At 36.7% G+C, this 72,089-nt stretch overlaps 2 protein-coding genes across 2 annotated transcripts; both read left to right on the plus strand.

The window, feature by feature from the left end:
• The first annotated feature begins 20,134 nt into the window (after positions 1 to 20,134).
• LOC139148130 (uncharacterized) lies at positions 20,135 to 26,942 on the plus strand. The gene is made up of 5 exons (XM_070719471.1): positions 20,135 to 21,967; positions 22,256 to 22,729; positions 24,239 to 24,322; positions 25,436 to 25,699; positions 26,470 to 26,942. The coding sequence occupies exons 1-5, from the start codon at positions 21,397 to 21,399 to the stop codon at positions 26,649 to 26,651; spliced, it is 1,575 nt and encodes a 524-aa protein (XP_070575572.1). The 5' UTR covers positions 20,135 to 21,396; the 3' UTR covers positions 26,652 to 26,942.
• A 5,228-nt stretch (positions 26,943 to 32,170) lies between these two features.
• On the plus strand, positions 32,171 to 42,459 carry LOC139146313 (mucin-22-like). Its single transcript, XM_070717723.1, has 3 exons — positions 32,171 to 33,657; positions 34,784 to 34,984; positions 41,651 to 42,459. The coding sequence occupies exons 1-3, from the start codon at positions 32,181 to 32,183 to the stop codon at positions 42,457 to 42,459; spliced, it is 2,487 nt and encodes an 828-aa protein (XP_070573824.1). The 5' UTR covers positions 32,171 to 32,180.
• Positions 42,460 to 72,089: the final 29,630 nt, after the last annotated feature.

A 72,089-nucleotide genomic window follows, 5' to 3' on the forward strand; every position in this document is an offset into this window, starting at 1 on the left:
CTGACGATAACAGGTTATAGGTAGTGTCTTTAACAGTAGGAAGGTAAAATTTGGTAAACGCACATGGTATTTCTGAAACCGTGACAAAATGTTCAGTGTCGCGGGTAGGTTGTTCAGAGTGCTCATAATTTAATTTTCCAGGTGAAAGTTCATGAAAATAGGCCTAACATTTGATAACGGAGGTCAGTGTCGAAGGTATACAATTTCATTCGAGATAAATAAACCAAGATTATTTGTATTTTTATTTTTATCCAAAGCTCACGTCTTTGTAAGCACGTCGGCATCTTATTGCCTCCATTATGCCTGAGTAACTTTCCGCGTTTAGGCACATCTCGGAGATACCTGTGGGTCCATAGCTGTGGTGTTTTCAGACGGGATTCCTGCCTTTTACGGGCTGATTTTGCGATAAAAGCCGTTTAAGTCAAACTCAGCCCGTAAAAGGCAGGAATCCCATCTGAAAACACCACAGCTATGGACCCACATCTACATCTTGAGAGTGCGAACAAAGCATGCTACCAGCTCGCTCTCTGAAACACGGTCCTTCCACTGTGATTGCAGGGATGCGAAACGCCCCGTAGCTGGGGAGTTAATGATAGTAAATTTTCTTTAAGTTTGCTTTGTACTGATGATAAAAAGATGATTAATTAAATTAGCATAGAAATCTATCGTGCAACTTTTCTTCCGTATTTCTTGTTGACCGACAGCTTGCAGATATTCCGGTGCCCTAACATTTATTTAGTTTTTTATCTAACTTGTAAATAGTTGTACAAAAGTCCAATAAAGATTTTCCTCACTGTTTTGTGGCAGAAACAGCGACAATGGTTTCACTTATTAAATTACGAATCCCTGTCAAGGCAGCGAAATATAAATGTGATGGTATATTTACACTGGAGGAGCGTCCGGGCTTTGGTGTATAGCGCCCTCAATGTTGAATTTAAAATGCTTTCGTTGATACATTAAATCGTATATATAGCTTGAGTTTCTGATTCAGTTTTAAGCCATGACACTAAGATACGATATTTTTTAGCACAAATGAAAAATGAAGTGGTACAGAATATGAAAACACATAAATGGGAAATTCTAATAATGATTTAACAACGCTATCATCCAGAACTTTGTTATTAATTATCAATATGCTTTGAAAATTCTGATCATCAGCATTCTATTTTTAAGCGTCCTCATTTTCTCATTCAGGCACACATTGATTGAACACTCATGATGTGGTATAGAACTGTATCAGCTATTATAGAGTGTAAAAATTGTTCTGTTTGGCAACTGTAATCCTTATGTTCAGCATTACATCCCAATCAATACTTCAGTACATGTACAGCAGTGGACATTTATATATCATCAGGGTTGTACAGAGAAATAGAAAAAACATCCTCTTTGACCAGAATTGATGGTGACTTATGTAACATGTTTATTTTCCAATAAAGTGATAAATTTGGCAAATTATCTGTCTTGTTTTGTTATGACTGAAGATGATCTGAACAGCGGCAAGAGTGTAAATGTCATTAATGTTGATGTTACACTAAGACAATGTCAGTGACAACTTAGAAAAGCAACAATATATTCAGGCTGGTTTTTTTTCAAACATTTCTGGATGAGACCTGAATCAAGCAATGAAAAAATGTTCCAATCGTCAACTTTTGATGGAGAAACCCGAGCCCCAAAACAATGTCAGAAAATGAACTGTTAACAGCCTTTGTTGTTTTGTTTGTTTGACCTTTCACAAAAGTGTCAACAAAATTTTGAGTGAGTGCTTTGCAACTTTGCCAAACAAAAATCTATAAGAGCAGTCATATAATATTGAGAATGCAACCAGTTATTGCAACACTAATGAATCATGCAACGGAAATTGTAGAGTCTAGAATGGTGAGTTACCTGACAAATTATAAACTCTGGGCCTGATATTTATTTTGTACACAATCAGATAAAATAAAATCCCAAACAATACATACAAAAGACTGACAAGACTCAAGCATTTTCTCTGGAACTGAAACCTTTCAAGCTCCATTAGCTGTAATTTTGATTTTTTTCCAATATTTTTGTCATGTCTGTAAGGCAGAGTTTTTAGTTCTACTCCAAAAATCACATCAAAATGCCCAGTATTCAACAGGGTACTGCAATGCCCGATACCAGTGAGGGTAACTGAATTTTATTTCAGACTGGAATTCATTTGTCAACAATAACATTGTATACAATACAGTGTTTGTAGGACTTATATATTTTTATTCCAACTTACTTTTTGGAGAAGTATTTTTTCATAAAGTCAATTGTACATTGTCATATCAAAATTACCATAAATTCCTTTTAACAAAATACAAAAATATTTGTTAATTTTAATGTTGCTTTTTGGTACTGAGGTTGACCCTTTTTCAGAAATTAATGCTTCATTTATAATATTAATTAGAGGAAAGAGAAACCAAACTGACTAATAATTGAAGTACTTTTGTACATGCTGGTTAGACCTGAGAAAATAATTCTTCCTCAGGATTTGCTTTTGAAAAGCTAAAGAGGCTGTGAGCAAATTTTTTTTATTTATTTCCTTTTGACTAGTGACATTGTAACCCATGACTTGGATTCTAGATTTTACAAACTGTTCACAATAATAGAGGAATTACATATACAGGCAGTATTGACAGAATAAATTCTGAACATTTCCACATGGTCCAACATTAAAACAAAAACACTGTGAAAATATACTTGACATTATTCCATATAAGTTGCAATACAGAACTACTTATGAGCTATAATTTCAAATATATTTCCAAATTGGCTAAAGTTGAAGCAATGTTATTCAAACAAAATCACATACAGTCAAACCTGTGTATAGTGGTCAAGGGATCAAGAAAATGTGACCACTGTCTATAGAAGGTGTGTGGCATGACTGTAGGTGGTGTGTTGACTGATACATTTAAGAACAGATAACAGCAGAAACAAAGTTCAAAACCATAAATCTAATAATATATGGATGTAATTTGGAAAGAGTCATTTTGCAGCCATAAAATCAGTTCATATTTCTTGCTTTCCATTCTAATCATTTTTGGTGGATGTCATTCAAAGTTAGATATGCTGACCATTTATATACTGGTTTTGATCCAAATTGGAGCAATTCCATGTAACCAATGACAACATAACAGAGGTGGCTGTTCTGTAGAGGACCTTTCACATGTAAATACCACTGCTGTGTGCAAGGTAACCACTCTAAAGAGTGACAGCTCTGTAAGGGTGATCGGTCTGTAAGATTTGACTCTATGAGTTCACTAATTGATAGTTCATTAGCATGCACCTTCAGCCACAAAACTAGCTTTTTTGATTCTCTGCAGAACTAATATTTGACAGTGAAAATTTTATGATCAAGAATGTCTATTACATAATCAAGATGTTATCAGATTTGAGTTTGCATCTACATCGATGAGTATTTGTTGAATATTTGGTTCCAGGAGATATGACTGTTCAAGCACAAACATGACTCAGTAGTGTTCTAAAGACTATGTATGCAAACAATAATATGTTCACATGATAATTCAATAACAATATACTTGATTGCACAAATAATGCTACAAATATAGCAAAAATTTTAATGTGTAAATGAGTTGTAGTTATTCAATGACAACAATAAGAAATTTTATAGAAATACTCTAATATTAAATTTTTATGTTAAAAATAAAGGCAAAATATAATGATATATTATTATAGAAAAAAGTAGTTTTCTTCAAAGATAAGCTCTTGAATAAATCCTTGACTGAATCTAAAAATGTTAAACTGATGGACAGACTACAGGGGAAGAAATCAGTCCCCTGGGGCGGGGAGGGAAGGGTTTTTTGTGCAACGGTTTACTTTATTTGATTTTATTAATTTTGACTGTGATATTTCAAATAAAGAGTTCAACTCCAAACCATCTGACTGCTTTCTTTAGTACTACAAGTAATTTTATTAATTTTGACTGTGGTATTTCAAATAATGATTTCGACTCCAAACCGTCTGACTGCTTTCTCTATTACTACATGTCCATATCTCCTCTCAAATCTGTGTATAAATCATTGTAATTGCTCCAAAAACATTGCCAACTTGCTAACCCGCTATCCATACAGCCGTCCCACACGCAGTTTTATAGTGCATGAATGGTGTACATCACTGACTCTGACATCTGTGATAGCTCCAGTTACAATGTTGTAAGACTGACCAGTGTCCTGACTCTGGACAGGGTGACCAGGCTCAACCATGTAGTTTTGGGTCTGTTCTGGGATCATCAGGTGGAAACCATAGCAACACAGCTGGACCTTGGTGTTCATCAAGTCTTTATGGAATGTTTTCAAAATGTCTGGAAAAGGAGAGATTAAATGAAAGAAAGGGACTTTGTTTCTGACATTCAAGATGAATACAGAGGTGATGGTATAATCACTCATGGATCAATTTCTTGATTTTAGTCACACTACTAATTGTACTGATTCCCCATCAATTAATAAAGACAAAAGGTATGTTCATTATATCTGTAAACCACAGTTTCATCGATCTACTCCAAATTTGAAATCATATTGAAATACCTATATGTTCAAACTGTCAACACGGCTTGTATGTGTGCTATGTCCCATGTTGATGCTGAACATTCAATTCTCTGTATGACTTGGAATTCATTTGTCAAAAAGAAAGTTTCATCTTGTACATGATACAATGTGATGTCAAGTTTACAACATTTTGGTACACTTTAAGTGGCAGAAGAAAGAAAAGTTCTTGTTTTCAAGACTATAATTGAACAAAATATTGAAAAATGTATAGATTTTTAATGTGTCCCGACTTTTGACACTGATCATTTTTTACCTCTGTAAAAGCATTGTCTTTAGGCTTTACATCACAAATAACATGATATCAAAATATTATGAAGGCATTACTCAAGGGATCTCTTGACTCTGACATTTGAGAAAGTTGAAATGATCTTTAGTAATGATAGAAAGTTAAAAATGATCTATAGTGAGGTTATACTCAAAGATTGGTGATTGAGTGACTTACCAGAATATAATTTTATATTATTCATACAGATCATTCTTGATGTTATAAAGACACGATGATTTTGTTGGTTTGCAATTTGTTAATGCATTGGTGGGTTTGTGACCACACTCAACGATGGCTGCTCTCCTATCAATAGTAGAATGGCCGGCCCTAATTCCTAGAATTACAAATCATAAACAAAATATTGTATCGAGAAGATTCTTTGAAATTAGAAGTAATCATTGTTTTTGTGCTCTTATGTACTGGATTAGTTTTATCAGTAAATTACATACAGAATATATTAACTTTCTCAATATTTCGCAAAGTGTTCACTGCTCTTGTCCTGAAGTTTTAAAATACGTGAAATATTTGTAATTCCAACATTGAAAATCCTCTCTCCCTTTCAAAGTGTGTTTAATCAACTGCTGGTAACTCTAGCAAGCAGTTCAAGCCTTTCATCTGGAAAATTAACAAAACATCAGTACAGTTCAACTTTTCTAAAACTGAATTAATAACATTCTACACTATTTTCTTGCATCAGTGGGTGTTTAAGGTATCTAAATTGAAAGACTTAAACTTCTGCTTTTAAATCTGTCCTTTCTGAAATTGCAAATAAAAAATCGAGCATCAGTGCAAAATTGAATTAACAACAAATCTTTTACTGACATTTGAAGCTCAAATTGGCCGCCGACCCTGTGTTCACCCTATTGAGGCAAATTAAATTACCGATAATCCATCAAACACTCTCTTTAATCCTTGAGCTTCACAATGGCCAAAAGGGACAGGATAAAAAAGTATCATAAAAGTCTTAGAGTTCAAATATCTCCTGAGCACATTCCACCTTAAACATTGAACTTCCTGAGCAAACCGACCATCCTATTTGCCTTTGTAGACATCACTTTCCTTTGTTATTTGAAATTCTATTATGTTTGATTTGTAATTATTAGGGGATTTTGAATAATCCCTATAACATCCACTCTGCCTCAGTTTGCTTGTTATGCTACACATATTCTGTGATGCAGTAAAAATGTGATATCTGTTCTTTCATATATTTTCCAGTGGTTTAAAAACTACCTTCTTAATTATTCTTGTTTCAATGTTTAACTAAATCAATCTCACAATACAAAGCACACAAAGACAATACAACATGAAAATATGTTATGGCTATGTACGTTTTGATACAAACAAGATAAATATCCTCTGTTTGATTTCATTATTAGTCTGTGGCAAAATTCTGAAGAGGTTATAAGTGCTGTAGACCTCTCCGCTTCACATACTTCTTTGTGTTCCAGCGTATGATACAAATTGCAAAAATAAAACAAATTAGAAGAAATTTCAAGAAGCAAATTTTTTCCTAAAAATTTTATTATGCCTTTTTCCACCCTTTGAGCTGATTAGAAAACTTCATTGAATTGCAATCAGTCTGTTGCACAGGTCACAACTAAAAAGAGATTGTCGCAATGTTTAAACTTTATAAAGAAATGTTAGATCTCTTCAGTGTTTCATTTTAAAGCCCCTTTTTTGACATTCAAAAAACATTATAAGCTCCAAATTAATTCTCTGTGAATTACTTTAAGGTTCCAAGACAAGAAATTGACCATTTTAAACTAACAATTCTCTAGTGTTTAATAAGCTCAGAACCCCCGTAAATTGTATATTTTCGGAAAGCCTAGATATAGAGGAACATTTTGGTTACCATAGTGTCACCATTGTTTACATAACTATCATGTGACAGGTAATTTGCATAACCTTTCAAAAATCGGTTTTCCCTATGTTTTGTTTCAATGCTTTGAGATATGTGGCTGAAATTCATGTGAGTGCAAGCTATCCTACAGGTCTTCAAAAGTGTGTCTCAGAATTTTTTTAAACCTTCTTAAACAGTTTTCATGCCAGAAAAACTTCCAGAGCAGTGAATTTTACCATAGTTGATTTCTTTAAAATTGTGCTCCAAAAAAAATAAGCAAGATATAAAAAATCTGAGACACACTTTGAAAAAGCATTGTGACAGCTTGCATTCCAGCAAGTTTGAGTCAGATATTTTGAAGTATTGAGACAAAACATAGGGAAAACCGACTTTTGAAAGGTTATGCAAATTATCTTGTCACGTGATAGTTATGTAAACAATGGTGACACTGTGGTTACCAAAATGTTCCTATATATGTAGGCTTTCAGAAAATGTATACTTTACGGGGGTCTGAGTTTATTAACCGTTAGAGAATTGTTAGATAAACAAGCGACCTAGCGGCCGATACAGCTCCGCTGTGTTTATGTACAGAATAACTATTTTGACACATGTTGATGAAGAAGGTGGAAATCTTTGATAACTCAATGCAGTGGCCAGAAAAATGTGGCTAAAATAAGCTGCAAAAATACAAAATTGAAGATTTCATCATACTTTGAATATATCACATCCGATCATCCCTAAGAACATGTCAACCAAAGCTATCTGATGAGTAGTTTTTTGAAAATAAAATATTCTGACCAAAAATGGCAACAATTGCCCCCCAAAAATAAAATTGCAGATTTCATCATAATTTCAAAATATCACACTTAGTTATACCAAATTTCAAAGCTGTTAGACAGTACTTTTTGAGAAACGCATTTTTTGACCAAAAATGGGAAAAATTGCCCCAAAAATTCAAAATTGCAGATGTCATCATTATTTCAATAAATATCATTTAGTTCATCTATGGAAACCTGTATACCAAATTTCAAAGCTATCAGATAAGTAGTTTTGGAAATACACATTTTTTGACCAAAAATGGCAAAAATTGCCCAAAAATACATAAATTACAGATTTCATCAGAAATTCAATATATATTACTAAGCTTATCTGTAGAAACCTGTATACCAAATTTCAAAGCTATCAGACCAGTACTTTTTGAGAAACACGTTTTTTGACCAAAAATGGCAAAAATTGCCCCAAAATTACAAAATTGCAGATTTCATCATTATTTCCATAAATATCATTTAGTTCATCTGTAGAAACCTCTATACCAAATTTCAAAGCTATCAGATGAGTAGTTTTGGAAATACACATTTTTTGACCAAAAATGGCAAAAATTGCTCCAAAAATACAAAATTACAGATTTCATCAGAAATTCAATATATATTACTTAGTTCATCTATAGAAACCTGTATACCAAATTTCAAAACTATCAGACCAGTACTTTTTGAGAAATACATTTTTTGACCAAAAATGGCAAAAATTGCCTTAAAAATGCAAATTTGCATATTTCTGCACAATTTGAACAAATCTGAAATAGATCATCCCTAGGGACATATGTACCAAATATAAAAGCTATCTGACCAGTAGTTTTGAAGAAGAAGATTTTTAAAGATTTTTTTACCAAAAATGACAAAAAATGCCTTAAAAATACAAATATGCAAATTTCACCACCATTTGAACAAATCTGATTTAAGTCACCCTAAGCAAACTGCATATCAAATTTCAAAGCAATCGAACGAGCGGTTTCAGAGAAGAAGATTTTTTTACCAAAAACACAAAAAAATGCCCCAAAAATACAAATATGCAAATATCACCATGATTAGAACAATATGAAGTAAGGTCCACCCAAGTGAACTGCATATAAAATTTCAAAGCAATTGGACTTGTGGTTTCAGAGGAGAAGGCAATTGTTGACGGACGACGACGGACGCCGGACGACGGACGCCGGACGACGCCGGACGACGACGGATAATCAACCTATTTGATAAGCTCCGCGTCGCTGACAGCGGAGCTAAAAGGTCACATTTCTTGTCTTGGAACCTTAAGGTAGCTTTCCACCTTTGCAATGACCTATTTCAAACGTGAATTATGCCATCAAGATGTGTACTTTTACCCAAGTATTATATATCACCTGAAAGCTATTTCTATGAATATTTTTGTTTAATCAAGAAAATTAGTGTGCGATGATTTTTTTGAAGATCTTAGTGAAAGTGTAAAGAACATGGAAGGTCTCACGTAAAAAAGTTTAAGTCTGAGCGGAGAGGGGCTATTGTTTAGGTGTTAACGGGCAATTGGTCTTCAGAATACTGGCTACAAAACCGTGTCTCAGATTTTTGAAAAAGGCCTTAGTTTTTTCACATCGTTGAGTCAAAGTTTATCCACCGATTGGTCTAACAATGCCGCCTAATTAAGCAGCAATAACTCAACTTTAAAAATCTTCATAAAGAAACTGAGACACGGTTTTGGAGACAACCTACTTGACAAACGTCTGTGAAAATCTGGTGAACTTCCGTTCACGCGTTCTCGAGTTAAACTCTTTTGAACGTGCTGCAATGTGACAAAATGCCGAACTGAGAAAAAGGCGATTTAGTAAATTGGTTCGGTTTTTTCCTTTTGAATGGCAATAAACAATGTACTCAACCGACAAAACACTAAAACCAGATAGTGAAATCAAAGTGTTCAACTTCAACAGTATATTCACTCATTGAAACCAGTGTCAGTGGTCGAAATGAGGCTAAAAAGGGTGAATTTTGGGAGCGTTGTACTCTTTTTAGAGCGCAATCTACACAGTAGCTGATGAGTAAATAAACTTGGGGAGTGCCAGGGAAGGGATTATGCAAAATCTGTTGACTGATTAGTTGTACGGTTTAAATAGAGTATTAACTGTTCGACCTAACTGTCGGAACTGCTACGGCATCTCGATGCCGTCTACACGAGCGCTTAGACTAATTACCGCCATGACAATGAACAGTGTAAGTTTATGGCAGCATTCGATTCGACCTCTGAAACGACTCACGGCTGCGGAATGAAAGCGAGCCCGATGAGTGATATAGGGAAAACAATATTGGCTGACAACAAAAATATCTGCGTTTGTATGTGGATGTACATTTGCCGTGTCTGTGATCATGGAGATAAAAAGAACAGTTCCATGCCGTGATTCATTACGGTTAGGGTAACCGAGGATTCAGTGAGCAGCCATTTTTTAGATCTTCACGCGCCTTGAAAACCGATAAATACTAATCAAACTACGAGCATTTCTGAGACAATAGTTCGTCCTCACTCTGTACAGCATTTCTGTGGGTGAAGACCGTTTCTGGAGTCATTTATGCTAAAATGAACCAATCGCCTGTCGGCGGCATAAAAGTCAAAGGAGAGAAGTTGAGAAAACATGAACATAGAGAAAAGTTCGTCATTTCATCAAGCGCAAGTTGCGTGCAATAGACCGCTCGTCAAGCGTCATACGTCACAGATAGATCTATATTACTCTCTGCTGTCGTTCGTATCCAACATGAGTACCATCGATTCCAGGCGAATATATGATATCAGACCCGTCTTCATTACATGTAATCTCAGTATTAGGATGGTGTTTTGTACTGTATTCAAGTAGTTAGCCCGTAAGCGTCTCATTCAATGGTTTACCGACCAATGATGACATGTTGATGAAAACTCAGGGCAATTACGTTATTACGTTGTGACGATCAAATTCATATTGAAATGTATCTTCGGTCCTGCAGCATTTTGGCTACTGCCATGATAACTGATAACAATGTTGTCGTGTCCATTTAGTCTAATTCCATAAAATCATTTGATTCACATTCATCCGGTGTACGATGAACATTTGTTAGTCGACGTACTGTTTTTACCTTGTCAAGGTCGGTTTCTCATTTAGTGGTAGGGTGGTTGCATTGTACAATTTTTGGGTAATAGCGCGGTCCGGAAACAAAATGGGACAAGGAAAAACGGGACCGCGGGATTGAAACGACTTCGACATTATCAGTTCACTGCCATTGTGCCAAAACGTCTGCAAACCAAAGCAGTATTGTTTTGTGGCGTGTGATTTCTGCATCGCTACGTATTTTGCCTTGGGAAAATTTGCTGTCACTGTCCTGAAGCCCATGCAATTTGTTTCCACCTTGTATTTTCTAATCCCAAGTAGTTCCAGTGCCGCAGTTTCTGATATTTCATTTTTATTCATAAATTGTTCAACTTACTTAGTATTCTCATCGAAGGGACAATGTCGGGCTTCTAGACCTTTTGGCGCAAAGTCGTTTCGGCCGCACAATTTCCGACCCCAAGACGTTAGGCAACGCGACCAAAGACGTTTCGGCACTACCTGGTTGGGGAACTCGTGCCAAATGTTACAAATCAAAACACTGAGAATTATAGTGTCAGCATTCACATGCTTTAAAGTTTGTGAGAACATGGTGAAAAACCGTGAGAAAAGAGTTTCATATCATTTTCAATAGCAATAGCCGCCGACACTGTCAAAGTTTGAAAAGCAGCGCCTAAACGGCACTGTAAAAGTCATACTGGTCAGAACGCAAAGGTCACGCTTATGAATATGACTGGTCTGTCAGTTACCAATAAGTTTGAAGGGAAAAAACTAAATCGTAACGGGGGTGTCGAAATGTCTTGGGGCCAAAAGAAGCCGAAAACTTCGGCCAAAAGAGGCCGAATGTTGCTTGAATGTTGAAGATGTGAAGGGTGTCTGTTGCGGTATTCAAGTGTTCCCGCTGTCACTAAGGCCGCCAGTGGAACGTACCATTTATGTATACGGGACAGCCTCTTCAAAGATGTTTAACATTACGAAACTTATCAACCACTCCTGGTGCTTTTACAAAAGCACAAAAATGTCCCAGATAAAACATTTAGTGCGTGGGCCATTTGTGTAATCTGAAATTGTACCGTCAACAATGTCATAAGTCTGACCTTGTCCGATTGTGTCGATAAATTGTGATCTTTTGTGAGCGGCCACCCCTATGAGAAAAACGGTAAGACCCACCTTTCGACGCCTAATTGCCAGGTACACACTATGGTCTTGACCCACGCAGTGAACGGTAGGTGTTAATGGGATTTTCACAGCGGATGTTGTCCAAGTGCATGTGAATACCGTGACGCTGCTTGCTTAGCGTAATCCCTTGTCAATCAAGACCTTAACGGTAGTCTCAAACGCCAAAATGTACACCTGTGCCTCTCATACATTTTTATTCCAAAATTTCACCCAAAAACAGGAACTTCACGACCAAGATATTCTACACACAAGGAAGATCAATATTATAGGAATACTTTTCAGGGATAAAAGAAAAATCGTGTTTTTGACTCAAAATACCAAAACAAAGGTGGAAAGCTACCTTAAGAGTGATATAGTTGTTTATGTATTAACGTTAGGGACGATTCAGAATTTACTTCCAGGGGGAGGGTGGAGGATTTTCTATTTTCTTGGTGATTTTTTTCCATGGCCCCCCTAGTAAATTATAGAAAAAATCTATGGCCCCCCCCCATCTTTCCTGTTTTTTTTCCATGGCCCCCCCTAATGTATACATGCATGCTTATACGGTACATTATAGACATATCTAATCTAACAAGTTGCAGGAACTATAGGGCCTAGTGGACATTAATCGATAACAAATCATTTCAGGGTTATGTGACTATAAAAAGAATGATTTGCAGGGACTGCAAGTGGCACACTTTTGGAAAGGGTAGCAATAAACATATCTGGTTGTAAATTTCTAAAGAAAAGTTAATTACTAAATATGAATACTTTTTTCGTTATGTCTCACTGATAGAAATGATGCACACAAAGACAAGCAAAGATGTCAGTTAGAAATGGTGAACAGAAAATCAGGGAGCAGATAATTGGCAAAGTGATATATATCTTGAAGTTTAATGGTACATCATTTGCAGATATCCAGATATTTCTGGAAAGTGAGATGTACATGTACATGCACACGTTCAGCATACATTTTCATTTGATGATGCTGAATATTTGCAGACTCACGGTGAAGTTTTAAACATTAGGAATTAAAATTGGTGAAAGCCAACTTGTTTTTAATTTTCTCTTTTTTTTCTAATTTGGTTATCATAAAACCAAGTAGCTGCCACTGAAAGCAAAAATGCTGAGGAATTTTTTAGAACATTTCTTGGACAAAACACCTTATCCAAAACATGAATTCACATTTTATTCTGCTCATTCCATTCACAATCCAATGTTCATATTAAAATGCAGACAACCCTGTGCAAGTCAAAATTCACATTTTGTCAGCAGTATTTTTCAAAATGACAGAGCATGCATATTTCAAATTTTTTTAACAAACTTTAATTTTAAAATAGTCATGATGCGCATGTTTTCAGATGACACGAAACAATAAATGTTAATTTGTTTTTTTGCCTTTTCTGCCAGCCGCCACTGTGAAATCTTTGATTATACATATCAGAATGAATGGGACACATAAGTATTAGCATCAATACACAATGTGTAAGCCTATCCACATTTCTCCTAGCCTCATACTGAGATCACTTCTTGGACTACAGCAAATTTCTTGTGTACACAATATTTCAACAATCCGACACCATAGCATTGGCGCAGTGCCACATGATCTTCTGGATGCACATACAGGATTATTGGAAAATCAACCCTTTTGTAAATTTTTCACCATATATTTTTGACAGTAATACATAATATTTTTATTTTCAACATTAAAAAACTATTCGCTGAAAAGCACCTTGAAGATGAGACGGCCATAAATTTATTTTCAAAAAGTTTATAGTAGATGTAAGCACTGTAAAAAGTTATGTAGAACATTTAAAAAATTTAGAAAGGGTAAAATTGATGAGAATGAAACATAGAAAAAAGGAGCAGAAAAGAAGAGTAGCAGTAGCAGTAGTTTACTCAAAGGATGAAGTGGGTGTATATTTGGGGTAAAAAACCTCAATTTTTGTATTAATGATAAAAATTTATTTAATTCAAAATCTAGACAGTATTTTCTGAAATGTAATATTTCACTTGAAAGGAGAGTATTCATGTAGAAAAAACAACTATTTTATTTGGCATTATCCATCCCCATTTTAAAATTGTAGGGGTTTAAAAACTGACACTCTAATAATTGATTAAAATCATGATCAGCAAAATTAAAATGCCTCTTATTCAAAATGCCTCTTATTAAAAATGTAAGAGCTTTATTGCCAAACAAAACCAATTGATAGTTGTTGTGTTATATAGCATTTAAAAAACATAATGTGAAATTTCAGAAAATTTGACCCAGCCGGAGTGGAGTTAAATTCTTTGGAAATTTTGAAATTGGGAGGCAAAAGAAGCCAAGAAATCGGGTGATTTGCATACATTTGCATAAATTAACACTTCTTTATCATGCAACTTTCAACTGCTTTACAAGCTACAAGGTAAACCCAACCTTAAAAAGACATTTGCTGTAATTTTTAGCATTTGTTCAATGTTCATCTCTGTGTATCAGCATTTGTTTGTTATTCTATCACTACATAGAACACCCAATGCTGTATTTAGCAACATACCAGTGTGAACATAAATGACCATTGTTATTGTTGATAAATGAATTCTAGTCTGGACTTGATCTGAGATGCTCTTTTCAACAAAAACAACCCTGACTGTTCACTGTATGGTTTGTATTGACATGCTAAATACTGGACATTTCATAACGCTTCAGGGAGGAGAACAAGATACTGCTATAGATGCATAAAACAAACCACTGTGAATATTACCGAATTTGGCAGCTAAAGGAGTTTAACTAAACATGTTGAGTTTATCTGTCACCCAGGTAGCGTCTATGGTTCTCTTTGTAGAGATCAGAAATTCTGGGCAAATATTGAATTGATGTTTTTTTTCCTTGGCCCCCCCTAAAAGATTGTGGTATTTTTGTCTGGCCCCCCCCTAAATTTTTCTTGGGAAAAATGGGTTGGCCCCCCCCCCCTGAAAATCCTCCATCCCCCCCCTGGAAGTAAATTCTGAATCGTCCCTTACAACTTTACATCATTCTGTTGGTAAACCTCATTAACGATTCTAGTCACAACCTACATTGTGAATATTCATTGTCCTCAAGTGAACTGTGATAATGGCTGCTTGCACCATGTGACTTGAATGGGGTACAAAGGTCAATCATGTGACATACTTTTACCCCCGGAAAAAGACCAAAAAAAATTGCACTGTAAGTTCTCCTAAATGTGAAGCTAGTCTTGCAGACTGTGTACAACTTTGAATCACTTGAGGGCTCATTTTGGTGTGTCACAATCAAAAGGTAAGTGTTTCAACAAATCTTATCTTGCGTACCACTACACATGTCTACAGTAAAGAATTCTGCTTGCTCTCAGAAGTTACTAGTACTTGTATTTCTACTTGATGGTTATGAACAACATTAAATATTAACTCTAGTGTAACATTGATTAAATATCTTGATTTCTAATATGATTGATATTAATGTGATTTTTGAAGTAAACTTTCATAAATTCAGGAACCTTCATTTTGAGATGTACCGGTACAGTAATTTCAATGACCTTTGACCTATTGTCAAGTAACAAACCATGGTACTCACTAGTACACCAGATTTGTGTGGCTTGATCACTGCTTCAAAATAAAGTCAGAAATTGTGAAGGCAATTAAGAGTCAATGAGTTCCATCAATGTAAGATTTCCAGGCATCCTGCCTGTAAAAACAATCTATGCAACAATGCCAGCATGCTATGTTAATTTGACACAATACTCTTCTGGACAACTGATTGACCAGAGTTCACAACATATGCACTTGTAATTTTGTTACTTTGGATACTGAAGTATTCTGACCTCTTGTAGTGTTGAAGTTCTCACACATTGGCTATTGAAGTTTTTTTGTGAGCTAGCTAGTGGAAAAATATTGACTGTTACATATAAAAGGGATTGTTGAAGTTTAGATAAAATTTAGATTTCTTTTATAGAACTATAGTATACCTATAGATTCATCAAGTTTACAGCAAAACCTTGAATATTCCAATTAGAGCGATTTTTTCTCGTTCAGCCTTTTGAGTCAAATATTTCCTTCTCCTAAACCTGTCACCTAATTACCTAATTGCATTGAAATTGCATGTGCAGGTGCATAATTTAAGGTGTTTAATACTCAATTTTGAGACGCTGACAATTATAGTTAATTTTAGTTTTCAGAATAGTGAATACCTGGTAAATTTGTCAATGTCTTGCCAAGATCTACACTGCACTGCTTTAGAACTCCTATGTACCAATAACATTTGCATGAAAAATTTTTTGAACTAATTTTATGAATACAGTTAAGTTTAAACTATCACTTTTGTTTGGCTGGCAAACTTTACCAGTTACTGCTGAAAAATTGGCAAATTTTCTTTTCAGAAATAATTTTTTGTGGCTTTCAAATGTTGGTTAAGCTAGGGTGTTTAAATTTTGCGTTTTCTAAATTTTGACCAGTTAGATTGATTATGTCCAAAAACAGATATTCACAGCCAAACTCCTTGTGGAACTCAACGTTCTATAAAAAATGCTGACCAGTATGAGACAGAGATATACTTTGTATCAACATCCATTCGTTGTAATGAACAATGGAGCCTGTCATCATTGAGAGTATTTTTCCAATAGCAGCTTTAATAGTTTAATATGTACCATATATCTAAGCTGTAATGGATGGTAAATCAACATTTTCAGTGAGGCCAAGCAAAATAAAAAGTTTGTTTCTCATCCTAGACAAATTGCAAAAATGATGCGGTGAAGCGTTTTCTTTTCCTCAATTTTTTTTTCTTCTTCAACTAGGAAGAACTTGCAAAAAACATGAAAACAACATAGGAATGGACGTGGGAATAAATGCACAGCAATTGTTGCTTTAGTATTTTTGTAAAGCAACTGTTCCGTGGTTTGGCTTTCAGTGCAGCAATGCACAGTTTTGACAGCCTAATATAACAGTGACACATGTGTACAGTTCTGAATGGAATGTTAGCGTCAGTTATTTTGCTTACAGTTCTGTTTTATACAGCACTGTGTTATGCACTATTGTCGCATATTTTTTTCATTTTATTTCTGCATGATAATTATAATTCATGCTATTTACTTGTATTTAATATACACTTTTGATGAGTGCAGTGTCTTTAAATACCTAGAGATGATATAACTGACCTAAATAAGTTTTGTCCAATGCCTGGATCAATGGAATCTGTAAAATAAAACTTTATTTTTCAATCAGTAATATTGTGAACTGACAGAGTTCAGATTATGTTTCATGAAAATTACCACACAAAGTTACGTTTTTGATTCGTAAAACCTTACTATATGACTTCAGTGAAGTCTGACTGACAACTTTTATCATGATGCAATTTGTAGCTAAAAATACAGAATAAGAATGGCAATCACAATTGATGTGACATTTAAGGCATGATTACAATTAATTATACTTAGTTACAGTCAGCATGAGTTGACATCTGTAGTAAATGTATCTACCATCAGACCTGGAGTATTATGGGATGTCTTGGACATCAACTTGCAGAAGAATTATATTACACTGATCACTTTCTGTACATTGCCAATTTTAAGTTAGACTTGTTGAAGCAGTGTAAACAGAGACGTAACTGTACATAAAACCTGAGACAATGAATTTTATGATTACAATTCGAAGACAATAAATAAGGTTTTCCCTAGCAAATATCCACCAAATATTAAAATTGCAAAAGGACAGTGCGAGAAAAATATATGAAGAAAATTACACAAAAAAGCCAAGACAGAATTTCTCCAAACTTTACATATGCAATCTAAAGATAATTTAAGAATACTTAAGAACAACATCCCTTAGAAGCTAAATATCAAATTTGAAAGCTATAAGACCAGTGACAGAAAAGTTTATTTCTAGATACATACTAAAAATCAGCTCCAAAATTGAAAATGAAATTTTAATCATTATTTGATCAAAAGTAAGAGATGATATATCAAGACAATTTCAAAAGCACATTTCATCTGTGCAGAGAGAGAAGATAATTGAGAAAAAAGTCAAAAATCTATGTCTACAAAGTAATGGTAACTTCATAAACTAAATAAATATTATAATAGGGCCATTCCTGCAAAGATACATGTTGAATTTGAAAGCTGTCAAACAAGCAATATAAAGAGAAGCTGTTTGACTTAAAATATGAAAATTTGTCCACAAAATTGCAAATGCAATTTTTCTCACCATTTAAACTACTCTAAATACAATCATCATGAGTAACTGGTAGATCAAAACAAAACATTTTAGAGAAGCAGTTTAGTGCCAAGTTGACAAAGTCTACTAGAAGCCAGACAATGATGGACAATATCAACCAATGTATTGTAAGGAAGACTTTAGAACAATACCACCTGAAGGTTCTACTGGTCAATGTTTGTTATACATGTATCTGCCTACGGGATACCTGCAACTGATATAGAAATACACAGATATACCGGTATGTCCAACTCAGTCGGTATGAGTCGACTCCTCTGGCCCACCAATAGTCACTAGTGACCTCTTTCATAAATCACAACTGCCAACAACATGGATACTGATATGAATAGTTAGTTAAGTCAACAGCTACAGCCATTTTTGAATTGCAACAACATATATACTGATGTTATAGAAATGGCACTTTATTTCTATCTTGTAGTAGATCTGAAGGACAAGTTTGATTGTAATTGCTGGGTTGCGACAGACAGTATGTCATCTACTTTATTGCATATTAATGAGGTCATAGATCATAGCAGTAGGGTATGTTGAAAGGAAGGAAACTGAGTAAAAAAGCCAGAAATGTAGATCTCAAGTACATGAATTTGGAAAGGTAATTATGAATGGATGGAAAGATTGGATTTTTTGTAGACAAAATAACATGTCATGCTAACAGCTGAGAACTGCCTGGACTTTGGACTCCTATTCTACAAATTACCCAGTAATATGGCAAGCCATATAGTGAATATACTTGTTTAACTGGTGAGCTGCTTCATTATCTTGATAGTAACATCATGCATTCTTTGTTTGTGTCAACGGACATTTAGTACATGTATGAAGGGCATTTTGCAAAAAAACATCTGGGTATTAAAATTAAGTATAGAGGAGGTTGCTCATTACTTCAACTATATGCATGGTAATCATAACCATGCATAATAATCAAAAAGAAAAATTCCAACCAAGAATGTTTGCAAATAGTTGATTTACATACATGTGAGGAACTTTCAACTAACTAGTGAAACATATTTTCGTGACTCATCTCATGGCAAATTATCTTTATAGGTGTGCCAATATAGAAAGTAGGATTGCTTTTATCTCATAGCATCAGCAATATTCCTGCCACTCCTATACATGCCACATTCTCTTTATGTCATTAAAACTTGGTATTGGCATCACTTTTGAAATGAGTCATTAACCCTTTGGGTGCTGTAATTTTTCTCATCAAAATTTAAGTGCAACATTTTACCAATTTTTATGAATTTTTGTATAATCTTTTGATAATTCTAGACTAAATGGACATCACAATTGGCTACAGTTTTACATCAAAATTTTGGCAAAAATTTGAAAAATATGTCTTGGGTTTATTTTATAAAGACAAAAAAATTGACTATGGCACTCAATTAGGGTAAAACTGTTTGAAAAGCTCTACTGTTCAGGAAATCTTAAAATGTTGTTTCATAAAAAAGGGTCACAAGGCAAAGTTTTGGGCTGTGCATCGAAATTATATGTCTAATATTGACCCTCCAAAATAACAATCATTCCACAGAGATCAAAGGTTAATTTGATATCCTACAAAGCATAATAATCAGTTTATTTTATCAGTAAATATGTTTACACAATCTGTAAGCCCGAAAAAAAATTGAACAGTTTTCATTCTAAAATTTGAAGGAATGTACATGTCACCTCAATCTGATTACAATGACTTGTAGAGATGATGTTTTCTTTTATGCTTCTTTGCTGTTCTTCACTGATAGTCTCCTCAGTACAGAACATCAATCTAACGACCATAGAAAATTGCATTAAAATCCTATGCTTTGCAGGAGCCTATCAGGTTGATTTTCTAAATGCGGTGCAAAACATCGCCATATCTTCATTTTCAACCAGACTAAGTCAACCTTAACTGCCTTAGGTTGCTTTTGAGAACTCAAATATCACTTTGCAGAAGTGTTTTGTGATAGCATCCAGTCTAAACTTAGCAAATCAAAGATACTGAAAGCAACTTACATACTATTCCTCAAAATTCAAAGAATTTTGAAAATAATTACTTAAATTATTTTTTTTTCTTTTGATACAGGTTTTTTTTGCAATCAAGTGATTTTTTTCTTTTCTATATTCAATGACAGCCTTAATCTGTGATTAATTTTATGAAATACAGATCCGTTGATGTACACAGTGCAAATTGAAGGATTCTGAAAATGATTTCCTTGTTTTCTCTTTTGATACAGGTTTCTTCTTGTACAAACAAGTCAAGTCATACATTCAATGAGTGCTTGCTTAATCAGTGGAAAAAAATCCTGTGAAACACTGATATTTTGATTTTGATTAGTTGTATGGTGTATGTGTATACAATACTACCTGTGACAAACAAAGGCAACTATGAAAGCACTGCTGTATCAACATCATGGAACAAAGATACTAAAGGTTCAACAACCTGGCAGCTGATCAGTGATTTCTGTGAAAAGACACTGAAGAAGACACCAGCTGAGTTGTCAGCAATTCATTGCACTGTCCTTGATGATGAACTGAGTGAAGAACACAAGGAAGATGCAGCATGGCACAAAGTTACTTTATCCCTGCTACCAGACCTAAATGGTCTAATCCAGCTGAAGATCCACCTGCAATCAATTGGCTTTTACACCATGAAAAATACTATGTGGCACTTGCAAAATTAGAAGATATCACACATGTGGTTGGGTTGTCTGCAAAGACACACAGCGCTGCATCTGCAATACATGAAAGTCTCTTCAAAAATGCCAAACTTCATCTACTCAGTTCCAAACCTGCAGCATTATTTGTTGCAAATTCCTGGAACAAAGATGAGCTGGGACTGACAGGATTTCACAGATATCTTGTCGAAGATTTCTGTGAAAGGAAGGCCAAGGCAGGAGAAGATCTGAAAGCCTACTCTACTGTACTTGACGTCAAAATCAGTGATGACCAGAAGACAGATGCAGAGAGCTGTAGTGTTATCCTGATTCCAGCACAAATAAAGGAATTAGCTGATCCTGAAGATGAACTTCCTGCATTGAAGAGGTTGACACATCATCAAAATACTACCCAGACCTGAGAGAATTGGAAAATATCCAGTATGTGATTGGTTATGGTCAAACAACAGGTCTTGCAGCAGCTGATATCAGAGCAAAACTCTTTCCTGGTGCAAAGTTAGTTCTCATCAATCATGTCTGCCCAGAACATAACTGTCTGCAGACTATTAAGAGTTTGCAAGACTTTGAAGAAAAGATGCTGACAATGGCAAGTAAAGCAGACCTGATATTTTCCATTGGACCTAAGATCCATCAGTACTTTCAGAATGCGTACAGGGCTGAGGTCAATGGTAAATACTTGTCAGAGATTCCACATGAAGAGATTCTCCCAAGACCTGTCAGCTGTCAGTTGGGAAGGATCCTAAAGAAGGGGAATTCAACAACACCACATACTGACATGTGGTCAGATTGATACACAACAAGCCCTAGAAAGATGTGATGTCATGGCAGCTGCCATTGGTACTGCAGCTAACCTAAGGAAGGCCAATTACACAAGTACTCCTCAATGGAAGATACAGGGTGTAAATCAACAAGCAGACAAGACTACTGAAAAGCTTCTATCTGATAAAATGCAGTGTCCTTATATCAAGCCTACACTTCATCCTGGACATTCAGTTAAAGCTCTGCTCAGATCTCTACAACAGTCTCACCTCTGTCTGCCTGCACCATGGTACATTGATTATAGCTTTTATGGATTAGAAGCAATGGTATCTGGTTTACCAACAGCTGTCTATGAGGACTCCCATATAGCTTGCTTCATCATGAAATACTTTAAGGAACATGCAGATAATGCTGTTGTAAGAAGTCCTGCACAGAACCTATCAGAGAAGATATTAAAACATCTGGCAGACACAGCTCTGGCTTTTAAACAAGCAAAGAAACTGAAGACAGACTTACTGGAGAGTAAAGTCATATCAGAAAGCTATGCTAGGTTTACGTCCATGATAACTACAAGTGTTCAGCAACGATCTGGAGAAGAGAGTAAAGATAATGAAGTTGGGCAAGATGATAAAGGTATTCTGGTCATTCAAGTTTCTGCATTTACATCGATCTCATTTGACTTTTTAATTATCATACACCATGTACATCTGGAAGTAAATTTAATTTCTTTTTCACAATTGATAAGACTTCATATATTTAGTGGTATTGTTTACACCATTTCATGATAAACACTTTCAATATCCGATATCATGAGTGTAATCAATGATCAGCAGCTAAAGCTATGTGTGTTACAGAATCTTTGAGACCCTGTTTATTTTTGTCCCATGATGCTCTAATGTTTTCATTACTTCACTTTCACAGACTCTCTTGATGTACATGTAGGTTTAGATGAGTGTGTATATGACAAACTTCTAAAAGAGCTAGAAGAAGTATTTAAAGCCCTTCCTGCGAAACAGAGACAGAAAAAGATGGCAAAAGTGAAGGCTGCATGGAGAGACTGTAAAAAGGCACAGAAACGTAAAGTAGAAGAGGTAGTGGCTAATGAAGATGGCAGTGGAGATGTAACGAAACTTTGCAAGAAGATACTTGGTGATGAGGTGGATGCCAAAAGCTTGACAGAAAAGTCCTTGGGTATCATACTTAGTTTACTAACTCTTTATAATCTCTACAGAGTAAAGCAGACTTGTAGATGTGGAAGTCTGGCCAAAGCATTTGAACCACTACTGATAACAGATGAAATGAGAGACATTGCTGCAGAAGTTGGAATCAAACTGAAGTTGAAGGCAACATACAACCCAGACAGGTTCAAGGAAGTTGAGCTCTTCTTCATCAATCGTAAGTTTTGAGGATTTAACAGAGTGTTTTGTAATTCTGAAATAATTGTGTATGGTTTCAAGGAAAGTTATTACGGTATGATTGTTACAGTATTGGGTGTATCATTGTTTGTTTTTTCTCTGAACTCAACCCTTACTTTGTCATTCAACTACCTCATTTTTTACTTTGACAAATTTAAATTGAATTCATAAATAAATAAATAAAGACTTAAGACTATTGGGAAAAGATTTCATTAATTATTCACAACAATGACCTATTCAACTCCGAATGATACCTCAGTGTGACAGTTTTCGGACGACCTCAGTTTTCGGACATTTAGTGACATGCGGTAGTTACACTCACTTCGCTCCGTATCGATAGCGTTTTACAGGTCATGTGACTCATATTAAGTCAGGTGACACTGTTGTCCCGTGTTCGATAGTTTTTTTGGTAGAAGCTATTGAGTTCCCTACGACCGGCGGTCACAAATTGTCGTCTGACTCCGCGTCGATGATAGATACTATCAACATACTGCCGTCAGGTCAAAGTAACTGAAATTTTCACTAAAGTCCTGATTTAGCATTGAATTTTGAATGTGGGGGCGAATAATGATGTTGAAAATATTCTTTCCATTGTTCGCTACGATTGCATGTAGTTTTTAACGCAAAACTTTGAGAAAAAATACATTTAATGAACGTAACAAGTGTACAAGTTTTCGGACAGACAATATTTAGCATAATTGTGTAAACGTAGTAAGTGACTTACCGCGTAAAAACTTGACAGGTAAATAATTCCATACGATGAAATGTACTCGCTAATTTTATTAAATAATGCATGTGCGATTCTAATACAAACAAAATATGCAATGGAAACAATTATAAGTGATACTCACTGAACAAACTTTAGCGAAGTTAGCCACACCGTACGATACAATGTGCCGAAAGCAACACACACAAAGACAGCCCGTGTCCGATATCTAAGCGCTATACACGTCGAAATATAGTTGAGTCGTCCATGGATTAAACACAACTAATTATCATCATTCTTATATACAGTTTTCTTAACACATCGAAATTAAAAATCGGTGGTTTGAAGTTTCAAATTATCAATACTGAGCTCGTAATCACATCCCAAACACGATGTCGATTTCTGGGATTGCAGTCCGATTACTACGCCCTCAACATGGGGTCAAAACTTTGGCAACTTTGAACCCGAAATACCACTCCCGTCGTGTCAACTGAGTTTCAGGATAAACACAATAAAGTTCGAAAGGTATGGTGATAAATTTCGTATTGCTGGTCATTTACGAAACGACTTTGGGCGAAATTCACTACCGTGTCCGAAAACTGTCACACTGAGTGTAGTATGCCTTCTAATTTTGCGGATGGCACAATTAGCGGAGTCATGATATCCCTTATATACATCATGTAATCTGGCAAGACAAATTATTAGATCAATTTCTGCACTGCTATGAAACTAGTGAATATAACTTTATATTGTATCATAATATTGCTATACATTTTGCTGCAGGAGATGGTGGTGGAATTCAACCCATGAAAATCTATGATGTCCTGCCAGAAGACAGTGATGATAAAGTGCACACACAGTTCAAAGGTGTGCAAAATATCATTTCATGTCATTATATGTTAAGAGATAGAGATAGTCTGCAATGACAGCCATTAAATATATGTAATTCTTGATTAAATTTGAACTCACAGTATAACCATATCTGTCATGTGACACTGTGATGGTAGACTTAGAATAGATGTTGTTACTTGTTTCAAAATGTAATGAAACATACAGCAACACATGATGGCTTTGATCAACCCTTGGTGAATTCAAAATATTACTAGTAGAAATCTGTGCAAATGCAAACACATAAGGGAGTTCATTTCAGCTTTTTATGAGTGTTTTATTGGCTATACGGTGAAAAGAAATTTACTAACAGTAATTTACAAAATTAAATCCCAGGGATCAAACAAACAAATAAATATACTCGACTTCACCACCTGAACACGAATCACTAATAACAGATACCAATGTAGGTGGGCCCATTTGGTCTATGATGGAACATCAGTTTTGACAATAAAGGAGGTGAAATTATGAATTACAATATCATTAATAACAAGTATGAGTGGAAAAGTTTTCATTTGGCAAATGTACCATAATGAGGGAATCTCTATGTTTTAGAAGGCTGAGGAAACTCGTTATGTTGAAGAAAATGTCACAGACAATTCTGTGGATGATCTTAACAGGGTATGTACTAACTTGATAGGTTTAAACTTTGACAGAATAAAGCAATGATACCTTGTTTATTTTGCATAGATTCAAAGCCTCCGACCCCCATTACAAAGAGTTACATTACACAAGAAAAGTTACAATTTGGTGATACCTATTAAAGAAGTGAAAAGTTTTAAGTCAAGAACCATGCATGCAAATGATTTCTTAATACTTCTTCCATATACTGGGAACTTTTAAACTGAAAATAATTGAAACTAAATATTTTATCATCAATATCAGACATCAAACATGACATGACTAGCTTGTAATTTAATCTATATGCAGAGAGCAGATTTCATTACCAAACATTAAGGTTTCCACTAAGAGCAAAAATAATACATTTTCTTTTCACATCCAGCAAAATATAAAATCAAGAGGAATGCAATTATATCACTTTCAAACTAGTTATAACTTTTATAATTTTCATGTAAATAATTTTTGATGCAGAAAAGGATCCATCAAAGTTGTTGCTACTTGAGATTGACCCAGCACTGGAAATGAAGTCATCCACTGAGACTAGTGTACAGACAATGTTCAAAGCTGAGAAGTGTATCAGACTGAAAGGAAGGCAGTGTGATATGCTGCAAGTACTGACAACAAATACAGACACAGTTCAACATATCCTATCCTGTAGACAGGATGTCTTAGCACTACTGGGTGTTACAAGGTATTTCTTGACTGATGCACCAACTCAGGACATGGATACTCAAGGTAACAATTACTGATATTACAATTAATCCAAGAAAATAACGTCAACATTAAACCACTTACGAACATTCCTGGCAAATGTAAAATTCTACTTAAACATTACTTGGTGACTTACGTTCAGGTCTGCATTAACACATTATTTCTACTACCTTAAGTGACAGCTGGCACCAAATGTTTCATAGAGACAGGTCAATGTTGCATGTTGTTGGCTTCTGGAGGTGTATGATCTGAATTATGGGAGAGATCTGTGGCATTTTTCAGTTTTACATAGAAATAATGTGCGTCACAATATGCAAATTTGTGTATTATGTCACAACTGTCTTCATGTCTGTCATCATTTTATAATTTGAATTGTTTCATGAGTGTAGAAAGCAATTTTAATGACTTCAAATGTAGCCATAAGTGTGATTATGAAACTGTTAAACATGAAAATTAACAGCTCAGTGATTGAAACAGACAGTATGTTTGCAAAACTGCATTAACAGGAAAGTACATGCTGGCTTTGTACAGAGGTTATTTCATTTTCAACATCAAGAAGAGATTTTGTTTGGTTTATGCAACAATGTCAATGGTATCTTTTTTGAAAGACATTACATTACAATTTGTGTTTTAATACTGTGTAAGGGAGTATGTATTATTTTCACCTGTCATGAAATGCAGTCACTAGCAAAGGACAGCCTTCAGTCAGATCAGTTAGTTTGTCTTTTTCTGTCTTGAAGATAACAATCTTGATTATTATGGTCTTAATAACTAAATTTTTTTTTTCATTATAGAAATGGAGGTACAACTCATCAGAGACGGCACTAAAGTTCAAACTCTACCAGTATCAGATGAAAATGTCAGTTTACTTGCTAGAAGTTTACTTCCATGTCAAATTAGCCAGGTCCAACTCACAGAGTACATAGTTAAGCAGCTGCTAGCACAAATAAGTGAGAAAGATTCTGAAATACGGTAGATCTTCAAAAGTCAGTTTTAAAGCATCAACTAGATGAAGCTAAACAGGAAAAGGCTACTTTGGTAGAACACATCAGAAAATTAACTCAGACAATAGACATAACTGAAAAAGAACTGTCCAAACGTGTTGGCATTGAGTCTAAACTTTCATCTGAACTGGAAGAGAAGGAAAAGATCATCAGTGATCTTAAGGCAAAACTGTCAGCTCTGGAAGAGATACAGTCTGAGTTGGAACTACAAGGAATGGCTAAAATGAAAGTTGGAAGTCAATATTCCGAAGAGGAGGAAGGAATAAAAGGTAAGGCCTTTTTAGTCTGTCCTACTATTGATGAGAAGAACACAATAAAAGTACTGATTGGTTATGATGTTTTGAATTGGGAATAATCAATCGTAATGCTATAAGTGAATTCTTATTTAAGATACTGACTGAAAGAACATGGAGTAAAGTCTGCAGCTTTCAGACCAAGATTTATCCAGCATTACTTCAACATAGTGTCATACAAGTGTATGTCTTGATAATTTTAGTCAGTGAAAGCCAGCGTTAATCTACATAAAATTAACATCTTACTAAAAGAAACTTAAGGTATTTTCTATTTAGATAACCAGCTTTAAACGGCAAAGTCATTCTTGTTTTACCTTTTTATGACAACAAGAATACATGGAATATTTCAATAAAACTAAATGAATGAAATAATGTTGATGAATGACTTCAAACATGTCAGACATTACATAAACAAGTCATCGTTGATGACACAGTCCCCGCTTGTCCATTTTGTTATAATCTTTGGTGTCTAGGTAGCTGTGGTCTAGGTAGCTGTGGAATGACATTGATGCAACGGGTACATCAGGCATGTGACTTGCATAATAAAGTAATCTGAGGAACATTCAATAAATGACTCCTCTCTGCCGGTAATGACCCTCAAGGAACTTTTGATTACATCACACATAACGATGCCCTTACTGCCTCCAGTGTCATGATGGCACATACTATACACATGTTTGGTGGAATTTTTGAAATGGTATGGGATCGGGTATGTTGTTGTAATCAGCCATTTCGGATCATATAATGAAACAAATTAATGTGCACAGGAATGCAGCCATAGTATTTTATCTTCGTATCACGTTTGAACAAAATCAGTCCATCGAGGGACAGTGACCTATGTTTATGTTTCAAGACATAAAAAAATTCACTCCAAAATTTTAATCAAATGGCTGTCTATTGACCATATGGATCATAGCACAAAATTAGTAGACATGCACATGTATGCCATTGTACTTTATCTTGTACCAAGTCTCAACAACATTGGTTAAAGAATTACCAACCATCTGACAGCGATATTGGAAAAAAAATGACAATCTGGCAGCCATATTGGAACATGTGTCACGAAGGTAAATTGACATGTATATGTGTGCCATAGTGCTTGATCTTTGTGCCAAGTTTGGACAAAATGGGTGTAATGACCTTTGAATAATCGCAATCATACCAATCCATAATCCAATAACACTAGGTCAAAATTTGTAAGGCAATAGTTGTAAACATAGACACAAACAGCACAGAACAGACAGTAAATAGACGGTACAAACAAAGTCAAATTCATGAAAGAAAGATATATGGACCTCTGGCCAAAAGACCAGAAGTGATGTCAGGTGTTTCGAAAATAGTAAGCGCAATTTGAATTACGATTCAAAGACATGCAAAATTCCAACAAAATGGGGGCCGACTCGCAGCGATTTCGAAGCTGTTATCCAATTGGTTGGCAGAATCTTACCGTTATAATGAAATAATACAAATAAACTCCCTAAGTTGCTGTGAATAGTGACAATCGACCAATCAGATATAACCTTGCAAACACGCTGCGAGTCAGCCGCAAAATGGCAGTTCTGCAGCCATATTGGATCCTATCGCAAGCTTAATTGATACATGCATATGTATGCCATTGTGCTTTGCCTTTGTGCCAAGTTTGAACCAAATCGGTTCAAGGATGTTTGAGTTATGGTTCAAAGACATGAAAAATCGCAAAAAAATGGCCGCCTGTCGGCCATATTGGATCATATCACGAAGTAAATTGGTGTCCATATGACGGACATAATGTTTTGCTTTTGTGCCACATTTGAACAGAATCGGTTCAAGGATGTCTGAGTTATGGTTCAAAGACATGAAAAATCGCAACAAAATGGCCGCCTCACGCCCATATTGGATCGTATCGCAATATAATTTGACCTGCATATGTAGGACATAGTGTTATGCCTTTGTGTCAAGTTTGAACAGAATCGGTTCAAGGATCTTTGAGTTATGGTTCAAAGACACGAAAAATCGCAAACAAAATGGCCGCCTCGTGGCCATATTGGATTGTATCACAAAATAATTTGACATGCATATGTAGGCCATAGTGTTATACCTTTGTGGCAAGTTTGAACAGAATCTGTTCAAGGATGTCTGAGTTATGGTCCAAAGACATGAAAAATCGCAACAAAATGGCCGCCACGCGCCCATATTGAAACATATCGCGAAATAATTTGACATGGATATGAAAGCCATAATGTTATGCCTTTGTGCCAAGTTTGAGCAGAATGTGCTTAAGTATGTCTGAGTTATGGTCCAAAGACATGAAAAATCGCAATAAAATGGCCGCCTTGCGCCCATATTGGATCGTATCACAAAATAAATCGATGTGCATCTGTAGGTCATAGTGCTATACCTTTGTGCCAAGTTTGAACAAAATTAGTTTAGCAGTGTCTGAGAAACTGTTGATGACGGACGGACGGACGGACGGACGGACGGACGGACGGACGGACGGACACACGGACGGGACCCAATCTATAAGTCCCCGCCGGACTTCGTCCGCGGGGACTAAAAAGATCCTCTTTGTGACCTCCTGGCAAAAATGAACAACTTCCATTCGTTGCTTTCCCATAATAATGATAAATAAACATTGCTACAGAATCAATGAAAGCTGCTTTCCTTGTAATGTACATACTGGTATATATGAAAGGCAGCACCAATTATCATCTTGTCAAAAACACTTGCATGATTTTCTTCTGACTATTTTTGTTTTGTATTTTAACTGCAAATTCCTATTCTAGCCATTAATAGGATTCAAATATGTAACATTGAACGTAAATCTCACATGAGTAGATGCTGTGTTGACAAGCAAAATAGCTTGGTGCAGTGGGTGTTTCAACATGTTTTGGTCAGTACGTGTAGAACAACAACTTGCAATTAATGTTCAAAAAATAACATTATCAAAAGTTGCAGACACTAGCTCTTTAAAATTCAGACAAAACTTACTGTAGACTTTTACATCAATTCTGTTCTTTTATCCTATTTTCAGATAGCACTACACCGGATGGTGCTCAGAGTAAAACAAAAATACCTGACAACAAGGAAGACAAAACACTGCGGCAAAGAACAACTGTCAGGGATGGAAGTGAAATGGAGACAGCCACACCAACACAACCTGAGACGACTGTCAGGGAGGGAAGTGAGATGGAGACAGCCACACCAACACAACCTGAGATGACTGTCAGGGAGGGAAGTGAGATGGAGACAGCCACACCAACACAACCTGAGATGACTGTCAGGGAGGGAAGTGAGATGGAGACAGCCACACCAACACAACCTGAGATGACTGTCAGGGAGGGAAGTGAGATGGAGACAGCCACACCAACACAACCTGAGATGACTGTCAGGGAGGGAAGTGAGATGGAGACAGCCACACCAACACAACCTGAGATGACTGTCAGGGAGGGAAGTGAGATGGAGACAGCCACACCAACACAACCTGAGATGACTGTCAGGGAGGGAAGTGAGATGGAGACAGCCACACCAACACAACCTGAGATGACTGTCAGGGAGGGAAGTGAGATGGAGACAGCCACACCAACACAACCTGAGATGACTGTCAGGGAGGGAAGTGAGATGGAGACAGCCACACCAACACAACCTGAGATGACTGTCAGGGAGGGAAGTGAGATGGAGACAGCCACACCAACACAACCTGAGATGACTGTCAGGGAGGGAAGTGAGATGGAGACAGCCACACCAACACAACCTGAGATGACTGGCAGGGAGGGAAGTGAGATGGAGACAGCCCACACCAACACAACCTGAGATGACTGTCAGGGAGGGAAGTGAGATGGAGACAGCCACACCAACACAACCTGAGATGACTGTCAGGGAGGGAAGTGAGATGGAACAGCCACACCAACACAACCTGAGATGACTGTCAGGGAGGGAAGTGAGATGGAGACAGCCACACCAACACAACCTGAGATGACTGTCAGGGAGGGAAGTGAGATGGAGACAGCCACACCAACACAACCTGAGATGACTGCCGGGAGGGAAGTGAGATGGAGACAGCCACACCAACACAACCTGAGATGACTGTCAGGGAGGGAGTGAGATGGAGACAGCCACACCAACACAACCTGAGATGACTGTCAGGGAGGGAAGTGAGATGGAGACAGCCACACCAACACAACCTGAGATGACTGTCAGGGAGGGAAGTGAGATGGAGACAGCCACACCAACACAACCTGAGATGACTGTCAGGGAGGGAAGTGAGATGGAGACAGCCACACCAACACAACCTGAGATGACTGGCAGGGAGGAAGTGAGATGGAGACAGCCACACCAACAAACCTGAGATGACTGTCAGGGAGGGAAGTGAGATGGAGACAGCCACACCAACACAACCTGAGATGACTGTCAGGGAGGGAAGTGAGATGGAGACAGCCACACCAACACAACCTGAGATGACTGTCAGGGAGGGAAGTGAGATGGAGACAGCCACACCAACACAACCTGAGATGACTGTCAGGGAGGGAAGTGAGATGGAGACAGCCACACCAACACAACCTGAGATGACTGGCAGGGAGGAAGTGAGATGGAGACAGCCACACCAACACAACCTGAGATGACTGTCAGGGAGGGAAGTGAGATGGAGACAGCCACACCAACACAACCTGAGATGACTGTCAGGGAGGGAAGTGAGATGGAGACAGCCACACCAACACAACCTGAGATGACTGTCAGGGAGGGAAGTGAGATGGAGACAGCCACACCAACACAACCTGAGATGACTGTCAGGGAGGGAAGTGAGATGGAGACAGCCACACCAACACAACCTGAGATGACTGCAGGGAGAGAAGTGAGATGGAGACAGCCACACCAACACAACCTGAGATGACTGCCAAGGAGGGAAGTGAGATGGAGACAGCCACACCAACACACCCTGAGATGACTGGCAGGGAGGGAAGTGAGATGGAGACAGCCACACCAACACAACCTGAGATGACTGTCAGGAGGGAAGTGAGATGGAGACAGCCACACCAACACAACCTGAGATGACTGGTCAGGATGGAAGTGCGATGGAGACAGCCACACCAACACAACCTGAGATGACTGTCAGGGAGGGAAGTGAGATGGAGACAGCCACACCAACACAACCTGAGATGACTGTCAGGGAGGAAGTGAGATGGAGACAGCCACACCAACACAACCTGAGAGACTGTCAGGGAGGGAAGTGAGATGGAGACAGCCACACCAACACAACCTGAGATGACTGTCAGGGAGGGAAGTGAGATGGAGACAGCCACACCAACACAACCTGAGATGACTGGCAGGGAGAGAAGTGAGATGGAGACAGCCACACCAACACAACCTGAGATGACTGCCAGGGAGGGAAGTGAGATGGAGACAGCCACACCAACACAACCTGAGATGACTGTCAGGGAGGGAAGTGAGATGGAGACAGCCACACCAACACAACCTGAGATGACTGTCAGGGAGGGAAGTGAGATGGAGACAGCCACACCAACACAACCTGAGATGACTGTCAGGGAGGGAAGTGAGATGGAGACAGCCACACCAACACAACCTGAGATGACTGTCAGGGAGAGAAGTGAGATGGAGACAGCCACACCAACACAACCTGAGATGACTGTCAGGGAGGGAAGTGAGATGGAGACAGCCACACCAACACAACCTGAGATGACTGGCAGGGAGGGAAGTGAGATGGAGACAGCCACACCAACACAACCTGAGATGACTGTCAGGGAGGGAAGTGAGATGGAGACAGCCACACCAACACAACCTGAGATGACTGTCAGGGAGGGAAGTGAGATGGAGACAGCCACACCAACACAACCTGAGATGACTGGCAGGGAGGGAAGTGAGATGGAGACAGCCACACCAACACAACCTGAGATGACTGCCAGGGAGGGAAGTGAGATGGAGACAGCCACACCAACACAACCTGAGATGACTGGCAGGGATGGAAGTGAGATGGAGACAGCCACACCAACACAACCTGAGATGACTGTCAGGGATGGAAGTGAGATGGAGACAGCCACACCAACACAACCTGAGATGACTGGCAGGGATGGAAGTGAGATGGAGACAGCCACACCAACACAACCTGAGATGACTGTCAGGGATGGAAGTGAGATGGAGACAGTCACACCAACACAACCTGAGATGACTGTCAGGGAGGGAAGTGAGATGGAGACAGCCACACCAACACAACCTGAGATGACTGGCAGGGATGGAAGTGAGATGGAGACAGCCACACCAACACAACCTGAGATGACTGTCAGGGACAGAAGTGAGATGGAGACAGCCACACCAACACAACCTGAGATGACTGGCAGGGAGGGAAGTGAGATGGAGACAGCCACACCAACACAACCTGAGATGACTGGCAGGGAGGGAAGTGAGATGGAGACAGCCACACCAACACAACCTGAGATGACTGGCAGGGAGGGAAGTGAGATGGAGACAGCCACACCAACACAACCTGAGATGACTGGCAGGGAGGGAAGTGAGATGGAGACAGCCACACCAACACAACCTGAGATGACTGTCAGGGAGGGAAGTGAGATGGAGACAGCCACACAACCAAAGACGCTGGGAGAGGGTATCAGAAAAGACACAACAATTTCACCTGAACCTCGTCTTGTTGAAAGGAGTTTCCATGAAGAAGGACTAGTTACCATGGGAAAAGAGCGTAAGAAGAGTAACACTTTTTCTTGTATTTTTTATTGCCATGGATAAGTAATATCCATCGATTAGACTATGAAAGTGAAGCAATTGTATTATGATAGCCAGTGAACTTCAGATGACAAAACATGGCATGTGCTTTCAGTTCTAACTATTATTATATTATTAACAAAACCCTATTGTAAGACTGCAAGTGATCTATACTCAGGGTAATTGCTCTCAGATTAATGCAGTAAGGCTTGAGGTGTATTTTGCTGTCCCAGCTTTCAAAAGGTGCTCTAGCAGGGATGGTTGCAGAATACATTGCAAGCCCTTGTGCAAATACTCAGAGTACGGCATGCTTGTATGTGTCTTCATCACATGATTAATTTAAAAAATTTGAGTGTACAGAAGTTTACAAAGATGTCATTGGATATTGTGTTATGATAGCCAGTGAAAATGCACGATTGAAAAATATCATTATTAAGTTAGTCAACTGGTTGTCATTTTATAATATGGAAATTCTTAGATTGAAAATTTTGATAAAAGAGTTCCAATAAATGCCTACACATTTTGTACAATGGAGGAACTGAAATGAGCTATATTTATTGAAGATCAGAGAACAGACCATAGTTGGCAAAGTATCATTGAAGGAGAAAAAGATCATTCATCCACAATTGCAGTAGTTGGGACTGCAATTTGTTATGACATTCAAGAGGTTTTCTGAGTAATCCCCCTGACAGAATTGCTGGATTAAGAATATTAGTCTCATAACTCTGTTTATGCTTGTAACATTATAAAGGTACAGCTATGAGAATTTACTTTATGTTACATGTTAAGTACAACAGTTGATGTGAATGAGTGATATAAATCAAAGGAGTTCATTGATACCAATTTTTTTACAATAAATTGCATTACTGTATTTGACTGTATTTTGCAAGCATAAAAGAGACACAAGAAAATATTCCAACAAACCAACGGTCTCAGACCAGACTTCTTACACTTGGGGAGGGGAGGGGGACTTCTGTCTAACACTAACTGGAAAAAGAAATTCCCCAACTCACTCTCAGCCCATTCATAAATATCAGTTTTGTGTGTTCAGAATCATAGTACAGAACATACTGTTGATGTAGGTATTTCTTATCCATCCACAGAGAAGAAAGACTCTGGTGGCATTTTCAGCAAGATCTCAAAGCGTATCTTTGGACGTAAAGAGAAATCTGATGGTAGTACAGCAATACCTGAAAGTAAACAGGAACAGAGGAGTTCAGTTAGTACTGGTGGTGAAGAGATGCCTAGTGGTTCAGTGTCCTCTAAGATGTCTGGTGGTACAGCAACTACTGGAAGTAAATCTGGTAAGCGACAGTGTCAATTGTAAACACTCTTTGTTTCAGAATTAATTTCCTCTGATTGCTAACTAGTATGTACTATTTACTATATTACCACTGTTGGTGCGACTTATATCTTATCAAAATGACAAGCTGGTGTACCTCGCACATATATTAATAAATTTATATATTTGAGGATGAGGGGGCAAAATTAACCAATGAGCAAACCTGATTACATTAAGTGGGAACTAGATCTTACTGCAAAACTTCAGACGACAAAACATGGCATGTTTTCAGTTTCAACATTTGTTGTATAATAACAGAACCCCATGGCAAGACTAAAAGTGGTAGACACTTTGGGTAATTGCTCTAAGAGTAATCCACTAAGGCTGGTATTCGTTTCTCCTCCCCCCCCCCAAACTCAGTAGATGAACTAGCAGGGATGGTACTAGAAGGGATGGCCACAGAATACACCTCAAGCCGTAATGAGTGCAAATACCAAGAGTATGGCATGCTTGCACAGAATTCACCATAGATTAACTCAAAAAAAAGATAAAGTATACAAAATTATACAAATATATAATCAGTTGAAATATAAATTATACTAAATTTCTTTGGCAATGACTACTCTCATTGTAATGCCATTGGTCCATGTCCTTCAAACTTTATTTTCCAAACTGTAAAAGCCCATTCGATATGAAAACTATAAATTAGCAGAGGCAAATATGCCCAGCGTTTTCACTACTATCATCAATTTACATAGAACTGTTGTCAACTTTGGATAATTCCCTCCAGTAATTACCTATTTTAAAAAATTCAGTTGACATAGCAAATTTCATCAGCTTTGGTCAAGTGCTTTCAGTTTAATGTGACAAATTTGGAATTCATTCTTTGAAAATGCAAATTATAAATTAGCTGACATGAAAATGCAAACTTCTTTCACTGATAAAGTATCGTTATCTCATCAACAGCAATTTTGAGAAATTTTGCCTAACTGTAAATATGCAAGTTAGTAGTTAGCTGATCTCAGATGATGAAATGACCTTCATGAAGGTGATATGGTATCTGTTATGTACATGGCAAGTTTTGTCAACTTTGGTGAAAACTTTGAAAGTTTACCAAATATGCAAATTTACAATTAAATTTCATCTCTACCATTAATATCTTTGCTGATATATTCTTGTGTGATTAGCATTTGTAGGAATTCTCATCAAATTTTAAGCTGCCATTCTCTAAGTACCGGTATACAATGTCAATTTTTTTTTAAATCATTAATAAATACAAATAAGCATAAAATATTCAAGCTTACACACACCAAACACTTATCAGTTCTTGCCATTCCCAAACAGAATCTATGTACAAGATTTCATTCAAATCCCATCTGCTGTTCTTGAATTTTATCATGCCATCAGACAAACAGACAAACAGGAACATAGACATACAGACAGACAGACATACCGGTACAGACAGACAGACATCAATGGGACATAGGATCACATGTGTGAACATGTGATCTATAAGTTGATCACATGTACGCTAAGTATTAGTAAAATTTGCTAGGTATTAAATCTCATCTTTGTCAGGCTGAAAACTAAGTTACTTTGCAGTACATTAGTACATTAGTACATTAGTAACACAGAAAGTAAAATTTGAAGTCTAGAAATTCATGACTTGTGAGCCCAATCAAGGCTGTACATGCTGGACTACCCCAGGTAGTATCCTGTGAACTGTAATTATAATTTATATATTAAGAGCTCAATTCTGCAGATTTACATAGGAAGTATTATGTGAGATGACCCACAAGTATAGTTGACCTTAAGATGAAAAGAATATATGTACCAAAAGAGATCAAATATGAGATAATAGGGATATTATCTGAAATAACACTTGCGTAGTGCAAAGTAATTAATATTACCCATAATTCAACATGATTTGTACAATGACTTCAAAAACTCTTAGTAATCCTGCAAGAGACAACTTTCAGTAATTTTGATGATGTAGTTTTTGGCTCCCATTTATTTTCATTGTGTATTTTGGATCAACTGTGGAGAAGATGGCAATTTCAAGAAAGATTGAAATGTTTTTGGAGACAGCTTTATGATTACCGTCGTACTTTTAATTGGAGAAACTAGTTTCAGCTTTATTGCCGACACAAAGTGTGGCTACTTTTTGAATGTATGTAACAAAGGAAATTTGCATTTGTTCTCCTTAAAGACAATACCAACTTGGTCAGTCATTTTGTCAAAATACAGGGATGCTCAACGGAAAGTAGACGATGAGATTAAATGATACCTTACTCAATTACTAATTTACATCAGACACTTTATTTTCTAAAACTACACTAGTACCTCACAATATTGCTTGCGAGCGGCAAGTTCTCAAAGACAAGAATAACAAATACCAGACCTAAATGATTCCTTAACATAACAGTCGCTTGCCTGCTTCTCTGCCGACATGAGTGCCTTATCTCTTTCCACTGGTTTATTGCCGTAATCTTATACCACGATACTAATTACACAGCGACCAATACGCGGCGAATATGAACTAAGACATTTCCTGACAGGGTGAATTTTTCACAACTTTAACAGTGAAATACACTACCATAGAAATAGTTGCCACTACAACATTATTGATTTTTTGAAATAATGAATATTGATTTATGCAATTCAATTAAAGGCGGAGCCTCCCTTTAAAAGGACGCCAAGGTATGGCAGCGTTCATTGTGTAAAGTGGACACCAAATAGGCAACAAGCGGGTACACACTCCAGAAAATGCCACTTTTTAGTTTTCCTCGGCCGCAAAAAGACAGACAGACTGCCAAGCGGTCAGCGCGAAGTTGCTGCCGATCAAACTCTGTGGCTATATTCAAAGTCTAACGCGACTGGAAGACAATTTTTTAGGAAATTCGAGCGTTTGCGGTGGGGAATCAATGACCGTTGGCGATTTGAACCGACTGTCAATCAATAGCTTGCATAAACTCTGTTTGCAGGATTAGCAAAATGTGATAAAAGGTTGAGATCAGTTTGTGCAATCAGTGTTATAGAAATCAAATATCGTACTGGCCAAGCGTTTGACTGGGAGGAGAACTCCACTAATGCGAAAACCTGGGATTGAAAAGTGCGGCTTTAAGTTCAGACATACATATAAGTGAGATATACACTTTAAGTAATCAAGCAAAGAGTTGTATCTTTTCATGAAATATATTCTCCGAATGACAATTTGGCTAAAAAAGACATGGCATGACATGTGAATCATACTAGAGACAGAGTTTCACATGAAATTGAAAACCAGCTTGATCCAGTACTGCCTGACTTTGTCTGACATTTAAAATATTACTTTGGGTATTAAGTTACCATTTGCATTGACTATAGAATGATATATAGTAATGTTGTGGTGCTGAGTTTGAATACAGATAAACCTGTGCTAACCATGATGAATGCTAGCATGTACCGGTAGGCACTAACCATGAAATATCTGAATAACCATAAAATATCATCACTTTCCTAATTCTAGGAAGTGATGGAATGCTAGCATGTACCGGTAGGCACTAACCATGAAATATCTGAATAACCATAAAATATCATCACTTTCCTAATTCTAGGAAGTGATGGAATGCTAGCATGTACCGGTAGGCACTAACCATGAAATATCTGAATAACCATAAAATATCATCACTTTCCTAATTCTAGGAAGTGATATCAACACAACTTGTAGACACATACCGTTACTGTGATAAGGCCAGCACATAGGGGTTTTAACACTGAAAGATACCAGTTTGAAAGGAAATAGTTTAATCATGTAGAGTGCGCCTTTGGGAAAAATATTTGATGTCTCAAAATTTCACTATTCTATTGTGGCCTACCACTTGTGGGGGCTTATTTTGAAGCTCTTGGAGTGAGTATAGTTTCCACCAGCTGTCTTTTGAGAAAAATCAGGATAATTCAATTTTTCCCATAGTTATCTCTATGGGAAAAATTGAATTATCCTGATTTTCAATTTCAATTCTTGTTGAATATTGGGCAATTTGTTTCCCTAGTACCAAAATTTGCTTAGTGGCCCCGGATTTTATTCTTGATTTTGAAAGAAATGGTTGAAAGTTTGCTTGAGGAAGGTTTTGAGCAAAAGTTTAAGTCTTTCATTTTCGAGGCACAAACTACTTTACATGTAACACTAACAATCACCAGGTAAAATACTTGATATATTCCTGTATATTTAAGCAATAAAACACACCAAGCCATGGTATACCACAAGATGTTGATCAGTTCATGACATATATGCTTGAGCAATAGCGAGTGCATATATGTCGTGAACTGATCAACATCTTGTGGTATACAGTTGCTGGGTGTGACTTATTGCTAATATTGTATCATAACAGTATTTTGAAATTCTGGCATGGAACATCAAAACAGGATTTTTGCTCAAGCTGAAAGGTCGCGCACGTGCCAACTGTGGTATATTATGAATATACCACAGGTCTGTTAACGTCTCGACCAATCAGATAGCTGTATTAACACCATCAATATACTGGTACGATATAATTATGTATATGAAGGTACACGTATATGGAACACCACATACCGGTAAGTGGTATACGTAGTGTATATCTAATGTTGCGTTCCATATACGTTCATATACATAAATATACAAGAATGTATATCAAGTATTTTACTGGATGAATGTGTAAATAATCTATTAATGTAATGGTACTATTGTTTATGTTGAAAGAATGAAATGTGAATTGAAATCAACTTACATAAAATGCTGAATAGATTCCAGAAGGCCCACACTGATACTGTACATACATGATGACTCCATTGTATGTAACATTTAAAGTAATAGACATCAAGTTGTCAGCAAAAAATATCCTCTGAAATTACTCTAGGTAATTTTTCAAGGGTATGATGCAAATTACCCATAATTCATAGCAGTATTTCGATGAGGTCAGCATATGGACACTACAGATACCAGTTTGAAAGGAAATAGTTTAACATTCAGCATAAATCTGTAGAAAAGGCAGAAAGCAGAAGCAATGTAATGGTATTATTGTTCATGTTGTAAGTATAAAATATTACCAGTAATTGAAATCAACTTACATAAAATGCTGAATAGGTTCCAGAAGGCCCACACTAATACTCTACATACATGACTGCATTGTACCAGAATGTAAATTGACCTACAATAGAAAAATGAAACATTAGTACCAATAGACATAAAGTTGTCAGCAAAAAATATCCTCTGAAATTACTCTAAGTAATTTTTCAATGGTATGATGCAAATTACCCATAATTCAACATTATTTGTACAATGACATCAAAACTCTAGCAATCAATCGTATAGACATTCAGAGACAATTTTCAGAGAATGAACTTTTTATTTTCTATTTATTCTTATTAATTTGAATAAACTGGGAAATTAATGATGACCTTTTGTGGAGGAGTTAATTTCCAGAAAGATTAAACGTTCTTACAGACTTTCAGTCTGACAGATTTATGATAAAGCTAATACACGGAAACAGAGAAACCAGTTTCAAGTGTATGGCCAATACAATGTATGGTAACTTTTTGAATGGATGAAACAAAGGAAATTTACATTCATTCTCCTTAAAAAGAGTGACCAACTTGGTTAGCTATTTCAATTTGACACAGTGCAAGATTTTACAGTACCTGTAAGCCTTGATATATCAATAAACTTCATCATTTAAATTTTGATATCATAGGTTAATGATAACAGCAATATTTTTAAAACTGTCTAATGATGAGTTGAGGCTGTATGAAAACTTTGAAAAAAATAAAAATTATCATTCAATAAATAAAAAAACGTGTAAAAAGAGCATTGTCCGCATTATTTAATTATACGTAGTACCACTGTGCTTTGTGTAATTTTTGTAGATTATTGTCAGAGAATTTTAAATAAACATTACCAATAAAGAGAGTACATTATAACTGAGTTATAAATTTTAACATTTGGTCCACAAGTGTTGCTATGACAACATATCAATAAATTTATCAAATGATAAGTTGCACAACAGCAATCATTCACAAAATGAGTGCAACATTTACGCACACACTGATGTTATTAACATTGTAAAATGACAGAATTTATTATAGGTAGAAAGTTGCAACTTTGTTTCATTCAGCAAAATTGCAGAAACATCATTTTTACACAAAAACCTGCATTTTGTCATTATATTTGATTCTTGAATTCACAATGTACTGACAATTCAATGTTTACTATAATCAAAAAAGGTTTTGTAAAGAATTTTCATTTCAACAAAAGAAACTCAGAAGATATACCAAAATAATAATTTTTGAACCAAAATCTACAAAATGTTGCCATGGCAACATGACTTTCCCTCAATCAGCTACATTGGACAATGTTCCTTTATTGCACTAATATGTCTGAGTCAAATTTAATAGAAAAAACATATAAAGAAGCTGAGATATTGTGAACAACATTTGGAAATGACCTTTCAGATAAATTAACGCTTGTGTTGCCATGGTAATAATGTACTAAAATGTAAGATAGGATGATGAAGAAAAAAGTAGAAAGTTTGATTGAATAATTGACTTTGTACTTTACTTTCATTTGTGTCTATATCTGTTTTAACTTCCAAGATATACGAGCTCCAGTACAGCCTGTTGTCAGTGTATTTCTGTAAATGTTCTGATCCTGTTTTGACCTTTGACCTTTCAGAACGTTGGTCAAGAAGAACTCTGAAGGGTCATCAAGGACACAAGTTCAAAGTTGTAAGAGGTCTGGCATTCCACAATGATAAACTTTTGGTGTGTGACAGAGACAACAATATTGTATACATACTGAACAAAGATTACACATGTGAAAAGGAGTTGGGCAGTTTCAGTGGTCAGTTTGCCAAGCCATTCAAGCCATGGTCCATAGCTGTCTCTCAGGACAACCTCTACTTCATCCTTGATGACAGTAATGTGCAAATAGTTGTTTGTGATCAAAATAATAAAGTTATCAGAATAATTACCCTACCTACAGACTCAGATCCCTGGTGCATTGCTCTTGTGAAGGGGTTTGTTATTGTTACAGAGGTCAAAGGTCACTGTGTCCTGAAGTACAGCCAGGATGGACCTTACATTGGACAAATTGGTAGTCTTGGTAGCGGCCATACACTAATTCAGTACCCCCGCTTTGTCGCTGTCAACAGTAAGGATGTCATCATAGTGTCTGACAATGGGAATCACTGCATCAAGTGTTTTGATGCTCAGTTCAATTTCCTGTACCAATACGGTCACCCCGGTCACGGCGATAGTCAGCTGTACCACCCACACAGCATTGCCGTTGATGGCGCTGATCATGTTTATGTTTGTGATCTCCACAATGATAGGATTTCGATTTGGAGTGAAGATAGAACTTGTATAGATCATCTTTTCCATCGTCAAGTGAGATACCCTGAGTACATGGCAGTGACCGCCGACGGTGATAGAATTGCTGTTAGTGGATGGTCCAGCAATGAAATCGATGTATTTTCTAAGTAGACAGAAACACCAAGATGATGTGTAATGTCTAAATTTCATCAAAATATTGAAATTTGTTCAAAAGTTTTGACGCGCTAATTTTAATCGTCACTCAAGCGTGACGAAACGATCGGCCTGCACTGTTTACATCACCCTCCAAACTAATAATCGGTTATTTCTCGCATTTAGAACCGATATTCTGGGCCAAAAATATTCAAAGTTGTTGTCGCTACTTCTCTAGAGTTTGAACATGATGAAATTTAATAATTTCAGACACATTTTCAGTGAAAAAATCGAGGAACTTTGACAAGAAGTGTATGACAATCGACGGTGATTTGTCAACATCACAACACATGAGTCATGTCAACAAATCAATATGGGGTTATTTTCTGCATTTCCAAACAGAATTTTGAACTGAAATATTTAACATAGCTGTCGCTTCATGTCTTCGATACAAATATACCAAAAGTGAGTTGTTTTGGAGAATTTGTACTGAAATATTTGAGTCATTTTGTCAAGAGGTGTGTTCTGCAATGCAAGCTTACTGATTACAGAACTGATCCCATCACATCTCAACTCGTAGAGAATGGCGAATCAACAGTTGTGTGTGCAAAATAATGTTTTAAAAAGTTACCTGCATATCCTCTGTTATCTCTGTTATGTATGGTTTCAAGTTTTCCTATCGATGAACCAAAATCACACCGACATAAGTCGTTATATCCAACGTCCCTGTAGGCGCGATGTTGATACGACGCCATTACGATGAAAGATGACAGAGCTTGCATAGAGGGCGCTATCGCACATACAAGCCTGACTGACAACACATGCAGCTGAGACGGTACAGGACAATAATCGGTGAACTCTTCAAAAGTGACCAATTGGCAATGCGCAGAAAGGATGATAGCTTTCCACGGTTGTTTAATTTCTATATTGACATTCGTTTTCGTCACAAGACGACTTTTTTCAACATTATTTATCCATTCAGTGTTTTCCGTTTTCATCATGACAAATAAACTCCGGTGCACAGGCGTGATGTTTTCTGGGTAGTTTCTATAAGTGTAGTTCTACTACGTTTCGACGTTCTCTTCCGTAGCCTACGAAGGGAACGTCGAAACGTAGAACTACACTTTACTACCCAGAAAACATCACGCCTGTGCTCCGGTGGCATGGTGGAGGGTCCCATAATAGGTCAACTCAAACTTCAAAGTACAAATTTACACTTGTTTTCTGTGGCATATAACGCCGAAAGGGTCTGTTTACACTTTATAGTTTTCCCGACTTCCCTTTTTGTGTTTAAGAGAGGAAGGTAAAATTTTGTAAATGCAGACGGTATTTCTGAAACGGTGACAAAATGTTCAGTGTCGCCGGGTAGGGCTGTTCATTCAGAGGAGTGAAAATAACATTTTGAGAACCTGAGGTCGTATCGAAGGTATGCAATTTTCATTCGAGACAAATAAACCAATATCATTCGTATTCTAATTTTATACAAAGCTCACGTCTTTGTACTCATGTCGGCGTCTATTACCTCCATGGTATACCTGAGTAACTTTCCGCGCTAGATTCATGCACAGTCCCTCGGTGGGCTATTCAGCTCTGGGACTATTCGCCCCATAGACGAGTGTACAGGGTTGTTTCTCGCTTCTGTACACTCGTCTATGGGGCGAATAGTCCCAGAGCTGAATAGCCAACCAAACGACTGTGATTCATGTCAAGAGTGACGACCGCAAGTACAGAGAACGCTATGGAGCTCGCTCTATGAGACACAGTGACTGTGATTGGAGACAAATACCCCGCAGCTAGGGAATTGATGATACTGAATTTTCTTAACATTTCGTTTTAATTATGTGTTTTGTACTGATGACCAAAAAGACGATTAAAGTAGCATAGAAATCAGTCGTGCAAGGTTTAACTTTCCTTCGCTATTCTTGTTGACCGACAGCTTGCAGATCTTCCGGTGCCCTAATATTTATTTAGTTCGAATAATTTTTTCCCAATTTTAAAGCAGTGCATTAAAGTCCAATTAAGATTTCCCTCATTACTTTTGTGGCAGTAACATTGCGACACTGGGATGTATCAATTCGCCTTTGAAGAGAGTGAAATATGACGGTACATTGTTACAAGCCGTATGGTCATGTAATAACTGGTGACCTAAACATCGTCACGAATATAAACTTCGGCAGTTGTTCCAGTATGGCCCTAAATATCGTGAGCCACCAACCATAAACTGGAACTATAATTTTAAAATCATTATGGATGCTGCCGAGACTTATGCAAAGAAGTGGGCCTCTGTAGAAGATGAAGACGTTGAGTGCCTCTCTGACTGGTTACGTACTGTCAGAGATAAAGTTCAGAAACGTATATCACGTCTTCGTTCTTCATATACTGTCATCAAGACAACATCTTCATTTGATGACTCCACCATACGTGAATGCCTAGATGCATTGCATGATAAATATGTTGTCGTGCCTGCAGACAAAGCTTCTAATAACATCATTTTTGTCTGCAAGCAATTCTGCATTCAGTGTTTGATGAATGAACTGAAAATTAATTCAGGTGACAGTAATACCACCTACTGTCCATCAAGCCTGTCCAAACAGGAAATATTTGATAATCATTCATCGGTTTTGAATGCATTTGGCATCAAGCTATCAAATGATGACAATGTTCTACCTCGACTATATTGGATTCCCAAAATCCATAAGAATCCATATAAGCAACGTTTTATAGCAGGTTGCAGCAGATGTACAACCAAACGCTTGTCACAACTCTTGACCACAATTTTGTCAACCATCAAATCTGGTCTGGTACGATATTGTGACAAGGTTTATGAAACGAGTGGGATTAATCAGATGTGGATATTGAAAAATTCTAAAGAATTATTACATACTCTAGATACCAACAACAGCATGTGTGGTTCAATCCGCACATTTGATTTTTCTACACTTTACACCACCATCCCACACAACAAGCTTAAAACTAGGTTGTCATCATTGGTTAAGCAGGCCTTCTTTTACAAGAATGGCAGTCGTAGGTATGATTACATTGTCATCAAACACAATTCAGGCTATTTTAGTAACAACAGTGATGCCAAATGCAAATACACTGATACGGAAGTAATTAAGATGCTACACTTCCTAATTGACAACATATATGTCTCATTTGCCGGTATGACATTCAGGCAAACTATAGGCATTCCTATGGGTACAAACTGTGCACCACTTCTTGCTGATTTATTTTTGTATTCATATGAAGCTGAGTTCATGCAGACTCTTCATAGTTCAGGATCTAAAAGAGTTGCAGTCCTTTAATAATACCTATAGATATATTGATGATCTCATCAGTTTGAACAATCCTGGAATTTCTAATTACCTCCATCACATATATCCAGATGAATTAGAAATTAAAGAAACAACGGAGAGCATGAACTCAGCATCGTATCTTGATCTATTTATTGAAATTAGACACAATGCAATACACACCAAGTTGTATGATATAAAGGGGTGATTGTAATTTTGAAATCATTAACTTTCCCTACTTGACCAGTAATATTCCGTCGAGTCCAGCTTATGGTGTGTACATTTCACAACTACTGAGATACTGTAGAGCTTGTGATTCATATGGAGATTTTCAAGAGAGACACAGCTTATTAGTCTTAAAGCTGGTGAGACAAGGATTTTCACAAAGTAGGTTGGTTAGATCTTTTAAGAAGTTCTATGGTAGATATGGAGATCTTATATCTAAATATGGCAAATCTGTCACTCAGATGATGAAAGACAGTATTCCCGACTTTGACTCAGAACAGTAATTTAGCAGATAGCTGAATACCGTACAATAACTTTGTCACACTAGTTCAATCTTGACGGGTGTAGCATGCTAGCAGGGTACGCTTACCCATTCCGGACACCTGGTACCACCACTTATATAGTGGTTCAAGATTGTACTACCGATTTTGTCAGTGATCTTATGTTTCTTTGTGTGTTTGTTTTTACTGTTTATTGGACCTGGTAATTTATTTGCCTTGAATGATAATGATTGCTGGAATCGATTTGATGTCATATTACACAACAGTTGACATTACTGGAGGAGCGGCCACGATGCTGAAGTTAGACTCGGTTTCGGATTCGGTTTCGGATTCAGTTTCGGATTCGGTTTCGGATTCGAGTGACTGAAAGAAATTTTATATTTTCAGTTAATTTAGTCATACTGTGTAATACTGTTATTTTCACTTAGAATTTATTTTCGTTACTCTCGCTGGAGCTTTTTTCAGCTAAATAAAACCCAATCAGACTAGACGAAGTGAAAATAAGACACAGTGAAACAATGAAAATCTGTTTTAAGCTAAAATAAATTCCAGTGAAAATAAAATGGTCCGCAGTACTTTTGTATGCAAAGATAAATACTTGTCGTCAAAAACAATTTTTACTGTAGTATATATTTTAAAGCATAAATTGTGTGCATGTATGCACAATTAAAATAGTAAAAAAATAGAAACTACAGAAAATTTCAAAGTACTTTATTTCGAAATTGAAAGGAAGTGTTGAGCAAGAAAACAAAATTTACAAAAACATTTATACTTCAATTTGTTTATTTGTCACAATGTGTATCACGTGGTGTAATGCTAATGTGTAGTATTACTTTGTTGTTTGGATTGGTGTTCTTCTACATAGATTTCATTTCGAATATACCATACTAAACTCCCTGACTAAACTATCAGTTAATATGTTGTGTAATAAAGATTGCATTGAACGCTTTTCTTTGTATTGTGCGTAGTACTGTTAGCTTGAATAGTCCAAATTGTAACACACCTCATCCGCAGTCTGTATTCTAATTCGCCAATTGATAGTCACGTGGGATGCGTTCTTTTGTGCTGATCCACGTAAACGACGTCATCAGGCATCATTCGTTTGAACTGTTGCCTGCCAGGCATCAGTTCTGAAAATGATGCCCGCTGACGTCAAAAACGATATTTGACGCGAACGCGGACCGGAATGTAAACAAAGATGTCGTCTGCGGCCGATCGGAACAATAATCCAGAAATTTCTTGGTTTATCCTACTTTCTGAAGAAGAATTGAATGCTTTGGTTTCCAACAAGGACTCGATACGGACAAAAACTATAATTAAAGGTGAATTGAACGTTTTGCAGAAGTATTGCGGTCTTTTTAGGAAAAACTTTTTCTTACTGAACCACTCCATCATAGACCTACATGCGACAAGTTTTGTGTATAGTACGTTCTTATGCATGGCTACGGATGAGGTGTGTTACAAAACACATATTGACTGGCATGAGGGCAACAGCATACGTCTTTAACCCCTCGGGCCTGTGAGTCACCCCCAAAACAGACTGTTTCCCTCGGCCTACGGCCTCGGAAACAGTCTGTTTTTGGGGGTGACTCACAGTCCCTCGGGGTAAGACGTATGCTGTTGCCTCATAGCCAGTCATATGGTGTATACTGCATAATGCCCATTGTTGCTCATAAGTTGTAACTTTTGACTAATTTTTCAGCAGACAAGTGCGGTGTATTCTTGCACTATAGTTTCTTGCTCTACTGCCTAAAGTGTTTGTTTTTTAAACTGTTTAAATTATGATTATGTATTAAACATTTATGTCATGAAATACATGCTACATGTGTAGTAAGGTGATCTAGTTAAAATATCTCCTTGTCTATCCTTCGAAAAAATGATAACAAGCTGGAAATATAAAAGTATTCTCAGTTATTCGAATCCGAAACCGAATCCGAAACCGAATCCGAAACCGAATCCGAAACTGAGTCCAACTTCAGCATTCGTGGAGCGGCCGGGCTTTTGTGTATAGCGCCCTCAATGTTGAATTCTTTGAAATGCTTTCGTTTAAACATCAAATCCGATTTTAAAACTCCAGAGTTTGAGTTCTGATTCAATTTAAAGCCATGACACTAAGATATGGAGACATATTTTTCAGCACAAATGAAAAATGAAGTGGTACAGAATATTAAATCCGTGCATTTTTAGGCCAACCGTATTTCGATGTGGAAATCACAGAAAGACATGATAAATTATGTCTAAATTGCATTTTGTTACGGATTTCAAACCTGAGGAAATGACGTTTACAAGCATATTTTTTATATAAATCGTTGCAAATTTGTGAACAAATTCTAAAATTTAAATTGCGAGAGGTGCGGATACATTTTGCGGCCAGTTATTTTTTCTAGTTTGGTTAGAGAAAAACTTTTGTGTGGAATCGGCTTTAAAATGATGTTTACCAGTGCTGACTGGCAATATTGCACATGAATTAGTTGCTCTTGTGCGACGTGTTCTGGCTTATACGCGCAACAAAATCGAATATTGCAATTTGATACACATCCCCTTATTTAGGATATGCGGATTTTCGATATTGGTTTGACCCGACCATGTGTACATTTTACAGACAAACAATCCGCCCGAACCTGTACTGTCGACGTTTCATTAATAGCTGACGCCTAAAATGCTCGCTTCTTCCTGCCGTTGTGAACTTTCTGATAAAACAGTAGTGTCTATATTGAGATGCTGTTTACTCGGCCTGAGGCTGATCTGAAAGTCCGGCACAAGGACAGCGATGGACCTGTTGAAAATGATACATAAGGAGTAGCAAGTTCATGAGAACATGCTTTCAGGATGACACCAGACAGAAGATCTGGCCCTACTGCTTTGTTAACATCCATACTATTTAGCTCATGTAAAACATCCTGATAACTTAATGATATATTTGAAAGTTGGTCTGTAATCCTAGGATGAAATGATGAAATTCATTCTCAATACTTTCATCATCTGATGTAAAACAGATTGAAAAAAAATTCATTAAATGCATGGCAATAGCGTCAGGAGTATCAGCTAGTGTGTCATGCAGATACACACTGCTGGGCAATGAACTATTTTTATATTTTATACGGACAAAACTCCAGAAGCGTTTGAATTGTCTTTGATTTCATACGAACAATACATATGGTACTGGATTTGGAGCCAATACGCGTTTAGTTCTCCTATACCATCATCAAATATGAACTGGCCGCATAATGCACGGCGTTACATGTACCAGATATGAACTGTAAATGCTCACGTGTTTCATTATATATTGAAGTTATGTGTAAATTTAAACCTTTGCCACATGTTTGCAACTTCATTGAAATTATTATGATCAACATAATGAACAATAATCACCGCCGATTAATTCTAAAAGGTCATGAAGTATACAAATATGTAATTAGCTGAAATAAAAATATTAAAGTTATTTGACTGCTCTTATTGTATCACCACTTTATCTAGCAAGTGTAATTACCGTTGGCCAAGTCCTTCAAGCCATATACGCCGAGCTGTGAAAGCTCATTAGATATGCAAATTATAAATTAGCTGACATGAAAATGTGAATGACTTTCGATATTGTTTTGACCTAGTACCTGGTATAATCATCAATGTACATAGCATGTTTTGCCAACTTTGATCAAGTAAATCCCGGTATATATACCTAATAAGCAAAGTTAATTAATATGTAAATTAGGAAGTGGCTTTGGTAAAAATGCTTAGTGACTGTCAGTAATGTTGTATCATGGTATCTGCAATATGTGTAGTAAATTTTGTCAATATTGGTCAAGTCAATTCAGACATATATCTCTAATTAGGAAAGTTCATTAAATATGCAAATGAGGAATTGGCTGAAGAGAAAATGCTTGATGACTTTCAATAATATTGTATTATAGTGTCTTTAATGTACATAGCAAGTTTCATATAATTTTGATCAATCCATTCAGATAAATATCCCTAATTATGAAAATTCATTTAATATTAAATTAGGTTTTGGCTGAAGTAAAAATGTCTTTTGACTTTCAATAATGTTATATCACAGTATCTTTGATGTATATAGTAAGTTTCAATAACTACAATCAAGTTAATTCAGATATATCCCTAATTGGGAAAGTTCATTAAATATGCAAATTCAGAATTGGCTGAAGTAAAAATGTTTAATGACTTTAAAAATTGTTGTATCATAGTGGCTTCAATACATGTAGCAAGTTTCATCAACTTTGGTCCAGTCATTTCAAATATATATTCCTAATTAACAAAGTTCATGAAATATGCAAATTAGGAATTGGCTGAAATTAAAACGCTTAATGACTTTCAATAATGTTAAATAATAGTATCTTTAATATACATACCAAGTTTGGTTAACTTTGATCGAGTCAAATCAGACATATATCCCTAGTTAGGAAAGTTCATTAAATATGCAAATTAGCATTTATCTTTCATGTCACCCTTAATGGTTCCCACTGCTGATATATCTTGGTGTGATCAACATTTGTAGCAAATCTCATCAAATTGTGTGTAGTTGTTTTTAATATATATCCATTTTTTCTAAAATCATTAATTATGCAAATGAGCAAAAACTATGCAAGCCACACCCACCAAAAACTAATCAGTTCTTGCCATTTGCTAACTGAATATATGTACCAGATTTGATTCTGATCTGATAAGCCGTTTTTGAGATAATGGACCAACAGACAGACAGACAGACAGACAGACAGACAGACACACAGACGGACAGACAGACAGACATCGCTGCGACATATGCCCACGTGTGTAAACACGTGAGCAAAAAACCAGATGAGTGACATGTCAATGGTTCTACTCCGGAATAAAAGGGCGCGATGCGTACGGCGTTCTACAGACTCAGTACGCCCAAATAATCACGTGATGCGGTACAAACAAACCCACATCACGCACATGTGTACTAACAGTGCGGACGCAGATATCTGATTTTTCCGTTATTGCTAAGCATGCTTATGCCAAATTCCATCTTTGCCAAAGGGTCCTGGCGTGCGCTTCAGGGCAACATCAGACTGACTGGGCGACTGTTCAGGTAGGTGAAGCTCTCCAAATTTTCGTTTCATTTCGTCCAGTAAGTTTGAGATCGAAAATTTGACGTAGTCTTATTCTAAGAATAATGGCCTCCGATCAAAATTGACCATTCATGCAGTAATCCTCCTCTAAATAATGTAAATATGCTCAAAGGAAATTGACATTGCTGACGATAGTGGATTGCATCGTTAGGAGAAAGTTGCCGGTATTATGTCCTGCTTTCTGATGTTAACATTTTCGTCTCACGGCCTTATCTTGAACAATTTTAGTAATTTCCGGAAGAGTTTATGTATAGGAATAGATTTTGTGAATATCGCTTCTGGAGGAGGTTATTTGACAGTACGATAGCGTTCGAAATGCAGACATCTGAAAACCGGAAGTATATTAACTTTCCAGGCGATATCATTGATCACAACTTCGTTCACAATATTCTCATTTATTATCACGGGCGTTTAATCCAGTTATTTGTTAGAGAAGCATTAAGTTGACAATCTTCTGTCGCTTACTTAATGTATAGTCATGCAGAATGGTTATACCCGTCGCGGTATTTCAAAAACAATAACATGCAAGTCATCCTCAAGCCACAGTCACTTGTGGTTCGATACACCGCTTTGGTATGCATTAGAAATATAGGAAGTCGGGAAATGGAATAGCCGCTAAACGCAAGTACAGCCGAGTTCCGAGACGGATTTTCCGGACAAAAAGTTATAGTTTACTTAATAAACCTGCATCGATGGCTTCCAATACGTTTCTGAATCCATACCTGTTATAGTCTATCGTCAATATAGATCTTCTTACATTTTTGGGTACGATTTCCGATTCTTCTCTTGATTTTTCTCTGAGTGTCTACAATGTGACGTAGTAACATGAAAACAACAAAGTCCCCTTCCTATGACCCGCGTCTTTAGCCATAGCAGTGACTATTCACTTTAGCCTCACCTGTACACATTAGAGAATATGATAGCCTAGAGGGCAATGCTGTATACTAAGTAGGCTGAAGTTCATATCAATTATAGGGAGTCTATTGGGAGTTCAGATGTGCATTAAGTTTGTGAAATGAGATCCAATCAGAAACAAATGAGAGCATGCTGACATTAAGTCGGACGATTCCACAGAACAGCTTATACGGAAGGATAGAGAAAAATACTTTGTTTTATATAACAATATCTGCTACTGATATCTGTTAATATATCATGCATATATATCCATTGAAGAGATAATTTTCAAAGAGTCATTCTTTATAAAATTCAACGCACTAAAGTGTCCTAACAATTGACTGACGACTTGATGAATTATCATTGAGAAATACTTTTAAAACATATGTCTAATAAATGATAAATTTACTGGTTTTTAATATGCATGTATATTAATAAGTGGTGTGAACTTATTCTTTCAGATCAACACTACATATACAGACGGCAAGTGAGCGTGATGCGTGACAAGACTGAAACATTTAAATTTCTTTTTGACATGTCATTACAACATTGATTTATTGCCATTAAAGATATTAATCATTATTACAATCTAGCTTTGCTGCAATTTTATGAATTTGATTGTAATGAACTCAAAGTTCCATCATAAGATGGTGACAATGATATTGAAAATGTAGAAATCGAACAGCTTCTTGGTAAGATTAAGAGTCATTTATCATAAACATCACATGTTGATTGTATTGTGAAAAAATAAAGAGTAATCTGTATCTTCTTGCCAGAATTTAAGCATTTTACCAGTTTCAGCGAGGCGTCAGTTTTATAACAGTTTCATTTTACCATATTTTGATTATGGTCTCGGTGTTTGGGGTTGTTGTAGTCAAAAGGATATGGATCAATTGAACTGTCTTTTAAAGCGGGCAATGCGACTAATTTTGAATTGTGACATTGGTACCTCATCCATTGAAATGTTTACACTTCTGATAATGGTATCTGCTATCCCATCGCTATAAGTACAACCCAGTAGTGTCTGTTTACAAGGGTATGTTGTGGCCAGTCTCCTCGATACGTCCGGGATATGATAACAAAGTACAAAGATCCACAAAGATCTTTAAGATCTGTTGGTAATAAAGCTCTACAAGTTCCATTCGCTAGAACCGAATTATTAAAGCAGTCTTTTCGAGTAATTACCTGTACAACAATTTACCTACAGCAATAAGAAGTTGTACAAGTGTTAGAGTTTTTAAGCAGGCTTGTTACAAAGTTTATCGACAAAGCTTTATCAACATTTTTACATGAAATCTGTCTGTCATGTTGTTGTTATCCTGTACTTTATCTTTTGTGTATAAGTTTTCTTTGTGCTCGACCCTTTTGAAAAGAGGCGTATACCTATCATGGCTATAGAGTTAAAATAAAGTTTATAATTGTTGTTGTATTGTTAAAAGATACTTATTGCATCAAATTGTGAAAGATTTATAAAATACGTATTTTAGTTAGGGAAATCGCATAACCTCATCATTAATTAAACCTGTACTTTTAGAACAATAATTGTTAAAATTACTGAACTCAGGTATAGCCTTGAAGCTGTGATTCTTGTAATTTTTTTTTCCATTCTGGTTCAATATGCAAGTGTGCATTTCGTAAAAATCAGTGACAATCAGTAATAGTTCATTTATGTTTATAGTAAATTTATATTGACCACTTCAGAGATAGAAGGCTTCAGTGAATCGCCTTATTTTTATGCTTAATTTTCTGCACTTTTATAGGGGAGATACTTTCTCCAGCGCAAAAGTTCAGGATGAGATTCTTAGAGAAACGCTACAATAAGTATCGTCGCTAGAGGGCAACCTTCACGCATGCGCTTTAGCTGTTGTTTAAGGGATTTGCAAGGACTACCTGTATCCGTCAGTGCTATTTTAAGTTAACATTTCCGTCTCACGGCCTTATCGCCAAAACTGAGGGCATAGCGTTAAAGTTTGATTTCTGTGTAAAAGGACAGTGACAAATTCAAACTTGGAGAAGAAACATGGAATGAGCATGACCGGAAAATTCAGGAGTGAATGAGTTGTATTTTCTGTCAAAACGCACGAGACAACATTTTGACTTCGCGATTTTTCTGCAATATAAACTAATAAGACACTAAATAATGTACGATTTAGTAAATCTAACTATCTATCTTTCAATTCGCCTAGTTATGAGTAACATAAGTTGAATTCTCGATGAACTATAGGCGAAATTTCTTTACAATGTGTAGCGCTACTTAGTCAATTTTTTTTTGAAATTTTCGCGTTCCATACCACCCACGAAGGAAAATCGATTTTGCGCGTCTCGGGTATCTGCGTCCGCACTGCTAACGCGTATGGAAATACACGTACGTCTGTGCGCGTTTGCGCACATGGCTTTGTTTGTACCGTGGTCGATTCGAATTCCGGGTTTGGCCTATTCTAAAACGACAATCACGGAAAGAAAAATGACGGTATTTCAGAATTGCTTCTTCCATTTCTACATTAAAATTAGGTTGGCCTGAAAATGCCACGGTCACTGAAATCAGTGTTAAAACCTAAACCATGGATAACTAAATCAATAAGAAAGTCAACTAACAAAAACATTCTTTGTATGCTAAGGTCATATATAGAATCAGGTCATGAAATGACGAAAGTCGCACATTATAAACGTTATAGAAATGTATTGACCACGGGTTGCAAAACGAGATTTTTACGCTTCTCTTTTTAGGGAAAAATTATAGAAATTCAAAACCAACCTGAAATATCATCAATGAAGTGCTTTGCATTCGTAATAGAAAGCCACGCACTTGTTTACCAGATCAGTTCATCATAGATACAGATGAGGGGACTCCGTTAACTTACGGTAACCCTCAAGATATTCAAAATGACTTTAATAAGTTCTTCACGGGTATTGGTCAAGGCTTAGCGAGTAAAATTCGTAATTCAAGTGCATCCATTGTATGAGGAGTTTCTCTCAAAACCCTAAAACCTGTTTTTTTCTGTTTTCTGCAAGTAAAGTTGAATTTTTTAGTCAACTGAACAGGCTTAACATGAAAAAAGCTGTTGGTTGTGACAATGTGTCTGCAAGACTCTTAGTCAATGCTGCAGAATACATCTAAGGACCCCTTTGTCATATTTTCAATCTTTCTTTTATAAGTTGTCAGTTTCCAGATCCTTTAAAAGTCGCCAGAGTAGTTCCAATCTTTAAGAAAGGGTCAAATGACATTGCTGGAAATTATCGTCCTATCTCTGTGCTACTGCTTATTAGCAAAATCTTGGAGAAGATTGTTAATAATCGGCTAGTTACGTATTTAAATAAGTATAATCTCCTTCACAAACATCAGTATGGATTTCGAGGAAAACACCGTGCTAAACTTTTTCTCATTAATTTACTGAACAATTTGGCTCAGCCAATTGACCAGGGAAATACCACAATAGGAATCTTGCTAGATTTTGCCAAAGCGTTTGACACTATTGACCACAGTATTCTTTTGTCAAAACTCCATAATTACGGTGTTAGAGGAAAACCCATGTGTTGGTTTACTGAATATTCAAGTTAAATCAGAGATTGCAGTATGTATCTGCAGATTGCGGAGTGCCCAAGGGGTCAATACTTGGACCAACACTATTTTTAATTTATATAAATGACCTGCATAATTCGTCTGACTACTTTGATCATAGGGAATTGCACCAAAGGGCGTCCCCAGGGGTAGAGGTGTCTTGGTCTCAGGACAATGAAGGTTCATATGGTTTGTTTTATTTTTAACACGTTTGACTATGATATATATTACCAATAAAGATTTATTCCACCAACCTTTTGTTTGCAGCTTTGGTATCTCTGTCTTATGTTAGCACTGGTTTTGTAACGATTTCTTTTTCTGTATTTGTCCTTGGCAATTAAGTTAAGTTAAGTGTAGGTTATCGTCCGCTTGAAACGTAAACAACGAGGCGGAGCCGAGTTGTTTTACGTTTCAAGCGGGCGATAACCTACTTATAGCCGTCGAGCTAACAGGGAACCCAGGATTAGCGTTTATCACTCCTACTTATAGCCGTCGAGCTAACAGGGAACCCAGGATTAGCGTTTATCACTCCTTTCAGACAGCGCGGAATCCAAGGAAGCCAGGATTAGCGTTTATCACTCGTGACAGACAGTGCTTACGATTAAAATGTTTTGTTTTCAGGCAATCTAATTTTTCCCATCAGACCACCATGACATCGACTTATCACATCTTGCGTTTATCACTCTTGTCACATTGCTTACGATTTTAAAGACCACCCATGACATTGGCACGTTACAAATTTAGGGAAAAATTTACCATGCATAAACCACTCACACACCTACACATGAAAAATAACAACTTTTTTGAGGTTATCAAGTTATCTTCATTCTTTATTATCAATAAATCATAGAGCGTACGGTCTATGGATAAATTGCGAACAAAATACTAATGTGTTTCAAGCCGGTGATGACCGACTTATAGCCGTCCAGCTAACATGCAATTGAGTCTCTGACAGTCAATGAGTCAAGAAATCCTTTTGAAACCCATATATCATCAATCATCTAACTCTGAAAAATCAAAGTTTAGGTCAAAATTTACATCCGAATCTGATGATAATATATATCACGTCCTTGTAATGAAGTTCTTATGACGGTAGTGTGAATCGCGAGGTTTCTTGAACTTCTTTGAGTAGTTTGCACTACGCAGGTATGGGTCGTGTGTATTTTTTCAGGTCGTCTTTCCCATTAACACCTCTGTGGTTTTGTTTCAGTACTTGATCATTTATCACCCGCTTCCAAGTTTTCTTTCAGTAGTTAATCACTTATCACCCGCTCGCAAAAACCCAGCCACACCTGATAAGTCGTCCTGAACAAACAATTTTAATCCTCAAACACATCAACTGCTGGGTAAACATTTTGACAGATTCAGGCTATAACTTAAGTTAAGTTTTGTCACTATGTTGCGTCTATTATCTGACAAGTTTGATCGCCTAATTCGCCAAAGCAAGCAAGGGTAGTAATGAAGTCTATTATCTGAATAGTTTGAGTGCCTAATTTGCCACTGTAAGCAAGGGTAAATTACTAATCTGTGGACGCTGTCACCAGATTATCACCGGATTAACTTTGACAAAGTCAACAACGAACGCACCAGCAAGGTATAACAAGAGGCCTCTTGTTATACCTTGCTGGCGCGTTCGTTGTTGACTTTGTCAAAGTTAATCCGGTGATAATCTGGTGTCTCCAAATAGAGAGACGCAATATGAAATTACATACATAGAGTGCAAACTATGAAACTAAAATCTAAAGGCGGTGTTTGTGGGCCAAAGTGTATGTACATTATCAATTCCCATATGGAAATAGATGGATCATAGCAGACACACACGGGTGCATAGTTATCAACCCAGTGGATGACTTTTCTTTTTGCATATGATTCTGTCTTCAACTTTGTAAGCTGTAAATGCAAGAGATTTGGGGCCTCATAAAGATTATTCGAGAAGTAGAGAAACGCAATTGCTTTATAAACATCAGAATTTCCTGTAAATCTAATTATGATGACGGCAAAGTAAGAGAGGAAGAGAATGAAAGCTCTCAAGACATTGACAACTCTACTCCGAAGTAACTGTCTATGATACAAAATCCTATGTGTAATCATAATAAGAGAATGAAAGCTCTCAAGACATTGACAACTACGCCGAAGTAACTGTCTGTGATACAAAATCCTGTGTGTAATCATAATGATAATAAGATGTGTGTAAGACAGTAATAAGATGTATGTAAGACAGTAATAAGATGTATGTAAGACAGTAAGAAGAGAAAAGAACTCTGTCTTTCAAATGTACAGGAGAAGGAGTCAAAGTTGGAAGGCATTAGAAATGTATTTTTGTTTTGTTTGTTGTTTTTAAATTTTCCTTGATATGGAAACTGAAAACTATTAGTGGTAGATTTATTAGTGTAGTCATTTCTCTTTAGAAATAATCAAAACTTTATTCCTTGAATATACAACAGAAAACTTTAAGACATTGTCAACGAGAATTCATGACGGTATGGTTTACTCGGGATCGAGTGAAAATGGAAATACAGGAATTTTTAACTATTCTGTCACAGTGTCAAATGTAATACCTAGACTCATTCAGAGTTTTCTCTTAGAGTCATAGTTTGTTTCAAAGAAATCGTCTGGAATGCACTTTTTGAGGTGTTTCCTTAAGTCGTAGTGAAAAAGTAGAATAAAAATGCGATTTTGGTCATATAAAGGTGTGATTAATGTTTTAAAAAACCTATGTTTATTGCATGTCAGTAAATATGAGATTAGAAAGAGTAACGATTTTCAGTAGCGTACAGTACCGGTTCTGGCGCACAACCCATACTCATAACCCCATTTTACCTTTTTAAACCCAATTAGCTAGGGTGAGTTGTACATTACCATTTCTTCTGTTGAGTGTTTGAGAGAGTTGGTCACGTTCAATAGAGTTTGTCACGCTCGTGAGCATGACCAACTCTCTTGAGTGTGACCAACTATCTTGTAAGTTTGACCAAATCTCTGAAATTTCTCAGGATAACTGGTACTGTACCCTATACTACTATAAATTACCAAATAGTAAGATTTGATCTCACCCCCTTTATTACCATTGAAATTTATACAGAAATAGTGGCAGGGGCTATAAAAGGTAAAAATGGGCGTTGTGCCTCAGAACCGGTACGGTACTTGTTTTCTACTTTTCTGTTCATAAAAGAAAGTGAACATGCATTATGGCAATGCAATGAAATAAAACTGCTATCTTTAGATAGAGTACGATTTTACTTGGTAAAAATTCAATAATTTCAACTTTGGTTTCTTCATTTCAATTAAAATATGAAAATTTAGACTTTTGTGTTCAAAAATCCCAATATTGCAATTTCTATACAAGTATGTTGTAAGGTATCATTCTCAGCACACATCAACATGGCCAAACATCATCCTTCAACACCTCAACTTCAAGAGCCCTTTTCTGGTTTCGGCCCATAGAGTGTATTCAGAGTTTACACTTCTCTATAAGAAGGGCGTCACTATTATTTTTTCTAAATCTTGCCATACACGACATCAAATACAAGCCTCAGTGCAAATGATACCAATTCATTTCGCCTTATTAATCTCATCAATTCTTTGCGGTAACTTTTCTTTACGTTTATATCCTGGTTACAGAATGTGTATTTTGTAAAATGTTCTGGCATCAGGGACAAACTTTCAAAAGACAGTGAAATGTGTATTACTGGCAAGTGTTCTCTGATGGCGCACCGATAATAGTGTAACTGGTTTACCTTAGCGCTGTTCAAGGTTACAGGTTTATTCCTAATATACCTGCATGAGTGCGACATCGGACACTGCTGCTTGAAATGCGGACACTATCAACGTTGCATACTTGGTTGTTGTAGCACTCTGAGTACTCTGAGTCGTGAATATGTCTTCAAGTAAACTTCGTTACACTAGCAGTCGCCTACTAAGGTGTATTTTCCTCATTCTTGAATGAGTAAGTTTTACATGTAAAAGCATAATCTAAAAATGCGGAGAAATGTTTCTTTTTGCATATTAATGAGAGAACAATAATGTCGATAGTGAACAACCCATGGTCAGACTATCGCACTACGTTCAAACATGATTTTGTAAAATTCTGCGGTTTCTTCTGGATAAGTTGGACCTCTTTACTTAGACTTTGAGGTGACAGACTTAAAAAGATGGAAAAAATTACATATGAAGTCACTGTATCCAAGGACTAAATCTTTATGAGTTCAATGTTGTTTTAGAGGCTGTGAATTTTCTCAGGAATGATGACGTTCGGTGCGAACCTCCGGGCGTTCCATGGACGTCCGTCGTGTGATGGCGCTCTTCATCACTACTTTTAGCATCAATAGTTGAATGTTTCAATGCGTGTTTGATTTGAAGATGCGGAACTTCGTTAGCATTGACATCGTTCTGCTCTGTGTTTTGGTTTCATCGGAAATAACTTCTTCCTTGACAAGAACTGGCACACAGCCGACAACTTTGTTTAACAAATCTGCTGCTGTTTTCACGCTATCAATAGTTAATGATTGATAATGACGGGCGACATGTTTCATCTTATCAATGTCCGTATTCGATGTCGGCGTCAGAACATTGCTACAACACACAGCACTTATCAACAGACCAATGCTTACAAGATCCAACCGAATCTGTTAAAAGAACCGATGTGGAAATTATTGGTTTAACGTGATTTGCAGACGTCTGCAACACGTACATAAGTATTGTAATTATAAAGTCAATTGAGTCAATTCTTTTTGGCTCGAATCATTTCTTAAAAGAACAGTCTAAGCTTGAAATAGTCTGTAACGAAACCAATGTCATCGCCAAGGATACCGTTAATTATTTGGGTGCCGATCTGGATCAAACACTATCAGGAGAGAGTATGGCCACACAAATAATTCAGAAGGCAAACATTCGTCTTAAGTTTTTGTTTCGCAAACGTCACTTTTGGACAGGAAAACACGCAAACTTCTTGCCAACAGTCTCATTAATTGTCTTTTTGATTATGCCTGTGCCTACTGGTATCAAGGTTTGAAAGTTGTCAGTAAACATAGACTACAAACAACACAAAATAAAATAATTAGGTTTGTTCTAGATATGCACCCAAGGGAACATATTGGGCCAGCTCACTTTGAAAAACTTGGGTGGCTTTGTGTAGAGCAATGAGTGTCGTATCTGAAACTGAATCTCATGCATAAATAATAAGGGGTCAAGCTCCATCCTACCTAACGTCAAATTTTATTACCAGACAGAATGTACACAATTATAATACACGTTCTGGCAATAACTCAGTTTTTATCCCAGGAGGAGCTAAATTATTTCAAACAAGTTTTCAGTACTCAGCTTCGCAGTTATGGAATTGCCTTCCACGTAGTATAAGGAATATTGATTCCAATTACAATTTTAAAAAAAAGTTAAAACGTCATTTGCAAGATTCTTATGTCGAACGTGTCAGGAGAGATTTCATTTAATCTTTGGTGTGATTTTCAGAGGGATTTAGTCCGTTTAACTTTTTTTTGGAAGTGCTTGTTTTACTCTTTGTTGTCGGATTTCTCACGTTGTACTTTTTCCATTTTGTGTTAGTCTTTTGTTAATATGGACCACAGTGGAAATAAGTCTATCGACTTTTCTGTGTAATCCATGCACAATTTTGTTCATATTGTGGTGTTTTATGTATCATTTTGTGCAAATAAATAAATAAAATTAAAAAAATAAAAAAATAAAAAAGTATCTTAGTCTCTGTAAACTCCTTGTGGCACAGAAAAAAAGTTATGATCGACATCTACACCCCATTTTCCCCGAAAGTTAAAATAATAGGTTAGACTCGAAATTTGAATGCACTGCGGTACAAACAAAAAACAACGTGCACAAAAACGCACCGAAATATGTGCATTTTGTACTCATTTGCACACGACGTAGGTTAGTTTGTACCTGCATCACGTGATTTATTGGGGCTTACTGAGTCTATTCCTGACTAGAACCATCGATAGAATAAATAAAGGTCATTTCTTTTGCAATGCAATCATCCCAGAATGTTTCAATGGTGTTATTTGCAATAAAATACAATTTCCGACAATCTCGTGGTATTCATACAGTTCGCATTTTTGCAACTCCACTGGATCATCAACAGTAAATGTTGTACAAAACTGGAAATATTCAAACTTCATTAATGATGTGCGTTTTTTGTATTTCTAAATTTTAAAGAGTAAATATTTCAGAACGGACTATGGCAAACATAGGACATGGCACGGGAGTGGTCAAACCGATAAGCTTTTATTTTAATCAGAATACAGATTTATCATCATTTTGACCAATTCATCAGGAGTATGACTCAACATGGGAAGTAATATAAGGAAGAAATTGTAAGACAGTGAGGGGAGTGGGTATGAAATTCGTTGGATTATTGTGTAGATCAGAATCAAAGTCAGATAGTGTAATATCAAAAATTAAGATTAATATTATGTTTAGTAGGAGTTTATAGTCAGAAGATTATCAAATGAGGTACTTTTTCTCTGCGTGCCAATATTTGTGTTTTCACCATTTCCTGATTACCGATTAAAATTTCGAAAATTGTAAAGTTTCATTGCTCCGTAATATAGGTTTATCTTGTTTTGCAACACGACATGTTCTCCAATTAATTTTCCTTAGAAGCCTAGAACCTTCTGATTAATGGATTCGATACTATACCAGACAGTTTTAGCAAGTGTTGATTAATCATTCTAAATGATGTTTTCGCAACTTAGGAATAATTAATTTTCATGAGTGACGTTTTTACCTGGTCTTCTTCATATCTTATCTTCAATTTCTTCTCACTCAAGATATTCACAATTTTCATGACGATTCCAGATTTGTAAATTTTTCTGGCGAAATCTTCCGATTCACAGCAAGGAATCCGAATACTGCGACACACTTCACGATAGAGTGACCACTTCTCAGCGTCGCTGTCTACGTTGACATGCACCGGATCCAACAGCTTTAAGTAACATTCAATAACAACGGTTCTGTTGATGAAACAAACCAATTCCAAACGACCAGATTTGTTAAGTATTTCAGTTTCAAAGATATCTGCCTTTGCAGATAGTATATAGCGACTAAGTATGCCATCATTTTGGTAAAGTTGTAAAATTTCAAGGTCGACAACGTGTTCCTCCAGTTGGTGTTTTCTAAGCTGCAATTTCTCGCGTATAGTCTTCTCTTGGATAAGCCAATTTTCCAATCGTTCTGGAACGTTGGATTCCTTCACATCAGATTTACGGTTGTCTTTTTGAAACAGAACTTACCTGACAGACAGAATGAATAAAATAAACAGTGGGTTAACCAGAGATTGCTTGTTGATAATTTACAGGTTTATAAGCAGTTCAGGTACGCTATTTGTCAGAACTGACACCAAATATATGGAGTCATCATCTGGGACTGGGGAATTTTTCAATAAAAAGTTGTCACAGGGACCAAATCAGAAAATTACGTCTTTACATACGAGAAAGGGAAATACTTTAAAAAAAAGAAAACCTTGTTTTTGAAATCACAAGGCCACTTGAAAGGTTTGCTAAGGGATGGAATTTGATTTCTGGGGAAAACCGAAGGAAATGGGTATGGCAACAATTTTTTCACCCATTTTGGCAGAAATATTATTATAGCGGTTACCCTGAAAAATTGTTTTGTCCGGCAGAGTCAAAGCAACAACAAAACTGTAGTGATATTAATATAATAGTGAAAAAAATCAGCAAACGTTACAGTTGCTTGCCTTTAACATTGAGTTTTGTGAAAATAAGTATATCTTTGCATATGCACATCACTGACTGTACTTCAAAGTTACACAACCTTCATAGATGAATTCAGAGATAAATTTAGTTAAGTCAATGTCCCTGCTAGATGTATAGCACATGGCTTTAGAAAATGCATCAGGGGATGACTGATCTTAACAATGCTGGCTACCCTTTCCTTTTTTCCTTCAATCTATCACGGCATACTATGATATAGTATTGCCAACTTTTGAAATGAACAGGGTTGGTGTTTAGTGTGTGGTTACATCATGCGGGCCTTCCCAAACAGATCCCCACAATTCTGGATTATTTTACCTCTACCTATCTGCAATTTCCTATAAATTTTTGTATTTATTTTAAAATAACAGTTTTGCCGTTAACCCTACATACCAGGGCAAAACCTCGAGTTACAGTACTGCAGCCAGGGACAGTCTTAGAAATTTTGAGTAACCCCTTGCCAACCATGATGAATTTGAGTAACCACCCTCTCTAACTCAGAAATTTTGACCGACCCCCTCCCCCTCTCCACTTAAAAAAGTTCAATACCGATACATGTGTTTGTAAAATTTACATAAAATACAGCAATAGTATTTTATCTTTCAAATTCTCGCGTACCCTGCTAGATTATCATCGGTTACCTCATGAAGGTTGAGAAATTTATTTTGAATTTCAAAGCGAGTTTATTTATTTGAATTTCAAAATTAAAAACGGGAAATTCGTCAGGTGTTGGCAGCTTTGACCGCTCCGGCGGACCTTTTTATTTTTGGAGGTCTGGTTGTCCAAAAACGCCCCCACACGGCCGAGTACTCGACACCTTCCTTGAAGGGACAGCATTTTCAGGTATAGAATACTGTAGTATTTAAACAATGGAGGTACCCTATAGGTTGTTTTCTTTAGTACAATTTTCTGTACGGACACCCCTAATTTTATTCTTGGTTTTGAAAGAGTGTGGATGAAATATTGCTTGAGGAAAGCGAGATCAAATGTTGAAGTCTTTCATTGAGGCGAATACTACCTTAAAGTCTACCCGCCTCTGGATTTACATTTTGAATTGAAAATACCGGTAAATCTTGGATAATTTTTAATTTCTCCAGTACAAAGTGTGGACGGTGACCACCAATTTGTATTTTTGATTTTGACAAAGTATGGCTGAAATATTCCTTAAGAAAAGCTTGAGCTAAAGGTTTATGTCTTTCATGAAGGTGCATATTACCCTATGAGTTTTCCTGCCTCTGAAGCTACTGTTTAATATGAAAATATCGGTAAATCTTTGGTAATTTATATTTTCTGTAGTAAAAAAGTTTGACCAATGACCTCAAATTTTGATGTTTGATTTGGTCAGAGTATGGTTGAAATTATTGCTTGAAATGTTGCGCGATGAAAGCTTGAGCTAAAGCTTAAGTCTTTCAATGAGGCGCATACAACGTACCTTTAAGTTTACCTGCCTCGGGAGGTTTCGTACCCGATAATCGATTTACAAGGCGGCGGTACCTTGAGAAATGATCAATTACTGCTTTAATTACAGATTGGTCTTGAAAGAGAGTTTACTTATTTCAATTTAAGAGAAAAAAACTGGAAAGTTCTGCCAATTTTTCGCAACTTTGACTGCTCAGGAGGACTGTTTTTTGGTGTTGATTGTCAAAAAACGCCCCCACACGGCCGAGTACTCGAATCTGCCTCCTTTAAAGGACAACATTTTCTGAAGCTAACCAACAATGGAGGTGTCCTATACTTGGTTTTCAGATATAGAGTATACTGTAGTGTTTAAACAATGGAGGTACCCTATATTTGGTTTTCTCTAATACAAATATTTGCTCGGTAACCCCAATTTTATTCTTGGTTTTGAAAAAGTGTGGGTGAAATGTTGCTTGAGGAAAGCTACATGAAAAGCTATTGAGGCGCTTCCTACCTTAAAGCTTACCTGCTTCTGGAGCCGTTTTGTCCAATCATTGGCAGGTTTGGCGGCCTATATGTTGAGAAATGGTCAGTTACATGCTTGAATTACAGCTTGATCTTCAAAGCAAGTTATTTATTAGAAATTTCAAGAGAAAAAAGAAGAAAATTCGGTCGATTTCGGCAACTTTGAGCGCTCCAGCCGACCTTGTTTTTTCGGTGAGATGCCTAAAACTCCCCCACACGGCGAGTACACGACTCTGTTTCCTTGAAGGGACAACATTTTCTGAAGCTAACAAAAACAATGGAGGTACCTTACGCTTGTTTTTCAGGTATAGAATACCATAGTGATTTAAACAATGAAGGTAGCCTATACTTTGTTTTCTCTAGTACCAATATTTGCGAATTAAACCCCAATTTTATTCTTGCTTTTGAAAGAGTGTTGTTGAAATATTTGCTTGAGGAAAAGAAGATCAAAAGTTTAAGTCTTTGATTGAGGCGCACACAACATTATAATTTACCTGCCTCTGGAGAAGCAGTTTGAATTGAAAATATCAGTTAAATCATGGCTATGGGTGACTTGTAATATCTGTAGTACAAAAATGTGCACGTTATCTTCCAATTTTGATTTTTGATGTGGACAGAGTATGGTGAAAATACTGCTTGAAGAAATCGAGCTATAAAAGGTAAAGTTTTTCATTGAGGCGCATACTACCTTAGAATCTACCTGCCTCTGGAGGCTTTATACTCAATATTGACCGCTGGGCGGTTGTATGTTGAGAAATGATCAATAACATGCTTGAATTACATCTTGAACTTCGAGTTTATTCATTTGAATTTCACGAGAAAAAACGGAAAATTTATTTTCTGTGGCATGATGCTGACAGGTTATAGTTGTGCGTTTAAAAGAAGGACGGTAAAATTGGTAAATGCAGACGGTATTTCTGAAACGGTGACAAAATGTTCAGTGTCCCCGGGTAGAGGTTGTTCAGAGTGCACATAATTTAGTTTTCCCAGTGAAAATGAAAATAACATTTGAGAAACGGAGGTCAGTGTCGAAGGTATACAATTTTCATTCGACAATTAATCAAGATAATTCCTATTTTCATTTTTTATCCAAAGCTCACGTCTTTGTGCGCACGTCGGCGTCTATCACCTCCATTGTATGCCTGGGTAACTTTCCGAGTTAGGTACATCTCGGAGATAGCCGTTGGTCCATAGCTTTGGTGTTTTCAGACAGGATTTCTGCCTTTTACGGGCTGATTTTGCGATAGAAGCAAAGGACCCACATCTACATCTTGAGAGTGCGAACAAAGCATGCTGCAGCTCGCTCTCTGAGACAGTCCTTCCACTGTGATTGCAGGGAAACGCCCCGTAGCTGGGGAGTTAAAGATTGTACATTTTCTTTAAGTTTGTTTTGATTGTGATGTTCTGATGATAAAAAGATTAATTAGCATAGAAATCAATCATGCAACTTTTCTTCCGTATTTCTTGTTGACCGACAGCTTGCAGATATTCCGTTGCCCTAATATTTTTTTTAGTTCGAACAGATTTTTTTTCCAAATTTTAAAGTTGTCCAATAAAGATTTTTCTCATCGGTATTGTGGCAGAAACAGCGACAATGGCTTTCACGTATCAATTCACGTATTCCTACTATGAAGAGAGCGAAATGTGACGGTACATTTGTACCGAGGAGCGTCTGGGCTTGGTGTATAGCGCCCTCAATGTTAAATTTCTGAAATGCTTTCGTTCATACATAAACTTTATATAAACTTGAGAGCTTGGGTTTGTGATTCAGTTTAAAGCCATGACACCAAGATACGAAGACATATTTTTTAGCACAAACGAAAAATGAAGTGGTACAGAATATGAAAAACGTAAATAGGAAATTCTAATAATGATTTAACAACGCTATCATCCAGAACTTTGTAATTAATTATCAATATGCTTTGAAAATTGTAACCATCAACATTCTTTTTAATCCTCTTTCTACCAGGCTCCATAGATAAACCATAGAAATAAATACAATTTGGGAGAAAGAGGATTAAGTGTCCCCATTTTCTCATTCAGGCAGAGATTGATTGAACACTCATAATCTGGCAAAGAACTGTATCAGCTTTTATGGAGTGTAAAAGTTGTTATGTTTGGTAACTTTTATCCTTATGTCCAGCATTACATTCCGATGAATACTTCAGTAAGCTTACATGTAAGTGGATATATATATATCATCAGGGTTGTACAGAAAAAGGAAAAACATCCTCTTCCACCAGAATTGATGGTGACTCATGTAATATATTTATTTATTTTCCAATAAAGTGGTGAATTTGGCAAATTGTCATGTCTTGGTTTGTTATGATTGAAGATGATCCGAACAGTGGAGAGTATGTAAATGTCACTGATGTTGATGTTACACTGAGACAATGTCAGAGACAACTTAGAAAAGCAAGGATATATTCAGGCTGTTTTTTATCAAACACGTCTAGATGAGACCTGAATCAAGCAATATAAAATGTTCCAATTGTCAATTATTGATGAAGAAACCCTACCCTGAAACAATGTCAAGAAATGAACAGTTAACAGCCATAGTGTTTTGCTCTGTTGACTTTTCACAAAAATGTCAAAAATATTTTTATTGACTGCTTTGCAACTTTGCCAAACAAGAATCTACCAGAGCAGTACACATATAATATGGAGAATACAGACCGTGATTGTTACACTAATGAATTATGCACTAGAGATTGTAGAATCGTCCTGAACAACAATTTTAATCCTCAAACACATCAACTGCTGGGTAAACATTTTGACAGATTCAGGCTATAACTTAAGTTAAGTTTTGTCACTGTGTTGCGTCTATTATCTGACAAGTTTGATCGCCTTATTCGCCAAAGCAAGCTAGGGTAGTAATTAAGTCTATTATCTGAATAGTTTGAGTGCCTAATTTGCCACTGTAAGCAAGGGTAAATTACTAATCTGTGGACGCTGTCACCAGATTATCACCGGATTAACTTTGACAAAGTCAACAACGAACGCACCAGCAAGGTATAACAAGAGGCCTCTTGTTATACCTTGCTGGCGCGTTCGTTGTTGACTTTGTCAAAGTTAATCCGGTGATAATCTGGTGTCTCCAAATAGAGAGACGCAATATGAAATTACATACATAGAGTGCAAACTATGAAACTAAAATCTAAAGGCGGTGTTTGTGGGCCAAAGTGTATGTACATTATCAATTCCCATATGGAAATAGATGGATCATAGCAGACACACACGGGTGCATAGTTATCAACCCAGTGGATGACTTTTCTTTTTGCATATGATTCTGTCTTCAACTTTGTAAGCTGTAAATGCAAGAGATTTGGGGCCTCATAAAGATTATTCGAGAAGTAGAGAAACGCAATTGCTTTATAAACATCAGAATTTCCTGTAAATCTAATTATGATGACGGCAAAGTAAGAGAGGAAGAGAATGAAAGCTCTCAAGACATTGACAACTCTACTCCGAAGTAACTGTCTATGATACAAAATCCTATGTGTAATCATAATAAGAGAATGAAAGCTCTCAAGACATTGACAACTACGCCGAAGTAACTGTCTGTGATACAAAATCCTGTGTGTAATCATAATGATAATAAGATGTGTGTAAGACAGTAATAAGATGTATGTAAGACAGTAATAAGATGTATGTAAGACAGTAAGAAGAGAAAAGAACTCTGTCTTTCAAATGTACAGGAGAAGGAGTCAAGTTGGAAGGCATTAGAAATGTATTTTTGTTTTGTTTGTTGTTTTTAAATTTTCCTTGATATGGAAACTGAAAACTATTAGTGGTAGATTTATTAGTGTAGTCATTTCTCTTTAGAAATAATCAAAACTTTATTCCTTGAATATACAACAGAAAACTTTAAGACATTGTCAACGAGAATTCATGACGGTATGGTTTACTCGGGATCGAGTGAAAATGGAAATACAGGAATTTTTAACTATTCTGTCACAGTGTCAAATGTAATACCTAGACTCATTCAGAGTTTTCTCTTAGAGTCATAGTTTGTTTCAAAGAAATCGTCTGGAATGCACTTTTTGAGGTGTTTCCTTAAGTCGTAGTGAAAAAGTAGAATAAAAATGCGATTTTGGTCATATAAGGTGTGATTAATGTTTTAAAAAACCTATGTTTATTGCATGTCAGTAAATATGAGATTAGAAAGAGTAACGATTTTCAGTAGCGTACAGTACCGGTTCTGGCGCACAGCCCATACTCATAACCCCATTTTACCTTTTTAAACCCAATTAGCTAGGGTGAGTTGTACAGTACCATTTCTTCTGTTGAGTGTTTAAGAGAGTTGGTCACGTTCAATAGAGTTTATCACGCTCGTGAGCATGACCAACTCTCCTGAGTGTGACCAACTATCTTGTAAGTTTGACCAAATCTCTGAAATTTCTCAGGATAACTGGCACTGTACCCTATACTACTATAAATTACCAAATAGTAAGATTTGATCTCACCCCTTTATTACCATTGAAAATTTATACAGAAATAGTGGCAGGGGCTATAAAAGGTAAAAATGGGTTATGAGCATGCGTTGTGCCTCAGAACAGGTACGGTACTTGTTTTCTACTTTTCTGTTCATAAAAGAAAGTGAACATGCATTATGGTAATGCAATGAAATAAAACTGCTATCTTTTAGATAGAGTACGATTTTACTTGGTAAAAAATTCAATAATTGCAACTTTGGTTTCTTCATTTCAATTAAAATATGAAAATTTAGACTTTTGTGTTCAAAAATCCCAATATTGCAATTTCTATACAAGTATGTTGTAAGGTATCATTCTCAGCACACATCAACATGGCCAAACATCATCCTTCAACACCTCAACTTCAAGAGCCCTTTTCTGGTTTCGGCCCATAGAGTGTATTCAGAGTTTACACTTCTCTATAAGAATGGCGTCACTATTATTTTTTCTAAATCTTGCCATACACGACATCAAATACAAGCCTCAGTGCAAATGATACCAATTCATTTCGCCTTATTAATCTCATCAATTCTTTGCGGTAACTTTCTTTACGTTTATATCCTGGTTACAGAATGTGTATTTTGTAAAATGTTCTGGCATCAGGGACAAACTTTCAAAGACAGTGAAATGTGTATTACTGGCAAGTTGTTCTCTGATGGCGCACCGATAATAGTGTAACTGGTTTACCTTAGCGCTGTTCAAGGTTACAGGTTTATTCCTAAATATACCTGCATGAGTGCGACATCGGACACTGCTGCTTGAAATGCGGACACTATCAACGTTGCATACTTGGCTGTTGTAGCACTCTGAGTACTCTGAGTCGTGAATATGTCTTCAAGTAAACTTCGTTACACTAGCAGTCGCCTACTTAGGTGTATTTTCCTCATTCTTGAATGAGTAAGTTTACATGTAAAAGCATAATCTAAAAATGCGGAGAAATGTTTCTTTTTGCATATTAATGAGAGAACAATAATGTCGATAGTGAACAACCCATGGTCAGACTATCGCACTACGTTCAAACATGATTTTGTAAAATTCTGCGGTTTCTTCTGGATAAGTTGGACCTCTTTACTTAGACTTTGAGGTGACAGACTTAAAAAGATGGAAAAAATTACATATGGAGTCACTGTATCCAAGGACTAAATCTTTATGAGTTCAATGTTGTTTTAGAGGCTGTGAATTTTCTCAGGAATGATGACGTTCGGTTCGATCCTCTGGGTGTTCCATGGACGTCCGTCGTGTGATGGCGCTCTTCATCACTACTTTTAGCATCAATAGTTGAATGTTTCAATGCGTGTTTGATTTGAAGATGCGGAACTTCGTTAGCATTGACATCGTTCTGCTCTGTGTTTTGGTTTCATCGGAAATAACTTCTTCCTTGACAAGAACTGGCACACAGCCGACAACTTTGTTTAACAAATCTGCTGCTGTTTTCACGCTATCAATAGTTAATGATTGATAATGACGGGCGACATGTTTCATCTTATCAATGTCCGTATTCGATGTCGGCGTCAGAACATTGCTACAACACACAGCACTTATCAACAGACCAATGCTTACAAGATCCAACCGTATCTGTGAAAAGAACCGATGTGGAAATTATTGGTTTAACGTGATTTGCAGACGTCTGCAACACGTACATAAGTATTGTAATTATAAAGTCAATTGAGTCAATTTTTTGGCTCGAATCATTTCTTAAAGAACAGTCTAAGCTGGAAATAGTCTGTAACGATACCAATGTCATCGCCAAGGACATCGTTAATTATTTGGGTGCCGATCTGGATCAAACACTATCAGGAGAGAGTATGGCCACACAAATAATTCAGAAGGCAAACATTCGTCTTAAGTTTTTGTTTCGCAAACGTCACTTTTTGGACAGGAAAACACGTATACTTCTTGCCAACAGTCTCATTAATTGTCTTTTTGATTATGCCTGTGCCTACTGGTATCAAGGTTTGAAGGTTGTCAGTAAACATAGACTACAAACAACACAAAATAAAATAATAAGGTTTGTTCTAGATATGCACGCCAGGGAACATATTGGGCCAGCTCACTTTGAAAAACTAGGGTGGTTTTGTGTAGAGCAAAGAGTGTCGTATCTGAAACTAAATCTAATACATAAAATAATAAGGGGTCAAGCTCCATTCTACTTAGCATCAA

The sequence above is a fragment of the Ptychodera flava genome, chromosome 1 (genome assembly GCF_041260155.1).
Source record: "Ptychodera flava strain L36383 chromosome 1, AS_Pfla_20210202, whole genome shotgun sequence".
Taxonomy (NCBI): Eukaryota; Metazoa; Hemichordata; class Enteropneusta; family Ptychoderidae; genus Ptychodera; species Ptychodera flava.

Bases quoted from the DNA above. Each gene is read 5' to 3' on its own strand.
- LOC139146313 (XM_070717723.1), top strand. From the start codon at position 32,181: ATGGAGACAGCCACACCAACACAACCTGAGATGACTGTCAGGGAGGGA. The intron at 33,658-34,783 runs GTAAGAAGAGTA...ATCCATCCACAG, and splicing joins AGTTACCATGGGAAAAGAGC to AGAAGAAAGACTCTGGTGGC. The intron at 34,985-41,650 runs GTAAGCGACAGT...TTGACCTTTCAG, and splicing joins AACTACTGGAAGTAAATCTG to AACGTTGGTCAAGAAGAACT.
- LOC139148130 (XM_070719471.1), top strand. From the start codon at position 21,397: ATGGCAGCTGCCATTGGTACTGCAGCTAACCTAAGGAAGGCCAATTAC. The intron at 21,968-22,255 runs GTATTCTGGTCA...TCACTTTCACAG, and splicing joins AGTTGGGCAAGATGATAAAG to ACTCTCTTGATGTACATGTA. The intron at 24,323-25,435 runs GTGTGCAAAATA...TTTTTGATGCAG, and splicing joins AGTGCACACACAGTTCAAAG to AAAAGGATCCATCAAAGTTG.